We start from the raw sequence: 65,845 nt of genomic DNA on the forward strand, positions 1-65,845 counted from the left end.
CCCTATCTACTTCAGTTTTATTATTAATAGTTCTTTAATGGAACTTGAGAAGATTTTTGACTTGAAATACATTGATAAGATTTCTAGTAATTGACTCAAGATTCATAGTAATGCTGTATTCCCATACCTGGTCTTGTCATAACTTACAAAGCTTTGTCATTGCCTCTACATGTCTGCAATCTCTGGGACTTTTGGGACTTAGCCAATGTGCATATTTCTCCACTCAAGCACCAAAGCTGACTCTCCTGGTATCTGGTCTCAACTCTTTCTGTGTTGTCTACTGCCCTTGGCAGGTCCATTTGTTTCTTTTATAGGCCAAGTATAAAGGGATTCTTGATTCTTGTAGTTCCACACCACAAAAGCATGAGCCAATCAAATCATAACTGTACACTGAAAGTTAATCACATCCTCAGAGAAGTATAAATGGTTCAATACTTTGATATGCCCTTGATCATCTCAATGAAGTAAAGCTAGCCCATCCATACAATTCAGAGAGGTGAAATCAAAGTCCCCAAGACTTGCCTCCATGAAGGTAATACTATCATGGAAATTTATCTTAAAAGGTGATAATCTAATTACCCCTCTTTATACAGGCAAGAGGTGATGAGGGTCTGATATTGGGTGGTGGAATTTGAATGAGGGAAAAAAGACAATTGCAAGAGATTCTGTGGAGGTAGACTCAAAAAGATTTGGAGAACAAATGAATACAGAGTGAGAAAAATAGAAAAAACAGAAGGATGGTATGAACTTTGGTAACTGGAAAGAAGATGGAATATGCAATTAGAAATAGATTTGGGAGTAGATGAGATTTGGGAGGGTCAATTCCCTTTTGGACATGATAGATTTGAGATGTTGACATCCAAGTGGATCTGTCTAGTATGCAATAAGCCATGTAGGGCTGGAGTTTAAGGGAGAGATTAAGGTAGAACATACGATTTGAGAATCTTCTGCTTGGGGACAATTGAGCCCAAAGGTTCAATGATGAGACCACTGAAAGTGAGTTTAGAGTGAAAAGAGAAGTAGGCCCAGGATGGTGCCTGTGGGACACCCACACTTAGGTGGAAGATGGATACTAATCCAGGAAAGGAGGTGGAAGAGAAACAAACAGGGAGAGGGAGAAACAGAATTTGGTGAATGCCACAGGAGCTAAGAAAAGACAATGGTTAAAAATGTCAAAATCTGAAGAGAGGTCAAATAGAAGGAAGCATGAAGGAAGTAACTGGATTTAGCAGTTAAAGGACCTCCTGGTTACACTGGAGAAAAGTTTCAGTAGAATGGCAGAGTCAAAAGCCAAATTACAAGAGATGGAATGGGAAGTAAGGGAAATGGAAGCAATATATCTGTCTAGACAATTTTTTTCTAAATTGTCTAATTTAGCAATGAAAAGGCTGATCAATTGAGGGAATTTCAGGGATAAGTTCAATTTTTTTTTCAGTGCAGCTAGGTCACTATCCCCTAGGCTTAGTGTAAGTTTTCTGGGATACCCCCATCCTTTTTTTTTTTAATAATCCTCTAATAAGTCACCTTTTCAAAGACTTGGAATACAAACAAATTGCATCCATTGGTTCCTATTTCCTTCCCTACCTTATCCAAAGCTTATTTACTATCTGAAAGAATTGTAATAAATTAGTCAGGTTTGGTCTTACCTTAGGGAAACCAAGTTCCCTTTCCCCAACAGATAAAGTTTGCTTAAGCGTTAACAATTATTATGTAGATATTCAGAGAATTGTGCTTCATTCTTGTGAATGGACCCCCTCTAGTGGTTAAAATAATCCCAGATTAGCAGAAAAGCAGTTGCTTCATTCATTTAATCATTCAACAGTTTGGGAATCAAATCAGATGTCAATTTCTACATACAAAGCCTCTGCTCTTTGTACCTGGATTTTCCCAAGAAAATCTATTCTTTCTGAAGCACTATTTACCAATACTATCAATTTGCCATCTCTTTGCTAACCAATTTTGAGCATCCTCTTACTTTTATCAGTAGCATCACAACCAAAAGGCTTTGGTTCAGACCAACATGTTTTTGTTTGTTTCATTGATGTCTTTTGCTTTTACATTAGAGACACTTCTGATATCTCCCCCTTCTGCCTCTCTCACCCTGTGCACTATCCCAGCGTACCGGGGGGGGGGGGAAAGAGTTAAGCAAAAACAACACTGTCTGAGAGTATATGCAACATTCCTGGCCCAAAGTGCCTCCACTTCTTCATTGAAAGGTGGCAGTTGCATTTGCTCATCTCTCCTCAAGGCCATCATTGTCAACTGCAATGCTGAAAGAGAGAGAAATCCCCATTTCCTTCAAGGATGGATGAAAATAATTTGGGTTTGAAGTGATCCTAGAGCCTATTCTGTAGAATGAAATGTCACCATAAACTTTGGATCCATAAAGAAGTGACATCTTACTGGGTCAAATTTGTAAAAATAAGAGCCATTCCCCAATTGATAAATGGTCAAAGGATATGAACAGATAATTTTCAGACAAAGTAATCAAAGCTATCTATGGTCATATGAAAAAATGCTGTAAATCACTATTGATTAGAGAAATGCAAATTGAAACAACTCTGAGGTACCATCCCACACCTATCAGATTAACTAATATGAAAGAAAAGGAAAACAACAAATGTTGGAGGGGATGTGGGGAAATTGAAACACAGGTGGAGTTGTGAACTGATTCAACCATTTCTAGACAGCAATTTGGAACTATGCCCAAAGGGCTATAAAATTGACCCAGCAATACCACTACTAGTTATGTAGCCCAAAGAGATTTTTAAAAAGGACCTATATGCACAAAAATATTTATAGCAGCTCTTTAGGCAGTGGCAAAGAAATTGGGAAATTGAGAGGATGTCCACCAATTGGGGAATGGCCGAATAAGTTGTGGTATATGATTGTGATGGAATACTATTACACTTTAAGAAACGACAAGCAGACTTACATGAACTGATGAAAACTGAAGTGAGCAGAACCATTAGAATAGTGTACACAGTAACAGCAATTTTGTATAATGATCAGCTGCAAATGACTTAATTATTCTTAGCAATATAATGGTCCAAAACAATTGCAAAGGACTTATGATGAAAAATACTATCCATCTCCAGAGAAAGAACTGATGGAGTCTGAATGCAAATCAGAACATACTTTTTTTTTACTTTAGTTGTTGTTTTGCTCTGTGTTTTCTTTCACAATATGACTAATATGGAAATATGTTTTGTAGGCCTGCACATGTCAAATTGCTTGCTTTCTCAATGAAGTGGGAGGGGAGGGAGAGAATTTGGAACTCAAAAGTTTTAAGAAATGAATATTAAAAATCATTTTTGCATGTAATTAGGGAAAAATTAAATATTTTTAAAAGAAAAAAGTGACATCTTTTTAAATGTTCATTATTATCCAAAAACCCTTTCCTAAACTTTGCGTTCATGCAGAGCAAAATGGAAATATGCCTAGAGAACAAAGAGGGCAGTAAAAAAAATAGTTCATATCCCTTCTGACCTTGATAAATGCTACTTTTGTACTTCTATGGCTAGTAAAGGGAGTAAGGGGAATGAGGTAAGTGACTGCCTCTGCTGCCTTCTGATTTATTGTTCAGGCTCACCTCCAGCAGGTACCTAAAAAGGTGAACAGGATTGATTTGCCACACCATGAAACTCAGTTCCTCCCAGCCTCATTTTCTTAATCTGTTCTACTGACATCATCACCTTATGCAATACCTGTCATCTCCCATTAACCAAAGGTAACCAAAGGAGGCTAAGAGCACACTATCTCTTCTACAAGTCTATTAACCTTTCTCCGTTGGTGTGTTTGAATATCATTACCAGTGCTTGTGCATTAACGAGCTAATAAGTTGCCAATAATAGACCAGTAAATATTGAAACAGTCATCCTGCAGCTTGGAGTACTTCTGACTGTAAATATGTTTGCCTATTTAGGTTGCAGATTTGTACAGGTAATTGCAAAGGTAATGAGGCAGTATTAAAACATCTTTCTCTCTCAATCACCTTTCAGTGCTTGGGTTGGGCAAACAGGAAAGTTAAATGTCTTTACCCACAGCTGCTGGGGTAAATCTTCTCTTGGCCCTGCAGATGTGTTTGGAATTTTTTTAATGGAAAAATTGTCAATTCCTATTCTTTCAGACAATTTTCACATAGTACAGGGGCCAAAAGAGACCTCTCTTCCCTCAGAAAAGATCATTCTATGCAAATGTAAGCCAAAAAACCACCTTTGGGGGTCTATCACAGATCAAAACCCTTATAATAACTGTAAGTTCTCTCCACAGCTACAATTTGTGTCAGATTATACGACACGAAGTACGCCAATTGGCCTCATGTTCTTATCTTGCCCTTCAGTACATTTCACACAGATTTTTTTTTCTCACAGGTTCCATCCAAAACTGATAGTCAACCATTTCGAGAGTTCAAGACCAATTGTACCATCTCTATTTTCATTTTTACAAAAAAGAAAAACCTTTGAAAAACCTGAGCCTCACATTGGATGTATCACTTAGATTGTGGTCTACAGATTCCTCAAGAGGGAGTCAAAGTTGCCTCTACTGTCTTGTACATAGTAAAAGATCTATCAGTGGCCAATGAATGAATGAATAAATTTATCTCAGATTAAAGAAGTTGAGTTATCTGAAGATTTATATGGATTACTGAGTGGAAAGACGAAATATGGTTCCTGTTATTATTTCCATTGCTATTAATGGCATACAAGCAATTAGTATATATACGTGTTAAGGCCGAGATGCACAAATCAAACCATTTGCAAGTAGGCCGGCAAATCAATTTCCAATTGACCTCCTATCTTTGAGGAACTTAATCATTTCATTGAAAATATGTATTTTTAAATTAATGAAATTCACTTTATTTTAATGGCTCATTTTCTATTAAGGGTTTAAAGATATTTGTCTTCCTTATTTTGAATGTGATAGATGGTGTCTCATTTAAAAAAAATGATTGGATTAAGTTTCTCTCTGCACTTGGTCGGATCCCTCCTGCCAATCTGGAGATAGAACCAACCATTCCAAAGCAAAGACTTTAATATTAATCTGTAAAGAGTGATGTAGGGTTGTAACAAGCCAAAGCAATACCCCAAGGATCCCTACTATAATAGAGTACACATAGATAGTGTATATATCTATATCTATATATATATAACATAGATTCTATAATATAGCAGACGTCTGTCCTACCATCTCTGCTTGACAACCTCTCCTGAAAGAGAGCCCACCACCTTTCAAGACAGCCCGTTCCACTTTGGAATAGATTTTGTCATTAAACTGTTATTTTTTTTTCTGACACCAAACGTAAATACACCTCTTCATGGTTTTACATGGATGATGTTTTTCCAGGCTAAGCATTCCTAGTTACTGCACCCAATCTTCCTAAGATACGGACTCAAGGTCATTTACTGTCTTGGTTGCCCTGTTAATAGATACTCTATGGCTTATCAGGTCCTTTCTTAAACTGTAACAGTCAAAATGGATCTGTTTTGACCAGGGCAAAGCAAAAAATACAGATTTTTTTTTATTAGGTCTCCCTATCTCATCCAGGCTGGAAATTTATCGACCACTCATAGGCCCAATCCCATTACTGATCTGCCTGGAAGCTCTGATTTGTTCTATTTCTGAAGTAGGCCAGTTTGCCTCTCCTTAAGCTCCAAGTCCCCATCCCCACCTTCCCCTATACAATGCATTTATTACACTGGTACCAGACTTAGTGGGACACCTGATTGGCTTTAGCCTTTACTGCATCTAAGAACTCCTGAGCTCAAGGGATGTGACAACCTCTGGCTCCCAGGTAATAGGGATTTTTGAGATGAGCTATTGTCTAGCCACACCTCCCCTATCTTCCACTTATGAAACAAACTTTACATCTATTAAATTTCACCTTTTTGGATGCAGCCAATCATTCCAGGCTGTCAAAATCCTCGGAGTTTCTGACTGCATCATTGACAGTGTTAGCTGTTGCTTCCAGCTTTGTTATCTGCAAATTTGATAATTGTTTTGTCTATACTATTATCTAAGTTATATTCTATCTGCTAGCATAGAATTAAATGGGAAGCTTCTCCCTTTGCACACACTACCCACCCAGGCCTTGCAAGTGGGGAGGGGGGAGGTAATCAGATAGTTGGGATTGAGAAAGACCTGTACTCTAACTTAACACCTCCTCATCAGCTATTGTCTGGATGTTGTTACTATTGTTCAGCTCTCTCTTAGTTCTGCCCAACCACTTGTGACCCCATTGGGGGTTTTCTTGGCAAAGATGCTGGAGTAGTTTGTCATTTCCTTTTCCAGCTCATTTTACAGATAAGGAACTGAGGCAACCAGGATTAAGTGATTTGCCCAGGGTCGAACAACTTGTAAGTGTCTAAGGCCAGATTTGAACTCACAAAGATGAATCTTCCTGACTCCAGGCCCAGTACCTTAACCACTCCACCACCTACCTGCTTACTGTGTATGCTACTAAACTCAGAGTTTTCAACACAGAAGATTAAAACAAGCTCTCTGGACTCAAGGAGTGTACACCTAAGGGTAGGGAAAGGAATAAAGACAAAGGACTTCAACCAGCTTCACAGTTATAGACACCTGCTCAACCAGTTCCATATATCATAAGCATATAACATGGAGGGAGATATAGGGAATAACATCTACAATACCTTGTTATGGGTAAATTGGGATATCCATTCACAATGGCAGCAGACAGTGACATTGTTTTTGAATATGATAAGGGATCAATTGAAATAGGCAACACTGGGTGCCCTCTTCCAAGAAATCTGTGTCACTGAGTAGGTTAATAGAAATAATAAATTAATAACTGGCTTTTGTATAGTGCTTTAGAGTAAACTGTGGATTGCAATGCCATATGAGGTCACGACCCACAGATTAAGGAGAGCTGATAGTGTCTCCTCAAGCAGAAAGAGTTTAAGAAGCCCTGCTTTAGGGTTTTCAATGCCCTTCACCCTATTTATTGTAGTTGACTACAAGTCCAACACTGCTATGCTTGAATATCTCTTAAATAAGTAACATTAATAAAGGCTGGTAGAAAATATGTTTCAGGTGACTATCTCTAGAGATCTTAGAGTACTTTTTGGAAAAACGAGATTTCCATTGCACAATGTCTAACACCTTATAATCAACTCTCAAATCTGTTTAAATGGGGTATGGGGAAGAGAAGTGATAATATGCATAAAGAAAAAAAGATATTCTCCAAACACTTTGCTGTTGGTCATTACTTTCAACTTGCCTTTTGTTAGAGCTTCAAGCAAGAAACACCTTTAGCTAAATCAAGTTCCATAAATTTGTTTCTACCTTCCTCTAAAGACACTAGGAAATCATAACTTGGTCCAAATGTAGGCTTGTCAGAAGAAATCTGGAGCATCTACTGACTTATGAGTTACAATTACCTGATGTTGAGTCTGAAAACACAGTTTGGGAGGATAAGTTGGAAGGTCATCAGAAGCATGCAATGCACATCTCTATCTACAGTCTGAATTAACAGCCTATTTATTGACTAAGGTTCTGAGAGTCCTGATTTCCTTTGAAGAACTGAGTGCTTAGAGTTTAGTAAACAGTAGTATATTATACAGGCCCAAACTCTAAGAATCTCTAGTCCTATAGCTCAATGACCTCCACCAGCTTTCACTTGGTACAAATTTTATCAAAGGAATATTTTCATACAGCAAGCATTCCCAGCCAGGAAGGCTTAAAACTCATTCTGGGATGCAACTTGGAGTGACTTGGTAGATAATCCAGAAAGGTGCTGGAATATCTGATCCAAAGGGGTTGAAGTTCTTTTCCTCCTTCCTTATTTTCTGCCACATATCAGTTATTTGTATAGGTACTATATCCCACGCCAGATTACAAACTCCATGAGAGAAGGGGCTGTGTCTTGTAAATAAGTTGTTTCCTCTTACAACTAGTGCAGGGTTCTCCAACTGGTAGATACTTGGATAAATGTTTACTGAACTGAAGCCATTAAAAGAGATGAGAAATATTTTGGCCCAAATAACCCGGTCTTGGCTTAGAAACTTCCAGCTCAAGACTCACTTTTTGCATGAAACCTATTCCACTACTCCAAGCTATTTAGTTTCTCCCTGGTCTTTCTCCAAAAATACTTGTGCCTATACTACACAATTTAGCCCTTTATTTTGTATTGCCCAATATTGCTCTCTACCCAAAAGACAACATGGAAAAGCGAGGCCTAAAGATACTAGGTGATACTTGGCAAGACACCAACTCTTAGACCCTCAGTTTATTTATCCATAAAATGAGAATGATAACATAGTTGACCTGGGAACAATATCTACAAGTGTAAAAAAATACTAACAAACAATTACTTTTTAGTTTTATTGTAAGAAACATTGGAAACAAACATTAAAGTACTATATAAACTGAATAATTATTGACTAATTGAAACACAGGGTGCAGAAAGAGAAACTATTGCCTGAACAATCTCCAAATTGTAGGGAATCCATTTCTTCTCCTTAACATGCTCATTTTAGCATTTAGACTAGAGGGCATTTCTAAGCTCTTTATTAAGGAACTAAGATGGAAATATTTAGAGGGAGGGTCCTGGGCAAAAACACAGCAATCAACCTAAGGCAACACTGTATATTTAACTATAGAGAAATTATATTTTAAGGCTGGTGTTAAGAAAGCCATTGTCATAGGTTATGTCTCTAGTTATTTGGGGGAGTATGATTTGGTCCACATGAATCCAAGGTAAGATAGAATTCAATTGGACTCCACTTGTTTTCAATGAATGAATAAATGACATACATTTTGTAAACATATTATTAAATGCCAGTCCCATGTAAAAACAACTGGAAAAAATGTCTTCAGAATAGGACTCCATTCTTATGTGTGGTCTGCCACCTAGTGTTCATCAATAGAAATGAAAAATAATCTAGAGCAGCAACTCCCAACCCAGCTATGGCAAAATGGAAAACATTTTGAAGTATGAAATATCTTTTTTTTTTAAAATAACATAGGGTTTCATTGTAAAATTAAATGTACAAAAGCTATCTTAAGAATTAAGTAATAAAAATGTTAAAGTAGGGTAAAAATTAAAATGCAACATATAGGGGGTATTTTACAAAGGAGGAAGACATCTTGGCAGATTTGTATCCCTACTTGTGGATAATTATGGGGCCTAAGTGGTGCAGTTCTCCTAATGCTCAGCTGGGTTCCAGGGTCTCTCTCCACTAAGCATACCTGCTGAGCCAGAGCCACTATTGCCCAAGTAGGGGATCAAGTGCTTAATTTGGGGTCACGAAGCGTCTGCTCAAATCCCACATCTGACACTTATAGATGTGACAAACTTCTCTTAGTCCCAATTTCCTCATTAGTAAAATGGGGATCATAAAAACTATGGTATGTAGCTCAGAGAGTCATAGTAAAACACAAATAAGACAGCTATTGTTAATTATTATGGAGGAACAGGTAAGATAACGATAATAATTTTGTTGTTGTTATCCAGCAGTTTGTCGTGTCTGACTCTCTGTGACCCCGTTTGGGTTTTCTTGGCAAAGATACCAGAGTGGTTTTGCTATTTCCTTCTCCAGCTCATTTTAAAGATGAGGAAACTGAGGCAAACAGGTTTAAGTGACTTGTCCAGAGTCACACAGCTAGTGTCTGAGCCCAGATCTGAACTTAGGTCTTCCTGCTTCTACATGGCACAGTAAGAGCACCAGGCCTGGAGTCAGGAAGACTAATCTTCCTGAGTTCAAATCTGGCCTCAGACACTTCGAAGCTGTGTGACCCTGGGCAAATCACTTAACTCTGTTTGCCTCAGTTTACTCATATGTAAAATGGTTTGAAGAAGGAAATGTCAAACCACTCCAGTATCTTTGCCAAGAAAACCACAAATAGGTTCATGATGAGTCCAACACAACTGAAAAATGACTGAACAACTTCCTGATTCTAGGTGTTCGCTTATAGACAATAGTTACAAAGAAATTTCTGAGTGGTGATGGCACTAAACTTGGCCCAGAAATTGTGGGTGTGAAATAAAAGCAAAGAAAACCACAACTAGTAGTACAGATAGCATTGGTAGATTAAATACCATTTGGTATTGCCCATGCTGACATTTCCATTAGTGTGAAAAATTCAATTAGATTCACCCATTCACAATCAACTGGGGCTTAAATCTTGTAAAGTTTCTTATTATCCAACTTCTCATACTATTCCCCTCCTGACAGCCATCCATCCACACACAAGAGTGTCTTGTAATGAAAATGAAACCAAATTCTCTGAAGGAGTGGTAGTTAGAACTTGGAAAACTATATATACAACATCATAGTGATCAGTTTCTAAGTCTTTCATGGTTATCTGTTTTTACAATATTGTTGCCAATGTATAAGTCGTTTGCCTGGTTTTGTTAACTCTACATCAGTGCATGCAAATATTCCCAGGTTTCTCAGAGGCCATCCCCTTTGTCATTTCTTACAGCACAATACACATTTATATACCATAACTTGTCCATCCATTCTGCACTTTATGGGCACCCCCTCAGATTCCTATTTTTTGCCATCTCAAAAAGAAGTATAAATATTTTTTTTCAAACAATCAACAAGTATTTATTAAACTCTTAGTATGTGCCAGGCACTGAGGATAGAAATACAAAGAACAACACAATCCAATGTCCAAACAAAGAAGTATAAATATTTTTGTACACGCTTAGAATTTGTTTTGCTTAGGACTAATCCTTCCTTTAATCTTGTTGCTGTTCAGTCATTTTAATCATGTCCGAATCTTCGTGACCTTCTCTCCTCCACTTCCCGCTTTGAGAATGAAAGGAAAAGGAAACCCGTTACAAATATGTATAGTCAACCAAACCAAATTTTCTCATTTGCCATGTCCAAAAGGAAACAAATACACAATTTCATTCTGCACTTTGAGTGTTTCACTTCAAGAGGTGGGTAGCATGTGTTTTCATTAGTCTTCTGGAATTGTGGTTCATCATTACTGATCAGGGCAGGTAGATGGCACAGCAGATAGGATGCCAGGCCTGAAACCATTAAGATTCATCTTCCACAGTTCAAATCTGGCCTCAGGCACTTAATAGCTGTGTGACCCAGGGCAAGTCACTTAACTCTGTTTGCCTCAGTTCCTTATCTGTTATGAGCTGGAGAATGAAATGACAAACCACTCCAGTATCTTTACCAAGAAAACCTTAAATGGGGTCATGAAGAGTCAGATACGACCAAACAACATTAACAAGATATCCCTCCCAGGTTAACCTCATCGCCATGCTGATAACTCAAGCTTTAATTAATAACACCTCTCTCAGCCTCCTCTTCCCTCTGATTGGAGAGCTAGAGGATGGAAGAAACTGGGCTCATGAAGTGCTGGGTACATCAGACTCAAGAACAAGAAATAAAATTAGAAATGCTGCAAGTGGTACTCCTAAATAGCAATAATAAAAGGAAATATTATAGCAGTGCTACAAAAATTTCAAGTCCTTTCTATTTTTTCCATATACCATGATTTTTTAAAAAACTCCAGATCTTGTTTGGGTGTGGACATGCCTATTTGTAATCCCTGCTATTGTGTAGGCTGAAGCTAGTAGTGCATTTGTGTTCCAGAGCTCTGAGTTACAGAGTACTAAGCCAAAGAAGTTTCTGCAGTACGACCAGCACCAATATGGTGAGCCCCTGAAAGCAAATAGGCTGCCTAAGGAATTACCAACTGGCCTGAGTCAGAAATGCTCCCATGCAAATCAGGAGTGAGATTAGTCCATGACTGGCTGCTGTACTCCCAGCCTGGAGGGGAAAAAATTTTCCAGATCCTTGAAACAAACGAGATTTTTTTTTCATATGTCAACAAATCTTTTATCTTGTTTGTATCAGGACTTCCTTCTTTGATACAAATTGGAACTCATCAATATCTTTCCACCATGTATAATTTTTGTCCATGTTCTCCCAAAGACCCTTCACAAAGGATCTATCCAACATGCTGAAGGTCTTTTTACATTTTAATAGTATTTGTGCAGGACTCAGGCTTTCCATAAGTTATCCCTTGCTCTCAATACATAAATATTTCCTTTTCTAATTATACATTTACTTGATGATTTCCCTTATACCACATCTGTCACAGCACATCAGTGGATACTGAAAACAACTTGTACTTACCATGTATCTCTCCATTCCCCTGTGGTTCAGCTTCAATGGAGTTAATACAAATAACCAGGACAGACATTGCAATTGGTGAGCTAGACTACATGTCATGTGGTGAACAGCTAAATGGGAGTAGTCTGGACTGCATTTGCTTCTAACAAGTTCTTCTGGGATGCAAAAACCAATCTTTTCAAATACAAGTATTTTCCTAGTGGTACTATATCGTTGCAGATCTTGAAAAATCACAAAGTCCAGTTTCTTCATTACATGATAGATTTACATACAGATACACATAAATATCATTGGTAAATATTTGTGATTAAGTCTTATTCATTACTCCAATTTTCCTAAAGTTCAGATGACCAAACAATAACTTAAAATGTTGTTATTCTAAAAAACACATATAAGTCACTGTTTGATGGCTAAATTATTGAGTCTTTTTAACTTTTAAAGTGTAGCTGAATACTAGCCAAAGGAGAACCTATTTCATTAGCATAAAAATGTTTAATTGGAAGAAACTGGTGGGCTAGTGGATGGTGAACAGAACATATGTATGCTAATAGCCTAATGAAGAAAACAGGACTACAAAAAAGAGAAGCATTACAGGAAAAGGATTGCAGTTTCAATCTCATTAACTGCGAGGTTCAAAATATTTACATTATTCATTAAAAAAACTCCCATAAAATCTGAATATACCTTTTAACAATTTTCTTTAGGACAGGGATTTTTGGCTTTTGTCTTTGTGTTCTGAGAACCTAACAATGCCTTGTACAAAGTCATTAATGCCTTAATAAATGTCACTGAAATGTTGAATTTAAATATCAATATTTTTTATTCCACATTTGTAATATTTATAACTAAAACAAACCGAATTTTTTTAAAAAACCAAATCCATCCTGGAATAATACAGTACATGATGCTTTAAGTACTTATACTAGTCAATGTACAAGTACAACACTTGTAATACTTATATTTTAGTATCACCTATTCAACATACAAGACAATGAATACAACTCCCCACCGTGAACTCTTTAAACATTTTTAACTTTACCAAATATGAAACACACACTAACTTAACACAAAGCTTCTACATTCCATTCACATTTCAGATTATGGCCTTGAATAAATTAATCCTTTTAAAATATCTATTAGTCAGTGCAATTTTCCTTTTTATGAGTGGGAGAAAGAAGCCAAAGACTGTGGAAGAAAGTTGAAGCTACAGATTCTGCTGGAAGTGGAACAGAAGAACTACTTTTAGAGGATACCAAAGGGGTCAATATGAGACTACTCTATTTGCACTGCAATGTTTACAAAAACAACCAATATGACTAGAATCAGTCAAAGTGCCAAACTAAATAAAAGACTCTTTGGAAGATCAAAATGGCATCAAAATGGTCCAGGGGATTTTTCCTAATTTTTTCAATGCTTATTTTGGCATCCTTTAAGCATAGCCTTTTCCTGACAATCTACAGTAGGATAGTTAACAAAGAGTTTAAAATAAACTCTCCCTATGACTGGCACAATTATTGAGTAGTCACAAAATCTGTATTAATTTCAAATATCCCTAAATGGAATATGGTTATACGGAATGATAAATATCTAGTCACTGAGCAAATTCCCCTTAATAATAACTAGACTCTAGTGCCAAATAAAGTCTATTCAATTCAATCCTTTCAGCAATTATTCTGACCCTTGAATTGTTGCCTTCAAAATAAGATTCAAGATCCATGTTACATAAGACATTATGATTCAAGGAAGAAGTTAGTTTTTCAGTCATACAATTCAATAAAATATGGCTTTTGCAGCCCTAACATTTTCTTCCTAAAGAAGTTTATTTTTAACTTAAGGGCACATAAATATCTAAAATATCAAGTTAATAGGATATTCTGAAGACAGCATATCCAGAAGCTCCTCCACAGTTTTTCCCTATTTCAATTGATAGTGAATATTTTATGAACCATATTTATTTTGGAGTTCTTCCTCCTCCCCTCCATGTATTCCTTCCTCCCAATAAAACCACTTAAAAGAAGTTAAAAGAATGCTTTTCTGTACTTTGCTAAGTAAGCAAATTCTAATTTTATAATCTTGAAATCAAGGACAGTTTAAAATCAACCTTATACTTTCGAAAGAGGCACTACACATTTAAGCTCAACTTGCAGCTGGATTTGAATAATTTGCAATCCCCAGCATGTGACATGGGGAAAAGCAGTTCGCGATTAAATCATCCACTCAAACCATCTCAATTATTCTTCATCATCTCGCTGAAGAGGTATTAGCTGGATTTCTTTGGCAATTCTTTCTGCCAAGGCTCTGCTGCTTGCAGCAATTATTCTCCGTGACATCAAGTCAAAAGGTCCCCCTAAAATCAAAATCAAGTACATCAATGAATCACATGCAGTACAGGAGGGATCAAAATAAAATCAGGATACATACAGTACAATCAGTTACAGTGTTTCATGGCTTACCAGTTCTAAAAAATATATCCTCCTATACACCCATGGTGCTTAAATGTTAGCATTAAATGGGATTCCAAGGTTTGCTTACTTTATCTGATACAGACAAATGCCCAGTAAATATTCCATACCAAAGTCTGGAAAACAGATTTATACAAGCTTCTCATCTCCTTGGTGTCCAGGAAGACATATGTGACAGTCAAACTTCCACATCTCTCTACCTCCATCCCTTTCATTCTCTTGCTGACTCTTTTCCCTGACCCCTTAGCTACCTTTGACTTTAAAAATTCACAATTTATTAGCTCAAAACAGTTATTTGACTTCTATTGTTCTAGTTCTTTGTTTATGCAAAGCAAATCTTAAACTAGAAAGGAAAGAGAAAGGAGGTAAGTGAAAGAATTTGGTTCACCAAATTCAGATAAAACTCACTGCAACTACTCACCCAAAAGTGTTTTGGGAGATAACAAGTCTCTATGACCCCAAAGGAATTAATCAAAAATCCCAGGGCTACCACTCACTCTGAGAAGCACAGACATAAATCTATGAATCAATTCAGAGCCACCACTAGCCTTCCACACGCTTTTTATTATCTTGGTTTTATGACCAATAATTGATTTCCCCAAGGTAATAGTTGGGCAATCAGTCAACAAGCATTTATTAATCACTAACTATGTGTGAGGCACAGTGTTAAGTATTAAGGACACAAAAAGAGACAAAAATAATCCCACCCTCACAGAGCTCACATTCTAGTGAGAGAAAACAAGCAAACAATTATGGACATAAGGATATTTACAAGTAAAATGGACATAATCTCAAGGAAAGAAACTAATACGGGAGGCAGGGAGTGGTAATGGACCAGAAAAGGCCTCATACAGAAGGTGGAATTTGGACAAAGTCATAAAAGAAGCCAGCATAAAACAAAATAAAACCAAAAAACCATCAAGCATTTAAAAGGATTAGTGAATTGTGGAAGGAAGCTCAGAAAACAGGCTAAAGGTTCTCTACCACCATATAATTTACCTGTTACATCCAAAAGTACTCCACCAGCTTCGGTAATGATAACACCAGCTCCTGCCATATCCCAGCAGTGAATGCCCATTTCATAATATGCATCTGCTCCTCCACTTGCAACAAGGCACATATTTATTGCTGCTGTACCAACACCCCTTATCCTAAAACACAATATTTTAAACAAAATTTACTACAGAAAAACAAAAAACATCCTTTAAGATCATTCTTGCAATCCTCAATTCACTTTATGGAGTGCCACCTGAAATACTTGTTATCCATCCATCCATGGGATCATTAAGGCTAATATCAAGAAAGATTAATAGTGTATCATTTCCTGATGTGTATATATTCTACAAAAATAATGAAACAGGTGTTGACCCTAACAAAACTAAATTATTTAATATGGTTTAACATGGTTTAACTAACGGTTAAATATGGTTTAACTAATGAGAGTATTTTGCTAACAGTATTAGTAATATTAATACTAACCAGTGAGAACATGTTGCTAGGAAGAAATAAAAATGTTTTTTTAAATCCCACTAATAGGAATATAACAGTAAGATTGTCAGTTGGCACATACTTTTAGATCTATCAAACATGAAATTAGCTCATTTTACTGATATACATGAAACATATCACTAACCATATAATATATAAACAAGTAATAAAATATAAATATGATCTTGGATTATAAGAAATGCCAGTGCTTTAGACACTGAAAATCTTTGATTTATAATTAGAAAAAAAATCATAAACTTTAAAAAGCAACACGGTATCACAGGATCAGTCATTCTTGACTGAATTGTAGCATTACTCTAAAAACAAAGGAATCAAAGATAAAATAGCAAAGGGAATAACAAAATAAGGCTTTGTTTCATTTTGAGAAAATCTTAGAAATAAGGATAGCTCAGGGTCAGAGTAATGTAGAATGGGATAAGGGCAAATATCATCACCATTTTGAAAAAAAGGGGGAAGAGAGAAGGCAAGTGGAATCTGCAAACTCTAAGCTTGCTTTGAATTCTTGGCAAAATTCTATAAATTTATTAAAAGTATCAAATGCCCAAATGTCTATGCACAAATGCCCAAAACTTCAGAAAAAATAAGAGGAACTAGAGGTTTTAAAACAAGAAGTCAAATTTGACTTCATATGTTAATGGGATGAAATCCATGGTGGATTTTGATACTAAATTGGATTATCTAATTCTAGCAATTACCAAACTTTTTGATCTCATGACCCCTTTATATTCCTAAAAATTATTTAAGACCCAAAGGGCTTTTGTTAATATGAATTATATTTATAAATATTTGCCATGTTATAAATTAAAACTTATAAATTTTAAAATAATTCACATATATAATAATATATTAATCATATATTATATTATATATATTATAATAATATAAAATAATTCACAATAACAAATTCAATTTATATGTCAACATAAAAACATTTTTATTAACAATATTTTTTTAAAAACTAGTGAGAAGAGAGGGCAAATAAGTTTGGGAACTTCTGACCTAAAATCTTATCACCGTGCAGACCGACAGTTTACTCAATACCTTTTCAACTCCCTCTGTAGCCTCTCCCTTCTGACTGCAGGGCTAGAGGATGAAGCAATAAACTCCTTCCAAAGTTTTCCTTTATAGAGGATTCAGAACTTTCCAGGTAACTCTCCATTTTCCATCATTGGCTTTACTTGGTTAAAACTCCATGGAACCTGACACTAGGTACCCTCTGATTTTCTCTCTCTCTTCAGCTTTCTTTTGTTTTCCCTCATTAGACTGTAAGCTCCTTGAGAACAGGGACTGTCTCTCTTTTTCTTACATGTATCCCTAGCATTTAGCCCAGTGCCTGGCTCATGGTAGGTGCTTAATAAATGTTTATTAAATAGAATTGCTGCCGTAGTCAAAAGAAACAGAACAGATACACTACAGGACTCGCCTGACTTTAATAAGATAAAGTTCAATAGGGAAAAATGTAGTCTTGGGCTTAGAAACAAAAAATTAAATCCATAACTATAAGATAGAAAAGGTATGGTTAGACATTGGTTCAGAAAAAGATCTGGGATTTTAGTGGACTGAAGGCTCAGTAGGAATCAGCTGTGTGAAAGGGTAGCCAAAAAAACCACCAAAAAACCTAATGCTATCCAAGGCAACATTAAGAGAACAGTGTCCAGGACGAGGAAGGTGATAATACAACTATACTGGGCCCTCATCAGACCTCATTTGGAATACTCTTTTCATTTCGGGGCACCAATTTAAGAAAAACAGTCCATAGATAATCCAGAGGAGGGCAACATGAAGTGGAAGGGCTTTGAACCCATGTCATAGGAGGATCAGATTAAATAACTAGGGATGTTCAGCACAGAGAAGAGAATACCTCAGAAAGAAATAGTAGCTGTAATCAAGTATCTGAAGGGCTGTCATATGGAAGGATTAGACTCATTCTATTTGGCCCCACAGGGCAGAACCAGAGGCAAAAGGTAAAGTGGCAAAGGGGGTAAATTTAGGTTTGATAGCAGGGAAGATTTCCCCCAAAATTAGAACTGTTAAGAAAGTGGGATGGATTGCCTCAAGAAGTGGAGAGTTCCCCCACTTTTGAGAACAGATACCTTGTCAGGAATGGTATAGTAGGTATTGGTTTTGGCTACATAGACACTAGACGGCCACTAAAAGCCCCTTCCAAATTCTCAAATGTTGTGTGTCTGTGGATGATTAGTGACTATCTAGAAAAGGATTCATCAACAACGGGTCACACCAGCATGATATCATTTACATTTTTTGAAAGGGTTACTAGACTATCAGACAAGAAAAATATGAAATATAATTTTACCTAGATTTTAGCCAAGCATTTAAGACATATGGGCTAAACAATAGTACAATTAGGTCTATTTGGAACTGATTGAAGAGCTGAGTGAAAAGAGTAGTTATTACCAGCTCTTATGAGGGGGTCTACAGTAGAGCGCCGTAGAGATCTGTGGTTGGTTCTATGGTTTTTAACATTTTAAACAATGACTTAGATAAAGGCATAAATGACTGTTTATCATATCCAAACCTAAGAGGCATCATTAACATATTTGATATTAGACTCAAGTTCCCAAAAGATCTTAAGAGACTAGAATAGGGGTGAGGAACCTGCAGCCTCAAGGCTACACCCTCTAGGTGTGGCTCAAAAGTGAGGCTCTTTGACTGAATTTTGGATTCAATCAAAGGGCCATACTTGAGAACCTAGAGGGCCACATGTGGCCTCAAGGATGCAGGTTCCCCAGCCCTAGATTAGAACACTGGGTCAAATCTAAGAAGATAAAATTAAATAGTGATAATTTTTAAAATCTTACAGCTAAATTTTAAAAAAAAATACATAAGCAAAACATAGGGGAGTTGTAGCTAGGTAACTGTAAAAATGAAGAAGATCTAGAGTTTTGGTAGCCTGCAAACTCAAAACAAATCAAGTCTGATAAAGCAAAAGGTATGCTCTAAGTCAGCACTGAAAAAGACCATGTGCCCAGAAAGAGGAATATGATAAAACGGTCTTCCTGTGTTGTCTTCATCAGAAGATATATGCAGTACTAATTTCATTTCTGGGTGCCATATCTTAGGAAGCTAGCTAGATAGCAATAGCTTGCATTAGGATAGTGCTTACTATTTGTAAGGAACTGTACTAAGTGCTTTACAAATATTACCTCATCTAATCGTCATCATAACCCTAGGAGGTAGATGCTACTACTATTCCCATTTTAGAGCTGATGAAAACAGGCAAACAGAGGTTAAGTAGCTTGTCCAACGTCACACAGCTATTGAGTGAATAAGGTTGGATTTGAAGGAAAATCTTCCTTATTCCAGGCCTAGCACTCCATCCACTGTGACACCTAGCTGCCTAGAATACTGATAAACTGTGGAGCATTCAAAGAAGAGTGACCAGGATGGTGAAGGGTCTCAAGGCCATGTCAGGTGAAGATCACTGAAGGGCAGAATATGCTTAAATTGGAGACGAGAAAAGGACATGACAGTTATCTTCAATGTTTGAAAGACCTCTGCAATGAAAAGAGATTGGACTTGTTCTACTTGCCTCCAAATGATAGAACTAGTAGCAACGAGCAGAAGTCACAGAAGCAGATTTAGGCTCGAAATAAGGAAAAAGTGCTTAACAACTAGAGCTATTAAATTAGAATGGGCTGCCAGGAGATAACATACATAAAGTGCTTTGCAAATCTTAAAGCACTAAATAAATGCTAACTCTTATTATCATTATCTTCATTGGAAGTCTTCAGTAAAAAGTTGGATGACCATTTGTCAGGTATGTTGGAGAGGGTTTTTTTTTTTTCCAAATGTGGGTTGAACTTGATGGTCTCATAGTTTCTCTGATTCTAAACACACTCCAAAAGGAATTCAAAGGATTCAAGGTGCCAAAGGATTCACCACCTTGCCACCTTGCCTTATTATGTGGGGAACTGACAAACTTTTTAAACAAATCCAAGCACTAAAACTGAACAACTGTCCTACCCCACCAGAATTCATACTTATGTGTAAAAAGTTAAGAGTAGAAATACTTTGCTCTTTCATAATACTTTGCAGGTCAGAGTAAATTGGCCACAGAAGCCATCACTTCAAGAAGGTGTTTGGTATAATAACCACAATAACACACAATTACATAGTCCTTTACGCTTTACAAAATTCTTTCCTCAAAAGAATCTGGTGATGTAGGTCATTTTCCTCTTACCACTATTTTAAAGATAAGAAAACTGAAGTCCAGAGAGAAGATCTCTCCCTGTAACTAATTCTCTAAGCTTTAGTTGCCTTATTTATATTAACGATCTGAAACAGATCACTGAGCTTCTTGCAATCCCTCAAAGTAAATTATCTCCAAATGAATATGTTATCGGGTAGTCTAATCTTTGTAAAGGTAAACAACTACCCGCATAATAGTTGTGAAAAGAAACAAGTTTCTATATTTAAAACAAACATGCAGATTGAATTCGGCCCTGGACTAGATGATCACAAAGCTCCCTTCCAATCTAAAATCTGGTAAGATTGCAAAGTTGGAAACAATCAATACTTACAAAAACTTGTAATTATTCAGTAATTTTATTTTTACATCAACTCTAAAGAAATTGTCAGGAGCCATAATGGATGAAGAAGTTAGTTTTCCTAAAGCCACTTATGTTAAATTTGAGAAGCCCTGAATCCTAAATAAAACCAAAATGCACTTAAAATAATATTTTTAAAAGCTTTTACCTTGAAATATTCAAGGAAAAATTCTGTAACTGTTCAAATATTAGTTTTAAGCTTTTTCTCCACACGAACATTCCAAGATGACTGAATAAGAACTAAACCACATTTTAACCTTTACTATGTTAAGATCTACAGTTTCTGGGGAAAAAAAAAATCATTTTTTATCCTAAAACGTCAGAATTCTCTGAAGTTTTCAATAGAAGATAAGAATACCTTACCCATGAATAGGAATACAAAGAAGCCTCTCCATGTTTGAAAGAACAATTTTTACAACCTCCGGTTCTCGGCTAGATCCCAATTCTGTCACCAAAACTGATTTAGTAATATCTAAAAGGAAGAAAAATAGAGGAACATTAGAAACTTGAAATTTCATAATCTTAAACTTGGGACAAGACACAATTATCCATTTGCAATTCAGATTAAATTATGACCTAAGTCCCTTTATACTTTTTTCCTTCAAACATGTCTGCATTTTAGCCTACAAACTTCTTTTGTTTTTAACAGAAGACTAACCAACATTGTATAGCCATCCATCTCTTATGGAACATTATGGGCTACAAAAGTTAGAATGATGATTCATTTTACATGTAAGACTGGATTTGTGTTCACTATTTCTAGGTTTATATATTTATATAACACAATACCAATGTATCTAACTAGAGTGTGTTAAATGATAAGAATTCGTAAATTAATTCTGCAGAAAGGAGTATACTTTCCTAAAGTTACTAAAGTTAGCTAAAGAAAATGTCATGCAAGGTCATGTTTGCTGAAGTAACAATCAGAATATCTATCCATCCCACAGGCAGGACTCAAGGTGATTCTTGGATCCCATGGGCACTGAGCAAGCATCAACCATATAACAATTACAAGCATCCTAAACCCTTTGGTTTGCCTCATGACCCCAGTTATTTATGTAGTTGGCACAGGCAGAAACTCTGTTCTTAGGATAACTCACTGTAATCAATACAGTCACGGATGCTTGACTGATTCCTCTTTATCAGGTACTAGTTATCCCAGTGCTTGGAAACTGTGCATAATAAAACTTAAAATTACACTAAGACCTTTGGAACATACTGAATATGTATATGACTAGGTAGAAACAATGTAATTAATGATAAACCTTCAAAAGTTCAAATTCACTCATAATTTGTCCTAATCCCTTCTTTCCATATGATCTCACTGTATATTTTGTAGCACTGCCTGCAAACAACTTTGGTTGGAGTCCATATTTAGCAATACCCAAGTGATAGTTCTTATAATTCTCAAAAGGAATCTAGCATCCCAACCCCTCCCCAAAAGGCACAGGAAACAACCCATCTGTCTACATAGATAGATTCTGAGGTGGGAAATAAGCAAATACTTTGAACTAGAACATTCTGAACACTTGGTACTTTAAAGTGCTATTTATATACAGACTTTCCATAAAACAGCAGCATGAGACTTTAAGATTTTAAATTAGTATCATAGATTTAAAGCTTTTAAGAACTTTTGGGATCCATCTAATCCAACATCATTATTTTAAAGACAAGAAAACTGAAGCCCAGAGAAATAAAGTAGTTTGTTAAAGGTCACACAAGTAGCAAACTACAGTACAAAGTTAGGATTTGGACTTCAAATCCAGTGTTTTTCCATTGCACTGCTGTTGAGTTGCACAGGCTAGGGCAATTCCAAAACATATTTGCTTTCTTTCTTTCCATGACTGGTATTAAAAGCTGAGCCACAGCTAGAAATAGGAAAAAGAAAAAACACCAAAAGACTGGAAGGAAATCAATAATCTTATACCACAGAATCCCCTTGCACACATTCACACAATTCATCACTGATGAGCGGAATGCACCTCCCTATATCTTTGCCAGCCTTTGGCTAGAATCCTTTTTATACTTCAAAGCCCAGTTCAGGTATTATCATATCTGTTTCATCCTTATCTGTATAGCCCCCCAGCACTAAGCCCAGTGTCTGGAACATAATAGGTGCCTGATAAACATCTGCTGATTGAGCCTTCCCTGATTTCACTAACTGAAATCATCTCTCCCTTTTTTAAATTTTCTTACAGACTCTGTCTAGATCTTTGCTTTGCCCTTATTACATTTTACTCTTTATTATATTTAATTTTATATGTGCATGTATATGTGTGTATATATATATGTATGTACGTATATACATATGCATATATCTATTATCTTTTCCCCTCATTAAACTCTAGAAGCTTCCTGTGGGCAGAGATCATGTCACTTTCATTTTTTTTATTCCTAGCTTCTAGCAAAACCTTGTACATAGTTGCACTAATGTTTACTGAACTGTATCATTAGGAGAATTCAAAATATTATAATAAAAGCAATTCAAAGCCTTCTGAACTGATCATCTATTTTTCTCTATCACCAAAAAATTACCTAATAAACTTACCTTCTTGTCCTGATACCTGAAGTTTTTGATCATTGCAAAAAGCCCCTTTTCCTTTCCTACCAGTATACATTTTATCTTCTATACAACTGTACACAACTCCAAATTCCATCTACAGAAGAGAAACAATTACAAAAGTATAACACTGAATTTAGTGTGTATTGTTCTTAAAGAAAATCTTCAGTAGCAAGAGAATATATTTACATGTAATTGTTTTGGTGATCTGACCAGTAATTTTACTTTTGTAGAAAACTGCAGATTTTTTTACTTTCTTTTTTTCTTATTTTTTTTGTCTGTTTTCTTTTGCAACATGGCAAGTATAATCAATATCAAATTGCTTGCCTTCTCAAGGAGGGAGAGACAGGAAAGATAAAGAAAATTTGGAACTCAAAATTTTAAGAAAATGAATGTTAAAAAATTTTGTACATGTTGAGAAATATTTAAATATACAAATACAAATATGTACATATATATGCGTATATATGTATATAAATAAGAAAACTCTTTCTACCAATTCAGAACAAGAGGCACTGCTTGAGGCACTGAGATGTTAAGTGATTTGTCAGGGATCACACAGGCAGAATATCAAAGGAAGGCCTTTAACTCTGGCTTTTCTTTCTCGAACCATAGCATTTCATCCACCACTCCATGCTGCCATGTGTTTACTTAAATAAAATAATCTGGTCAATAAATAAATGGTAAATAAAATAATCTAAGTCATTTAGACTTAAATGCTGGACATTTAAAATGTAGATTTCTAGACAAGTCTGAGTTTGAAAAGATCTTGAGGTCATTTAGTCCTAGATGTGAAAATAAAATTTAAACCCTCCAGCCCATTCCAAGGCTTCTTGCCACATTCCTAGAAAAGTACCCTCTCCTGGATCCTACCTCTTTCCCTCACTTTCTTTCTATCCCTTGGCTTCCTATAAATTGAAAAGTTTAGGAGGGAAGGTCTTCCCTTATCCATGATTCCAAACTGGAAGTTTAGGCCCCACACATATTACTTCTGTAAGTCAAGCTCCCTAAGCTTAAACTAGTTATAGAAATTTCCTGAAGCTTCCTCCAAGCTTCCTACCTAAACCAATCATTAATACATAAGAGTTGGCCAGTTCCAAAGGCCTGATTACTATTAATCAGTCAGTGTATTTTCGTTGAGAGCCTACTATTTGTATGTGATCTCCCTCATGAGAATGGAAGCTCCTTGAGAGCAAGAACTTTCTTTTCATCCCCCACAGAGATTAGCACAGTGCCTAGTACACAGAAGGAGTTTAATAAATGCTCATTGACTGATGTAAGTACTACATATGGTAGGTTATGAAGAGAATAAAAAGGAATTTAGGAGTTTACAATCTATCTGAGGAACTAAGATAAATGAGAGGGGACCCAAAGGAATAATCCATAATAATCTATGCATGGATTGATAAGGGATCACCTCTCCAATCAATGCTACTTACTGCTACCAGAATGATCTTCCTAAAATATTAATTTGCTCATGTTATTTCCTCCAGAATATAAACCCTTGACTTGGCATTCAAAATCCTTTCTAATATGGCCCCAAAATAAAAGAGGCAGATACACTGTATACAGATACATTGTTAAACACAGTAAAACTGGAATCAAAGGCTCAAATCTCAGTTCTGTCAAGAAGTAAACCACTTAACATCCCTGAAGCTTGTTTTTTTTATGTATAAACTGAAGTGGTTGCACTAGATGCCCTCCAAGATCCCTTCTAAATCACAGTCTATTCTCCCTACCTTCCTTTTCTCTCTCATTAGTCGTGTATATAAACCCTCCATTCTAGCAAAGCTGTTCTAGGAGTGCCCCTCCCATGAACATTCCTTTTATTTTTCCACCTCTGTGCCCTTATTTCTAATCTCTTTTCTGTTCCTCAAATATTATCCCCACTTCTACCTATTTCAAATCCTATACAGTTCAAATAGCATCCTTCCTTAATTATCCTAGTCTAGACCACTTCTTCTCCATCAGAATTCTTGTATCTACCATCTCCAGTTCCTATTTTATTACATACTGCTTTGTATTTGAATAAATGTATTATCTCCTCACTTATTGTAAATTCCTGCTAAGTAGGGGCCAGGTCTTTCTTTTTATGCCCATTATACTTTGTAGGTAAAAGGTGCACAATGAATATCTATAGATTAATCTGGTGACAAAGGCCTAACATAAAAATTAATTCCAATGTTTCATAATACTCCCTAGTCAAGAGAAATCCTTTATATCCATTTAAAATATATCAAGTCACCTCAGAAGTCAATCCTTCCTTATCTTTGTTTAAAAAGCTCTCATTTACAAAACTAAACAAACAGGTTTAGACTAAGCAAAGAGTCCATACATTTTTCTCAGAAATTATTAAAATATTTGAAGGCTAATTCTAATTTTCTTCATTGTAAAGATATGTAATAATAATTAACAATTATTGTTGTTTATAATACTAAGTAGGTACCATTATATTGTTCATACATATACATTAGCCCAAATTTAATTTCAATAAAACTCAGAAATCATTTCCCAAGAAATAATAATACGTAATTCAAGACAGATTTCAATGTCTATAAATTTCAAATGCCTACGTACCTTTTTTCCCACAACAAAGCCAATGGAAACAGCTACAAATGGAAATCTTTAAAAAATAAAAAAAGATAACAAATATTCCAAATAAATAAGATTTTTTGGTCAGACCTTTTTGCAAGACTATGCACAACTCTATGTTAACAGCTTCAAATAATACAGAAAAAAGACAAAATATTATGTGCTTTTTTCTACCAAAGAAAAATCACAGTATGATACAATGTCTACTAATAACCTTTTAGCTGTATTCTAAAATAACTTAATAAAATTTGGGAACATACTTCTTCCACATATAGTCTTGATCTACTCTGACTTTATTTTAAATTAAAAGCTAATTTTTCCTTATCTGCTTCTTAGGACTACTGAATTTTTAAAAACTAATTCTTTCCAAGTATAATGATGTATATTAAGTATAAATAGAGAAGTGATGAACTAGAAGCAAAAAATGAAATATGCATTTTTAGGCATGTCTAATGTGCGGATTCCTTTTACTTAACTATACTTATCTATCACAAAGGAGAACTTTTAGAATCTGAGGAGAAAAAAAGTGGGCAGTGATAGTGATTTCAAAAAAAAAAAGAAAAAATATCAACAAAATATATTTCAAATTTACAAAAGAGAATAAAAGAAATTTCAGAAGGAGACAAAGACAAGCAGGGCAGTTTTGGAACTACATTTTGAATTTGTTAATGGTTGAACACAAAGAAGATTCACAATTTCATTTATAATCCTCTTTTTCTGCTTCTTTGTATATGAAAGTTATCATGGGGGCAGCTAGGTGGCGCAGTGAGTAGAGCACTGGACCTGACACCAAATCTGCTCTCAGATACTTGACACACTAGCTGTGTGACCTTGGGCAAGTCACTTAACCCCAATTGCCCTGCCTTCCCCCCTCCAAAAAAAAGGAAAAAAAAGTGATCATGTTTGTTAAGTTCATAATAACAAAAAAAAAGAATTTTTTAAAAGAGTGACCAATGGGACATATTGCCCATCAGACTTAAGGATAGGAGAATTTATGAATAAACAAAGAGATAGAGAGTACTATGAGATATAAAATGGTTAGTTTCGGATTACATTAAATTAAAAAGTGTTTTGCGCAAATAAAACCAATGTAGCCAGGATCAGAAAATTGTGGGGAAAATTTTATAGACAGTTTCTCAGGTAAAGGTTTCATATCTCAAATATATAGAGAACTTTGCCAAATTTGTAAGAATATGAGTCATTGCCATTCCCCAATTGATAAATGGTCAAAGGATATAACAGGCAATTTTTGGAAGAAGAAATCAAAGCAATACATACTCATAAAAAATGCTCTAAATCATTATTGATTAAAGAAATGCAAATTAAAACACCTTTGAGATATTAGCTGATACCTGTCAAATTGGTTAAAATGATGGAAGGGAGAAATGACAAATGTTGGAAGAGATATGGAAAAACTGATATACTAATACACTGTTGGTGGAATAGTTATCCAACTATTCTTAAGAGCAATTTGGAATTATGTCCAAAGAGTTATAAAACTGTGTATATCCTTTGACCCAGCAATACCACCTTTAGGTCTATTTCCCACAGAGATCAGGGAAAAAAGAAAAGAACCTATATGTCCTAAAATATTTATAGCAGCTCTCTTTGTGGTAGTAAAGAAATGGAAATTGAAGGATGCCCCACAACTGGGAAATGGCTAAACAAGTTGTGGTATATGACTATGACTACTACTGTGCTGCAAGAATGATGAGCAGGTTGATTTTAGAAAAACAAGGAAAGATGTGAATGAAATAATGGAGAGTGAAATGAACATACGGAACCAAGAAGACATTTTATATAAGAACAGCAATTTTGTTTGAAGAATTAACTGTGAACAACTAAGTTATCTATTATAAATATTCAAATCAAGTACAAAGGACCTATGAAAGAACATGCTATCCACCTCCAGAGAAAGAAGTGATAAATAGAAGCATGCATGGTATGGGTTTACACACACGCGCGCGCACACACACACAAACACACACACACCTGTGTCAAATGGTGGCCTTCTCTAGAGTAGGGTGGGGACAGGGAAGGAGGGAAGAAATGAGGGAAACAGTTTGGAACTTAAAATGTAACCAAAAAAAATAAAAAAAATTTTTTAAGTGACTGAAAAGATCACTAATAGAAAATCACTCCTCAAGCTGAAAATTTTGTCTCATATTTTACAGAAAAAATTAAGGCCATTCACCATGAACTCCCTCTTTCTCATCCCCTATCACTCAGAAGCCTTCTGTCACCCTTCACCCTTGTCTCACATGATGAAGTGGCCTTACTCCTTACCAAGGCTTACCCCTCTACCTGCTCAAGTAATCTCATTCTATCTCATCTACAAAAGATTGCCCCTTCTCTCATCCCTACTCTTTCCCTTATTTTCAATCTCTCCCTCTCTTACTGGCTCATTTTCTACTGCCTACAAACATGTCCATGACTGTTCTATACTGAAAAAACCCTCTTTTGATCCTTCTATCTCTTTTAACTATCATCCTATATCTCTTCAGTGCTTTGTAGCTAAACTCCTCCACTTTCCTCTCACTCTCTTCTTAACCCTTTCCAATCTGGCTTCCAATCTTATTATTCCACTTAAACTGCTCTCTCCAAAGTTACTCTCTTAGTTGTCAAATTCAATGGCCTTGCCTCAGTCCTCATTCTGTCCTTGACTTCTCTTTTTAGTCTTTGACTCTGTTGATCCCTCTCTCTTCTCTGATACTCTCTTCTCTCTAGGTTTCCAGGTGTCATCCTCAACTCCTCACTCTCTCTCACCCCATATCCCATCGATTGCCAAATCTTGTCCTGATAAGTCCTGAAGGCTCATAACATCTTTGGTGTGTACTCCCTTCTCTCTCTTCTGACACTGCCATCACCTTGGTATGGGCCCTCATCACCTCACATTTGAACTATTTGCAATAGCCTGCTAACTGGTCTCCCTACCTCAAGTCTCTCCCCAAACCAATTCCTCTTCTATTCAGCTGTCAAACTGATCATCCCAAAGTACAGGTCTGACTATGACATTCCTCTATTCAATAAATTCCTGTGGCTTCCTATTATCTCTAGGATCAAATATAGAATCCTCTGTTTGGTTTTTAAAGACACATAGTCCTCTTCAAGAATGAAGTACAAAAAAAAAAGGCTAATCCCCCCTCCAAAAAAAAAAAAACAATGAAGGACAAACAGCAGCAGCAGCAAAGACTTTTAGAATATGGCACCCAAATTTCCAGTCTTCTTACACCTTACTCCTCTCCACCCCAACCCTCATGCTCTGCAATCCAGTGACACCAGTCTCCATTTCCTGATTCTGGGAATTTTCACTGGTTGTCCCTCATCTAGAATGTTTTTCCACTTCATCTCTGCCTCTTGGCTTCCCTGGTTTCCTTCAGGACTCAACTAAAGTTCTAACTTCTGCAAGAAGTTTTTTCCAGTACTCCTTAATCTTAGTGCCTTCTCCCAACTTATTCGGTATATATCATTTGTACGTAACTGTTTGCGTGTTTTTTCCCTCATTAGTCTGTAAGCTCCTTGAAAAGAGGAACTATTTTTTCTCTTTTTGTGTCCTCAGTACTTAGCACAGTGCCTGGTGCACAGTAGACACTTAATAAATGCTTGCTGACCTGTCTTCAACAAGATGACAAATAAATTGCCACTACAACTGAACCTCTTTTCAGAATCACTTTAAACTATTAGGAGGGTAAAATGACTAGTTTCTCTTGTAATTTTACATCTCAAAACAAGACTTCTTTACATTCTAGCAAATCATCAATACTACCACTCTATACCCAGTATTTAACATAACTCAGATTTAGGATTAACACTGAACTTTGCTGAGTAAACTGCTGCTGGCTTTGCTGAACCAACATGCCACTTCTCGCAGGAGTTGTAACAAGAATTAGAACTGGCTATTTAGCATTCCGTAGTCATCTCTATGAGAGGCAGTGGAGTCAGAAAGAATTGGATTCAAATCCTATTTCTGGCACATATCTATGTAACAATTTAACCTCTCAGTACCCCCAGGAAATTCTCTAAGACTACATTTCAGACAAATTGTTGACTTGTATCACTGGAGAGAGTTGCCATACCAGAAAGCCCTGCACTGATGAAATCAGGACCAGGCCAAAAAAAAGTCTTAACTTATAGAAGCACAACAATATTAACATGTAGATATCAACTACTATCTCAGAAGAGGGACAAGAGCAGGAAAACATGCACGAGCACTAATTAAGTTAGAACTGGATTAAACATGGAAAGTGCTGAGATCATGCCTGAAAGGAGTTCAACAACAACAACAACAAAGAAGGCAGAAGGATTCTGGCAGAGGTGTGCTGGTAAATTTTTAACAACTAGCCTTCAAAGGGGCGTGGGGGAAGTGCATAACACATTCTTAAGCTCAATCTGAACACTGACATTTTCTCCATTGCTTTCTTAAGTTCTATCAATGAAACTTAAGCCTAGATCTGTAGAATTTGCCAATTTCTGAGGCGTAAGTGCTCATGCTGAAAATACAGCAATTGGCTCTCAAGAATCAAGAGAAGCTGGCTCCAGCACATGCCTGGCCATTAGAAACAGGTCTAGGAAACACATTCTCCTCTGAGGCTATTTATTGTTCATATATCCAGGGCCAGAAGGAACAACAGAAGTCTCCTTGTCTAAGGCTTACTTTTTATAGATGATGAAACTGAGACCCAAGGAGATGAAATGACTTGACAAAGGTCATATACATAGGCAGTAAGTGAAAGGGCCAGCACTTGAACCCAGGATCTTCAATTCCAGACATATCCTAAACCTAAGAAGGGTTTATATTTTACAGTTTTATATAAACTCAAGACAACCACTGTATGCCAAGTATGCATATGTATATGTAGAGATAGAGATGAGAGACAGTGACAAAGGTCATAGATTGACAACTACAATGGACCTTATGGACCTCAAAAGGCCATCAAATCCAACTTCTCATTTTATAGATGAGGAAACTAAGGCCCATGGAAGCTAAATTACTTGCCCAAGTCACAAAAGTAATAATTGTCAAAAGAAAGATTTAACCCAGGTCTCTTGATTCCTGAGCCAATGCTCTTTCCAGTGTAAGTTGCTTGCCCCAACCTGCCCAACAACAAAAAAAACCTACTCAATTAAGGAAAATAAGGTTGATTCTCATTAGTAGTAATTATCTTAATATTATCTAAAAATAATTATCTAATATTTAGTAATATTTCCCTGAAATCCCTTCCTCTATTTACTCTTCCTTCTGAACTGTATTATTCTTTCCAGATTCTGAGTCTATTCTACTAACCTCTTCCCCAAATTTTTATTTTAATCCCTTAATCTCTCAGCAGACATTGAAATTTTGGGAGGCCATGTTGTTTCATATTTAAATTTTCATTTGGTTCTAGGAAGGAATCTGGGACAGCCAGGGGACAATTTGGTGACAAATACAACAACTTTATAACCCTAATAACTACATTCCTGATTGAGAAAAATCAAATAGTATTTATCAAAAACAACAATGTTAAACATTGTTTTGTAAAAGTTGGCTATTTTTTGAAGAAGCTTAAATAAGACAATGATATTTCTAAAAGGCGAAATGTTAAAAATTTTAGAATTCTGTAACAAAAACTCCAACAGCACACAACACAAAAAATTGTTAATAACAATGACAAATAAATAGCTGACATTATATAGAACCTCTGCTTACAAAACCATTTATACTCATTAATTCACTTGATTCTCACAAAACATGGCAAAAAATTTAGTGACACATACCTATGAACGAAATTAGTAGTTCCATCAATAGGATCAATTATCCATGTGGGATTATCAGTCAAGACACTATATTCTCCAGCAGCCACTGATTCCTCACCAATGAAACTAAAGGATAAGAATATCAGGTCAAAAGATATGAACAGGCAGTTTTCAGAGAAAGAAATTAAATAAATCTTAGTCATATGAAAAAATGCTCTAAATCACTACTGATTAGAGAAATGCAAATCAAAACACTGAGGTACCACATCACACCTATAAGACTGGCTAACATGACAAAACAGGAAAATTATAAATGCTGGAGAAGATGGGGGAAAATTGGAATATTAATGCATTGTTGGTGGAGTTGTGAACTGATCCAACAATTTTGGAGAGCAACTTGGAACTATGCCCAAAGGGCTATAAAAATGTGCATATCCTTTGACCAGCAATACTACTTCTAGGGCTGTATCCCAAAGAGATCATACAAATGAGAAAAGGACCCACATATACAAAAATATTTATAGTAGCTCTTGTTGTGGTGGCCAAGAATTGGAAATTGAGGGAATGCCCATCAACTGGGTAACAGCTGAACAAGTTGTGGTATGTGAATATAATAGAACACTACTGTGCTATAAGAAATGATGAGCAGGTGGACTTCAGAAAAACCTGGAAAGACTTACATGAACTGGTGCTGAGTGAGGGGAGCCGAACCAAGAGAACATTGTACACAGTTACAGCCATATTGTGCGATGACTAACTTTGATAGACTTGGCTCTTCTCAGCAGTGCAAGGTTCTAAGAGAACTCCAAACGGTTCATGATGGAAAATACTATCCACATCCAGAGAAAGACTTATGGAGTCTGAATGCAGATCGAAGCAAACTATTTCTTCTCTCTCCTTTTTGTTTTGTTTCTTCTTTCTCGTGGTTCCTCCCATTGGTTCTAATAATTCTTTACAACATGACTAATATGAAAATAGGTTTAATATGAATGTATATGTAGAGCCTATATCAGATTGCATACTATCTTGGGGAGTGTGGAGGAGAGGGGAGAGAGAGGGAGAAAATTTAAAACTCAAAAGCTTGTGGAAATGAACGTTGCAAACTAAAAATAAATACAAATTTTTTAAAAATTTAAAAATTTTAAAAAAAGGATAAGAATACCAAATGTTACCAAGTTCACTTTACTTTCATTTACCTAAAAATATTTCACAAATTCAACAGTCTACTCTCACAAAATCTCACAAACTTAGATCAAAGATTTAGAATTGTAATTGGCACCTAGTTCAATGTCTTACTTCTACAAATGATTAGATGGAGGCCTGAGATACGACCTGCCTAGTGTCAAACAGGTTATAGTGGCCAAACTGGGATTTTGAACAATTCCTCTGATCCCATAATCAGCACTCTTTCTGCCTGCACATTCCTCTACTATTGTTCCCTTTTATTTGTGGAAGATCTGCAAGAACACAGATCCCATTCTGTGATGGTCTAAGTTCTTAGACAGCAGGACTCAACATAAATGCAAACTTAAGGTGAGTCAGAGTTCAAGGGGCTAAAAAGTGCATCAGGTACAAAAAAAGAAAATAAAAAGAACATCAAAAACACAGGGACAAGAATCAGCCTGAAATGAAACCAACCACTCAAGGTACTGTGCGTATGACACTTGGCCTGGATCTGTCTAAAATGAGGAGGCGTCTCAAGTAAATAACTATGTGCCTTCTGTCAATGGGGTCTCAGTCCTTTTATAAAACTTCCTTTTGTACTTCAGTTCAATTCAGCAGCATTCACTTCGCCTGGATAGGCCTGGTACAGGGCTACCTCATGGTGACACGAAAAAAGGATATAACATTTAATAAAAGGGGGGAGACAGATAAATGCAAAGCAAAGATCCAGGCAAAATGCTATGAGAAATCTGGGGACTGAATCATGTAGCTAATTAATATAATTATCCTGGGCAAGTCATTTCACCTTTGTCTTCCAGTTTCCTCCTCTTTAAAATGAGGGAATTGGACCAGAGGCCTCTCAGGTCTCTTCCAGCTCTAACTCTGTGATCCTTTTTTAAAGTTCTTCTTCCCAACTTCTACTAGAATTGTTTCCCTCTTCGTGCTGTCATCCCCAGAGCCCAGTATTGCCTGGAACGCAATAGATACTTAATATATGTCTACTGATTGATAGCTAAAGGTACAGTTTTGGTTCATGCAAAAAGGCTGTGATTGCAGCTACAAATAGATACTGGTAAAGGAAACCAAGGCTTGAATCACTTGCATGGGGGTAAGTGAGTGTTCGCTCCTCTCTCTCTCTCATAAAGCCATTCCCTTCTACCTACAACATGAAAGTCTTCCTGCTTTGATTTGAAACTCATCTCCCTCCTCCCTAATAGTTTAAACTTCTTCCTCTCTCCTAGGTGCTTTTCAGCCTGTAAAATGTGTTTGAGTTGTCATTTTCTTCCCCCTCTACCCCGAACAAAAGGCTCCATTTGTCCACATGACCCTTCCAGCTTCCTTCAAGTGTCAAAGATAGACAGACAGGTCTTAAACTAAATTATGTTCCATTGCAAACAATATGACAGCAAAGTTTCAATGGAGAGGCCACAGAGCCTAACAGATAGAAAGCTGGCCTATGAGTCAAGGTGAGCTGGGTTGAAATTCCACCTCTCCCACACACTAGTTGTGCAGCCCTAAGTAGGTCATTTAACTACTCAATACCACAAGCAACACTCTAAGAGTGTTAAGTGGCAAAATAGCTTCCAAACTGCATTGGTACAAGAAACTTCCTCACCAGAGGTCTCCACATAGAACCAAAAAAAGTTCCAAGGAATTTAATTACGCCTCCATCTGCTTCCATTTCTGCATTATTTATACTCTGTATTTCTATACTTAAAATTGAAGAAATACCTGTGAGAAGGAAACCTCTCCTTTATGGCAGAAAGCATCATTTTTTCAACTTTTTGGTCAGTGGCTGTAACCAGATCTGCTGGAGAACTCTTCATCATGACAGCCATCTCATTTTTTAAAGCTTCCCGAATCACCTAAAGAGATTGTTTTTAGTACACACATGGAAAAAAAGATGAGTAACTTCAAACCAGAAAAAAAACACAAATGGTATGAAACATGAAACTAGTACTCAATATTACCCACAATATCAACTCTTAATTTACATAAAATTAGCCTTCGGAGGTCATGGAAGCAAGGTTACAGCTGGAAGGAACCTTAAAGATGACCACTTCCCTTATTTTATAGATTTTGAAAACGGGCAAGAGAAAAAAAGTAATTTACCAAGGCACATGGCTAATTAGTGGAAGAGCTGAGACTAGAAAATCATATCACCTGATTACTAATCCAGGCTCTTTCTAAGACACAATAATTACAAATTCATGAGTTTCTAAAACTGAGTCCTTTTTTAGTCTCAGCTCTGTTATCTTTTCATACACGGTAGTAGTTTTTTAATCCAGGAGGTGGAACATTTATTTCTTTGAATTCAAAAGTGATATTTAGCCAAAAGAAAAGTGAGCTTCATTAATTTTTTTAAAAACTCTCATTTAAAATAATAACATAAATTGTGTACCCATCCACATATATATGATCCAATTTACCTCTCCAGCTTTTCTTGCTAGGGATATTGCAAAATCCATGCATTCTTGCCAAGGATCGGCCATCTTCTCCTGTATATATTTAAAGATAGTATGTAAAATAGTTACAAATTCCCAAAAGTCCTAAATCTAGCTGAAGAATATGCTGTTCAAAAGTTAGCCTCAAAATAATCCTCTGATTTCAGATTCACCACTTTCCCCATCTAAGAATTCATAAATTTTTAAGATACCTTCTATATTCATGTTACTTTAAAGATTACATAATCCAACCCCCTAATTTTACAGCTTAGGTAACAGAGGCCTAGAGAGGTAGAGTCACTTGCTAGGATGGGGCAAAGGCAGGATGCTTTTTCTACTATCCCATGATGCTTGAAAGTTCAAGGGCTTATTGAGAATTTTTTCAAAATTTATTATTTTTTAGCTTTTTTTTATCCTGAGTTCTAAATTCTCTCCTTCCATCCAGCCCTCAATTACTGAAAAAGCAAGTGATACATCAATTATACATGTGAAAGCATGAAAAATATTTCTGTATTAGCCATATTGCAAAAAAGCAAGAAATATTAAAAAAGTGAAAAAATACTTCAATTTGCACTGAGTTCACAAGTTTTCTTAGATGTTGATAGCATTTTTCATCATGAATTCTTTGTAATTGTCTTAGATCATAGTACTGATCAGAGTAGCTAAGTCTTTCACAGTTGATCATCATTACAATATTGCTATTACTGCATACAATGATCTCCTGGTTCTGCTCACTTCACTCTGCATCAGTTCATATATATCTGCCCCCAGGTTTTTCTGAAACCATCCTGCTCATCATTTCTTATAGCACAATAGTATTCCATCACAATTATACAGCACAACTTATCCAGCCATTCCCCAATTGATAGGTATCCCTTCACTTTCCAATTCTTTGCCACCACAAAAAGAGCTGGTATAAGTATTTTTGTATGAGTCCTTTTCCTTTTTTCTTTAATCTCTTAGGAATACATATTTAGTAGCAGTATTGCAAATAGTAATTTAGAGTATTTTTTATAAGACTATAGATAACATTGACTTCTTCTTCTGAAAACTGCCTATTCATATTCTTTAGCTATTTATCAAGTGAGGAATGGCTATTTTTTACAAATTTGATTCAGTTCCCTATATATTTAAAATATGAGGCCTTTATTAGAGAAACTTGCTGTAAAAATTATTTACCAGTTTCTTGCTTTTCTCTCAATTTTGGCTGCACTGATTTTGTTTGTGCAAAACCTTTATTTTCACATAAACAATATCATCCATTATACTTCCCGTGACCATACCTTTTGCTTGGTCATTAACTTTTCCCTTATCCATAGATCTGACAGGTAAAATTTTCTATGCTCCCTCAATTTGCTTGTATCACTTTTTATGTCTAAAGCACATCCCTATTTTGCCTTTATTTTAGTATATGAGGTAAAATGTTAGTCTACGCCTATTTCTGCTAAACTGCTTTCCAGTTTTCCCAGCAATTTTTGTCATATAGTGAATTCTTCCCCCAAAAGCTTGGGTCTTTGGGTTTATCAAACACTAGATTACTATATTACTATATACTAAATGTACCTAATGTATTCCATTGACTTATCGTTCTATTTCTTAGCCAGTACCTGATTGCTCTGATGATTACTGCTTTGAAATATAGTCTGAAATCACTAGGCCGCATTACTTCAGGTTTTTTTCCCCATTGGTTCCCTTGATATTCTTGACTTTTTGCTCTTCCAGAATGAATTGTATAATTATTTTTTTTTTGAGATCTACAAAATAATTCTTTAGTAGTTTGACTAGTATGGCTCTGAATAAGTAAACAAATTTAGGTAAAATTGTCATTTTTATTCTATTGGTTCAGCCCTACCTATAAGCAATTGATACCTCCCCAGTTGTTTAGATCTGTCTTTGCGTGAAATGTTTTGTAATTGTGTTCATAGAGTTCCTGGGTTTATCTTGGCAGGTAGACTCCCAAGTATGTTATATAGTCTTGTAGTTATTTTAAATGGAATTTCTCTATCTCTTCCTGCTGGGTTTTGTTGATAATAGAGAAATGCTGATGATTTATATGAATTTTATATCCTGCAACTTCACTAAAGTTGTTAATTGTTTCAGCTATATTTTTGGGTGATTCTCTAGGATTCTCCAAGTATACCATCATATGATCTGCAAAGAGTGATGGTTTTGTTTCCTCATTGCCTATCTTGTTTCTTCAATTTCTTTCTTGTTTTATTGCTACAGTTAGCATTTCCAGTATAATACTGAATAACAGTGATGATAATGAACAGCCTTGCTTTACCCCAATTTTAGTGGGAATGCTCCTTGTTTATTCCCATTACAGGTAACACTTGCTCTTGATTTTTGAGAGATACTACTTATCATTTTAAGAAAAGCTCCATTGATTCCTATGCTTTCTAGTATTTTTAATAGGAATGGGTGTTGTATTTTGTCAAAAGATTTTTCTGCATCTATCCAGATATGATTTTTGTTGTTTCCATTATTGATATGGTCAATTACACTAATACTAAACTAGACCTGCATTCCTGGTATTAATCCCACCTAGTCAGAATGTATGGTCTTTTTAATATGTTGCTGTCATTTCCTTGCTAGTATTTTATTTAAAATTTTTACATTGATGTTTGTTAAGTAAATTGGCCTATGGTTTTCTTCATGTTTTTGCTCTCCCTGGCTTGGGCATCAAAACAATATTTCTATCATACAAGGAATACGGTGGAACTCCTCCTTTACTTATTTTTTTCAAATATACGTACATAGTATTAGAATTAATTGTTCTTTAAATGTTTAGTAAAATTCACATGTAAATTCATTTGGTCCTAAGGATTTCTTTCTTAGGGAGCTCATTTACGGCTTGTTCAACTTTCTTTTCTAAGATGGGGTTATTTATGTATTCTATTTCCTCTTCTGTTAATCTGGGAAATTTATAGTTTTGTAAATATTCATCCATTTCACTTTATCAGCTTTAATGGCATAGAATTGGGCAAAATAACTCCTAATGATTGCTTCAATTTCATCTTTATTAGTGGTACATTCAGCTTTTTCATTTTTGATTCTGGTAAACTTGGTTTTCTTCTTCTTTAAATCAAAATAACCAATTGTTTTTAATCTTTAGAACTAGATTTAGTAACCAATTAATTTTTCTGAATATTATTTTTTTCTCAATTGCATGTAAAGACAATGTTTAACACTCATTTTTTAAAATTCTGAATTCCAAGTTTTCTCCCTCTCTGTCCCCTCCCTCCTCCCTGAGGCAGTAAGCAATTTGATGTAGGTTATATGTGTACAATCATGCAAAACATATTTCTATATTAGTCATATTGTGAAAGAAAACAGACCCAAAAAGTGTGAAAAAACTTAAGAAAGTGAAAAATAGCATACTTTGATCTGTATTCAGACTGCCATCAGTTCTTTCTCTGGAGGTGTATAGCATTTTTCACCACGACTCCTTTGGAATTGTCTTGGATCATTGCATTGCTGAGAAAAACTAAGCCATTCACATTTGATCATCATACAATATTGCTGTTACTATGTACAATATTCTGGTTCTGCTCACTTCACTTTGCATCAGTTAAGTCCAGGTTTTTCTGAAATCAACCTGATCATCATTTCTTACAGCAAAATAGTATTCCATTACAATTATACACCACAACTTGTTCAGCCATTCCCCGATTGATGGACATCTCCTCAAACTTTCAAGTCACTGCCATCACAAAGAGTTGCCATAAATATTTTTGTACAAATAGGTCCTTCTCTGCCTTCCCCCCTTTTTTTAATCTTTGGGATATAGATCTAGTAGTATAACTGGGTCAAAGGGTATGCAGTTATATAGCCCTGTGGGCATAGTTCCAAATTGCTCTCCAGAATGGTTGTATCAACTCCACCAACAGTTCATTAGTATCCCAATTTTCCCACATCCCCTCCAATATTTATCATTTTCCTTTTCTGTCACGTTAGCCAATCTGATAGCCAATCTGAGGTGGTACCCTCAGGGTTGTTTTTTCACTTAATTTTTAACTTACACATCCAAGACCCTTTATTGAATTTTATTTTTATTACATTATGGTCTACAGAGAATACATTTAACATTTCTGCTTTTCCACATTTGTGAGATTTTTATGGCCTAATACAGTTTTTGTGAAGGTGTCATGTACAGCTGAGGAAAAAGTATACTCCTTTCTATTCTTATTAATATTCTCCAGAAGTCTACCATATCCAGCTTTTCTAAAATTCCATTCACCTCCTTAACTTCTTTCTTACTTATTTCATTGTTAGATTTATCTAGTTCTGGGAGGGGTACACTGAGGTCTCTAAATAGTATAGTTTTGGGGCAGCTAGGGGGGCACAGTGAGTACAGCTCCAGGCCTGGAGTCAGGAGAACCCAAGTTTAAATGTGGCCTCAGACACTTGACACACTTACTTGCTGTGTGACCTTGGGCAAGTCATTTAACCCCAATTGCCCTGCCTTCTCCCCTCCAAAAATAAAAATAATACAGTTTTACTATTTCCTCCTGTAACTTTTTTAACTTTTAATTTAGATGCTCTGCCATTTTGGTGCATGTATGTTTACTACTGATATTACTTCATTGTCTATGTACCTTTCATCAATGTGCAGCTTCCCTGATTAATCTATAATCTAAACTAGGCCTATCTTTGCTTTTGCTTTGTCTGAGATCATGCTACCCCTGCTATTTTCTTTACTTCAGAAGAAATCTAATAAATTCTGCTCCATCTCTTATTTTAACTTTGCATGTGTTCTTGTTTCAAATGCATTTTGATTATGGTTTCCAAGTCATTCTGCTGTTCACTTCCATTTTGTATGTGAGATCATCCCATTCACAGTTATAATTACTAATTGTGTATTTCTCTCCATCTTATTCTATTTATCCTTCTTTGTTTTTACATTGTCCCTCCTCAAAAGTCTGTTTTATTGCCTTTCTCAATCCATCCTCCCTTTTATCACCATTCCCCTTCCTCTTATCCCCTTCCGTACTTCCTGTTGGGTAAGATAGATTTCTATTCCCGAGTGTGTGTGTGTATGTGTGTGTGTGTGTGTGTGTGTGTGTGTGTGTGTGTGTGTGTGTATATACACATATATATATATATATATACACGTATATATATATATATATATATATATACATATTCTTCCTTCTTTCAACCAATTCCTACGCAAGTGAAGTCAAGTGTTGCCTGCCATTCCCAATTATCTCCTCCCCTATAAAAGCTCTTCCTTGCGCAGCCTTTTTATGTCAGATAATTTTCCCCATTCTTCCTCTCCCCTCTTCTCCCAGTGAATCCCTCTCTTTCATTCCTTCACTTTTTTTTGGAGAACATCCCAATATAATTGACTAACACCCTTGCCCTCTTATGTGGACTCCTTCGAACTGCCCTAACAATGATAACATTCTCATATAGGCATGTAAATAGTTTAACCTTATTAAATCCCTTATGAATCTCTTTCATGTTTACCTTTTTATGCTTCCCTTGAGTCTTCTGTTTGAATGTCAAATTTTCTATTTGGCTCTGGTCTTTTCATAAGAAATGCCTGAAAATCTTTGATTTCATTAAGTGACTTTTTTTTCCCTTGGAAAAATTATTATACTCAGTTTTCCTGGGTAGGTTATTCTTGGTTTTAAGCCTAGCTCCTTTGCCTTCTAGAATATCATATTCTAAACCTTCTGATCCTTTAACACAAAACTGATAAATATTGTGTGATCCTAACTGTAGTTCCATTATATTTAAATAATTTCTTTCTAGCAGCTTGCAATATTTTCTCCTTGACCTGGGAGCTCTGGAATTTGGCTATAATATTCCCAGGAATTTTCATTTTGGAATATCTTTCAGACAATAATCAGTGGATTCTTTCAATTTCTATCTTACCTTCTGTTCTAAGCTACTGGAGCAGTTTTTCTTTATATTTCCTTGAAATATGATGTCTAGGCTTTTTTTCATCATGGCTTTCAGGTAGTCCAATAATTCTTTATGTTTCCTTATCTATTTTCAAGGTCAGTTGTTTTTTCAATGAGGCATTTCATTTTTTCTTCTGTTTTTTTATTCTTTTGACTTTATGGTTTCTTGATGTCTCATAGAATCACTAGCTTCCACTTGCCCAATTATTCCTTCTAAGTAGTTCTTTTTTTCAGTGAATTCTTGTTCTTTTACTATTTGAAATGTCCAATTCTGGTTTTTGAAATGTTATTTTCTTCAGTATGTTTTGGGTCTCTTTTACCCAGCTGTTAATTCTCATTTCACAATTTCCTTGCATTACTGAAGCCACAAACACTAACACTCCTCTCTGCCCTGGAACTGTGACCCAGAATTGCATATGGACAATGAAGTTGCCAAGCAGCACCAGGTCTTGTGCCCAATGCTAGCAAAAAGTTCCTGTAATCTCCTTCTGACCTGTTGTCTGATCCCCTCACTGTCTCTAGGCTGAGAGCTCCGGACAGCAGTCGCTGCCTTCAAGGACCACTCCACTGGTGCTACTACCATGTGCACTTTGGGCCTACCACTGTCCCCCGACCTGGTGTCACAGACCTTTCCTGTTGGCATCCTAAGTTGTCTTAGACTGGAAAAATGTCTCATTCTGACTTTTTGTTGGCTATGCCACTCCAGAATTTGATTTACTGTGTTATATTAAAATTGTTTGGAGGGAAATGTCAGGAGAGTTCCCAGTTAGCAGTTGCCTCTACTCAGCCATCTTGGCTCCACCCCTTGGACTGGTCATTAAGATTTAAACCAGGTACCTCTAGAAACTTTAATAATTCCTCCAAACTATTAAAGATATCATTTTAGTGCAGATATAGGATATTTTTGTAGTCAAAAATATTCATAGTATCTTAAAAGGTACCAGAGAATGGGGAATGAAAGGAAATAGTAGAGATTCAATAAATATTCTAAAGGTGGGAAATATCAGTGGGGTCAAACTCAAATACAAATGGATTCCTGGCTGCATATTGATTTAGAAAACCACAAATCAACATTATCTATGTTGTACTGTATTTTCATTTATTTGTTAAAATTTCTAATTCTACATTTTAATCTGGTTCCCAGCCTCACTTGAGAGTTTTGCAGGGCTTCAAGTTTGACACCTCCGGCATAAGAAATAAGAGAAAAGGAGAAAAAGAAAAAGCATAAGAGCAGGATGAGAATATTAGAGAATAAAGGAAATAGCTATCAAGTACAAAGGGAATAGCATCAAGTATGAAAAAAGCAAAAACAGAGTTTATAAAAATAACATCTATGTTATAGGGAGAAAAAGCATTTATGATACCTCCTCCATGAGGTCTGACTTTTTACTGACTTCTTCAAAGTGAAATCCTGAGGAAACTAAAAATAACTAACCAAAAACATAACTAAAATTTTAAAATATAACTTAGTACAATGAGTTTTTATAAGGTGTTTGATGCATGGTACAACTCTTGGGTTGTTTATAAAGATGTAGAAATTTTCCCTTATGAATAATTTTCTATGAAAGGATAATAAGCATAGTATTCCTACCTAAAGAGTAAATCACATATATCACATATGGCTAAAACTATTGCAATGGTACTCAAATCACAGAAAGAAAAGAGCAGTAAAAGAACAGAGTTAAAGCAGAGAGAAGGCTAACGAGTCTTTTCCTTCATGTTGTAACATAAACATCCTGTAGCACTTCTTGGCTCTTCATAATCTATTCTAGCCCCAACCTACCTTTTGGGCTTTCCTTGTTTCTTACCACACCTTACAATCTACATTTTAACCAGATTGGACAACTGTTCGTTGCCTGGGAAAAAAAAAAACCCTATATTGCCTTGGCTCCTTTGCTCAAGCCTTTTCTTTGACCTGGAACCTAAGGGAAATGAGGTGAGTCTACAATCGATTAGTCAGTGAGTCCGGCTTTGATTCCCAGCAAAACTCAAGAACAAGTTATTAAAGGGATAGTTATTAAGGATTTAAAAAGAGAAATAATAACCACAGAATCACAGACTTTTTAAGGAGAAAGGAATTTCAGCAGCCATCTTGTCTAACCCATACCAGTAAGAAATGCCTAACAGATGATCAGGTGTATAGAATAGGTAGAAGATACATAAATATCCTACATCTATATCAAGCTTCTACTTCAAGAGGGGGGAGGAGAGGAACTCTATGGAGATGTCTCACAGATCTATGTATCCAGCCCTATATACATACACCTCCCCTAAGCTTCATTCTGGCATCAAAAATACCTCTTAGACATATCAGACTCAATATATCCAAAGTAGAATATGTTATCTTTCCCTCAAAACCTACTTCCTCTTCCATATTTCTTTATTTCTAAAAAATGCACCACCATTCTGCCAGTTTCCCAGATATGCATCCTGGATATGTTATCCTTGACTCCTCACTCTACTTCACCTTATCCAATGAGTTACCAAATCTTTTTTCACCTTCCACAACATCTCTCAGATCTGACTCCTCTGCTAACAATACCACCTAACACAGCTCTTTAATATTTAAGTGTTTTTTATACACTATTTCACCTAATCCTCATAATAACCCTATTAGATAACTGTATTATTATCCCCATTTTAAGAGATGATGAAATGGAGACAAAGAGAGGAGGATAAATTTGTAGTGGATCCTCTCAACATGGTGATAAGACTTCCTCCAGAAGCATTTAGTAGTACTCAAATAGAAGCAAAAAAGGCAATGGTAGAACTAATCCAGGGTTGGGGTTTGGAAAGGGACAAATGGTGATAAAATCAGATGACAAGGAATTAGAAAGTATAGGATGGTATAAAGTTGAACTGTAAATCAATATTTCAAAGGGAAAAAAAGCCAGAAAATGAGTGATGACCTAGGAAAGCAGGGAAGGGTGAAATAACTGAAGGTTACTGTGAGACAGGAGCATGAGTTTGGTAGTGGCAGGATGGTTTATGGAAAAAGAAAAGGATTTCACAGTTATCGATTATGGAAATAGAAAACTTGTAGAAGATGATGAGATCAAGGGTATGTACGGCTACAGTTGTGGGTATCTGAAGTGGAGGAAATGTGCAGACAGATCACAAGAGCTGAAGATGCTGATGAACTAGGAAGCAAATGTGATTCTAAGGAGATAGCATGGAGATAATATGAGTAAGGATAAGATGGTTCCAAAGTAGAAAAAGACTATGAGTTAGGTATCAAACTCATTGAGAAATGAGAATGACCTAAGGCTAGTATAACAGCAATCAGGATCTGGATACAGTGACATAGGAAGGAGAGATTGCTGAGTGATGGTGGTAGTTAAGGGCAACTGGAAGAGGCAATAAGGAGCAAGAAGCAAGTCTACTACTCCTCCTGGTCCAGTATGTCAAGCGACGCAAGAGAAAATACATCCAATAACTCAAGAGAGTGGTCAGGGGCTGTCTTCTGGATGGGGCTAGGCTTCTGTAATACCAGGAAGACAAGACAGAGGAAGAGGTTTAACATAAATAGTTAGTTAACAATACAATAAGCTTTGTACAATTGTACAATGTACAATAAAGTACAATGAATGAGGGAAGGCAGACTGAGAAAGGAATTAAGAGAGGTAGGATTGACATGGATGGTTAAGAAGGTTTTGAGAGTGATACTAGGGGAAGTTTTGACCTAGGCAGTCTAGATCTAAATCACAAAGATTCTACAAGGAAAAGATAACCACATTTTTCATAGTAGTAATGGCAACTGTGCCCTCAGAATAGATGCAATTATCATTCCTAAGCAAGAGGTTGAAAAGTGGGGTGAGAATGGGATAGGTCGAGCTCACTTCTCTATAGTTTGCAGACTACTTTCTTCCCTGTTTTGAAAATTGTCATTTTGTCTTTTTCTCCATTTTTCAAAAATCATTGATCAGTTCAGCAATCATATTCTTCATTTCTTTCAGTACCAAATAACACGGTTCATTTGGACAAAAGGATCTGAATTCAGCATGGGTATCTAAGGACTCTCTAATATCTGCTTACTTATCTCAGGTACCAATTCCCCATCAACCTTTTTTGTTCTGTCTTTTCCAATCCAAAGTTCATTATACTTGGAGGAGAACACAGAAGCAAAATAAGAACTCTACTTTCTCTTTGTTGGGCCATCTACACCTAAAAGCAGTCTACTTCCTTCCTTGATCCGCTTTTCATCAATATAACTAAAAATATAAATTTTTTTTAAAACCTTTTTTTTTTTTTGCTTTCCTTGATAGCCTCAGCTCATTCTGATCTCTGGCATTTCTGACACTATTCTTACAATAATATTCCATAATTTTTAACAATACTCTATTACCTGCCCTTGCTTCCATCTTCTGTACATTTTTTTTAATAAATAAGTTGGTTGGTGAATTCCCTGTGTGCATCCACATCAGTCTCTCCAGACAACTCCTGTTTTTTCTTCCTCATAAGAAAGGTTTGCGTTTGTGTCTTCAGAATTTCACTGTTGAATCAACTTCTGGGAGCCAAGATGGTAGAGTAAACATTAAGTCGCTATCACTCTCCCTTATTGACCTCTGCAAAAAACAGAAAATAGCACCCCAGGAAAAATCCTGGAACAGCAGAACCAGCAGAAAGACAGGATGAAGCAGTCTTTTAACCCAGGAAATGTGGAGGATTGGTAAGAAAGGTCCATCTCACTCGGGTAAAAGGAGAGCGCATTCCAGGACAGGAAGCGTCCCAGCAAGCCTTCGACGAGCCCCACCTCAGCAAACCAGCAGATCCTGAGCCCCAGGATGGTAGGGCAGGCAAACACAAATATCAGGATCCCACATCCCCACCCTGCATGCCCTAGCATAGCCAGGGGAAGTGGCCACCATGTGCACAGGCACAGACCTGTGTAGGCAGGCATCTCCCAGCAGCCAGACCTCCCCATGCTTCAGCACTGCTCCGCATAGACAAGTGTCCTCCAGCCATCAAACCTTTGCGTACTTCAATGTAGCCCCGGGAAACACAAAAATACCCCACCTGGCCTCAGCACATGCCAGACATCATCATTAGGACCCCAGGTCAGCATCAGGTAAGCTGCCAGACCCCTACAGCCTCCAGCCACAAGCACCTGAGGCCTCAGCACACAAAGCCAATGACCAGGCCCCTGGCCCCCAGCACAAAAGGCTTGGGACAGTGCCCCCTGTGCCCCAGAAGCAGAGCTCAACTGTAAAAATCAGGAAATAGGCAAACAAAACGATCAAAAAGCAAAAAAGAACACTGACTATAGACTTTTTATGGGGACTGGGAAGATCAAAACACAAACTTAGAAGAGGAGAACACTGTTAATACATCTACATCCGAAACCTCAAAGGGGAATTTGAATTGATCTTAAGCCCAAAAATCCTTCTTAGAAGCGCTCAAGAAGGATTAAGTCAAATAAGAGAGAGAGAAGAAAAACTACAAAAAGAAATGTAAGGTATGCAAGAGAACATCACCAGCTTGGACAAGGAAAGTCAAAAACTGACTGAAGAAAACAATTGCTTAATAAGTAGAATTGGCCAAATGGAAAAAGCAGTACAAAAATCCACTGAACAGGAAAACTCCTTAAAAAGTAGAATTGGCCAAATGGAAAAGGAGGCACAAAAACTCACTGAACCTTAAGAAGTAACATGGACCAAATGAAAAAGAAGGCACAAAAGCTAACTGAAAAAACAATTCCTTAAAAATTAGAATTGGGCAAGTGGAAGCTAATGACTCTATGAGACATCAAAAATCAGTCCAAAAAAATCAAAAGAATGACAAAAAAGAAGAAAATATAAAATACCTCACTGGAAAAACTGACCTGGAAAACAGATCCAGGGGAGATGATTTAAGAATCATTGGTCTACCTGGAAGCCATGATAAAAAAAAAAAAAAAAAAAGCCTGGACAGCATCTTTCAAGAAATTAACAAGGAAAACTGCCCTGAGGTCCTAGAACCAGGGGGTAAAATATTCATTGAAAGAAGCCACCAATCACCTCTGAAATAGAGCCCAAAATAAAGAACCCAAGGAATATTGTAGCCAAATTCCAAAATTATCAAATCAAGGAGAAAATACTGCAAGCAGTCAGAAAGAAACAATTTAAATATTGTGGAACCATAGTCAGGATTACTCAGGACCTATCAGCTTCTACATTAAAGGATCAGAGGGCTTGAAATATGATATTTTGGAAGGCAAAGGATCTTGGATTACAACCAAGAATCAACAATCCAGCAAAATTAAGCATAATCTTTCAGGGGAGGAGATAGACATTCAATGAAATAGGGGACTTCCAAACTCTCTTGATAAAAAAAACCAGAGCTGAACAGAAAATTCAATCTTCAAATACAAGACTCAAGAGAAGCATAAAAAGGTAAACAGGAAAGAAAAAAAAAAGCCATGATGTTCAATAAGGTTAAACTGTTTACATCCCTACAATATTTGGAAGGGGTATACATAGATAGAGAGTGTGGATATAAACTGACTTTGATGTGATGATAAAAGGGTGAAATTAACAGGTTAAAAAAAGGAACTGTACTGGGAATTGGGTATGCAACTAAAAAAGCTAGGAAAAGAACAAATGAAAACCTTGCAATTAAATACTAAATTAGAAATTCTGAAAATCAAAAGAGAGATTAATAAAATTGAAATTAAGAAAACTATTGAACTAATAAATAAAACTAACAGCTGGTTTTACAAAAAAAACTCAATAAAATAGATAAACCTTTGGTTCAATGTAGAGGAAATTAAAACAATAATTAAGAGCTATTTCACTCAACTATATACCAATAAAACTGACAATCTAAGTAAAATGGATGAATATTTACAAAAATATAAATTGCCTAGATTAACAGAAGAGGAAATGAAATACTCAAATAACCCATTTCGGAAAAAGAAATTGAACAAGCCATCAACGAACTCCCTAAGAAAAAAATCTCCAAGGCCAGATGGATTTACAAGTGAATTGTACCAAACATTTAATGAACAATCAATTCCAATACTACATAAACTATTTGGGAAAATTGTTAAGGAAGGAGTCCTACCAAATTCTTTTTAATGATACAAATACGATGCTGATACCTAAACTGAGAAGAGTCAAAAGAGAGAAAGAAAATTACAGACCAATTCCCCTGAGGAATATAGATGCAAAAATTTTAAATAAAACAGTAGCAAAAAGATTACAGCAACTTATCCCAAGGATAATACACTATGACCAGGTGGGAGTTATACCAGGAAGGCAGGGCTGGTTTAATATTAGGAAAAGTAGCAGCATAATTGGCCATATCAATAACAAAATTAACAAAAATCAATGATTATCTCAATAGATGCAGAAAAAGCTTTTGACAAAATACAACAGAGTTTCTGGGGTTTAAAAACACCAGAGAGCAAAAAAATCAAAGGAGTTTCCCTTTAAATGATAAGTAGCATCCATCTAAAACCATCAGCAAGCATTTTACATAATGGGGATAAGCTAGATGCATTTCCAATAAGATCAGGGTGTGAAACAAGGATGTTCATTACCACCACTGTTATGTTAGCTTTAGCAATAAGTTAAAAAAAACAGAAATTGAAAGAATCAGATTAGGCAAAGAAACAAAGCTATCACTCTTTGCAGATTATATGACAGCATACTTAGAGAATCCTAGAGAATCAACTAAAAAACTACCTGAAATAACTAACAACTTTGGCAAAGCCAAAGGATAGAAAACAAACCCATATAAATCATCAGCGTTTCTATATATTACTAACAAAGCCCAACAGCAAGAGACAGAGAAATTCTATTTAAAGTAAATGTAAACAATATAAAATATTTGGGAGTCTACCTGCTAAGACAAACCTAGGGACTATATGAACACAATGACAAAACACTTTTCACACAAATAAAAGTCAGATCTAAATAACTGGAAAAATATCAGTTGCACTGGGGGTGGGGGTGGGGGGCCCCATATAATAAAAATTACAAATATACCTAAGTTAATTTACTTATTCAGTGCCATACCAAATTACCAAAAAGTCATTTTATAGAGTTAGAAAAAATAATAACAAAATTAATCTAGAAGGTCCAGAATATCAAGGGAATTAATGAAAAGAAATGCAAAGGAAGGTGGCCTAGCCATACCAGATCTAAAACTGTATTATAAAGCAGCAATCCTCAAAACTACTTGTTACTGGCTAAGAATGAGAGTGGTGGATCAGTGGAATAGGTTAGGTATGTAAGACACAGTAGTCAATGACTACAGTAATCTACTGTTTGATAAACCCAAAGACTCCAACTTCTGGGATAGAACACTTGACAAAAACTGTTGGGAAAATTAGAAAACAGTATGGCAGAAATCACACACAGACCAACATTTTACACCATATACCAAGATAAGGTGAAATGGGTACATGATCAAGACATAAAGGGTGGTTCTATAAGCAAATCAGGAGAGCAAGGAATAGTTCACCTATCAGATCTATGGAGAATGGAATAATTTGTGACCAAAGAAGAGATTGAGAACATCATGAAATGCAAAATGGATAATTTTGATTACATTAAATTAAAAAGGTTCTGCAGGAACAAAGCCAATGCAACCAAGATTAGAAAGGAAGCAGAAAGCTGGGAAACAATTTTTACAGCCAATGTCTCTGATAAAGGCCTCACTTCTAAAATATATAGAGAACTGAATCAAATTTATAATACAAGTCATTCCCCAATTGATTCAAAGGATACGAATGGGCAGTTTTCAGATGAAGAAATTACAGCTATGTATAGTCATGAAAAAATGCACTAAATCACTAATGATTACAGAAATGCACACTAAAACAACTCTGAGGTACCACATCACACCTATCAGATTGGCTAACATGACAAAACAGGAAAATGATAAATGCTGAAATTATAGGAAAATTGGAACACTAATGCATTGTTTCTGGAGTTGTGAACTGATCCAACCATTCTGGAGAACAATTTGGAACCATGCCCAAAGGTCTATAAAACTGTTCTATAGCACAAAGGGCTATAAAACTTTGATCCAGCAAAAACACTTCTAGGTCTGTATCCCAAAGAGATCATAAAAATGGGGAAAGCATCCACATGTCCAAAAATATTTATGGTAACTCTTTTTGTGGTGTCAAAGAACTGGACATTGAGGGAATGGCCAGCAGTTGGGGAATGGCTGAACAAGTTGTGGTATATGTAATGGAATATTCTCGTTCCATAAGAAATGGTGAGCGGGCAGATTTCAGAACAACCTGGAAAGACTTACATGAACTGATGCTGAGTGAGGTGGGCAGAACCAGGAGAACATCGTACACCGTTAACAGCAACACTGTGCAATGACCAACCTTGATGGGCTTAGCTTTTCTCAGCAATGATCTAAGACAATTCCAAGACTAAAGATGGAAAATGACATACATATCCAGAGAAGGACCTATGGAGTCTGAATGCAGATTGAAGAATACTACTTTCCCTCTTTTTTTTTTCTTTCTTGTGGTTTTCACTTTGGTTCTGATTTTTCTTTACAACAGGACTAACATGGAAATGTTTAATATGATTGTACATGTATAGCCTACATCAGTTTACATGCCATCTTGGGGAGAGGGAGAATTTAGAACTCAAAATCTTATAAAAGTGAATGCTGAAAATGAAAAATAAATTTTCAAAAGAAGAATTTCACTTTTGGGAGATTCACAGCCCTCCTGGGCTGACTTCCCCTGAAGAAACAGCATCAAGAACAGTCTATGCCAAAATAACCCCAATTCCCTTTTTAACAGGATAGTTAGATTAGTAGTTCAGAGGAATGACAAAGACATTAAGAAACATCTTGCCAAAATTTCTGTATACAAAGTCTGCCTGCATTACTATCCTGTGGACAAGAAATATGGGTTAAACTACAGTATTTTCAGGTAGATTCAGAAATGGTTCTATGATCAGGCCCCAAACAGCAAACACTAATAAGGAGATGACAACTTATATCACTGGGTGCTCCCAGGGTTCTTTTCTTGGTTTACTCTATTCAGCATTTTTATCCATAACAGGTATAATGGTGGAATGCTTTAAAAACTGACAAATGACACAAAACTGGGAGGGCAATAGATGAGAGCCAGGACTCAAACAGATCTCAAGCTAGTACAAGAAGTGTTTACTAGATTAAGAGTCTAGCGAAAAGAAATTTAACAGAGATGTGCCTAAAATCCTATACTTGGTTTAAAAAATCATCTATACAAATATAAGATTAGGATGGTGTGATTGCATAACAATTTGTGTGAACAAGAAAATCTGGGGATTTTGTGGACTATAAGTTCAAAATGAGTCAACAACATGACACAGCTGCCAAAAAGCTAATGTTATCATAAGGTAAATTAACAGAAGTACAGTGTGCAGGAGGCTAATATCCCCTTGTAATCTGCTCTGATCAGACCACATCCGGTCTACTGTCATCTGTTCTGCTTCATTTTAGGAAGGTCTTTAGCAAACTGGAAAACGTGAAGAGTACTAGAAGGGTGATGGTGGGCCTTGGGATTATGCCATCAGATTTAGCTGAAGGACATATAATGTTTAGTTTGGAGATGAGACTTAAGGGGGACATGTTAGATACGTTCACATATTTGTAGGTCTGTCAAGCAGAAGGACTTTTTCTTGGATCTATAGCATAGAACCAGGAACAATGGGAAAAAGTTGCCAAGAAGCCAATTTAGGCTCAATGTAAGAAAAGTTGTCCAAACAATTAGAGCTAAACAAAACTGAAATGACCTGCCTCATAATGGTAGATCCCCAGTCACCAGAGGTCTTCAAGTAGAACCTAGATGACTACTGAACTGCTACTAGACACATGTTTTGTCACATGGAAATTTTTTGTTATTTTATATATATAGTTCTAAATATGCAAATGGAATTTTTCTTTGAGTTCTGATTATTAAGTGACAGGTAAATATTTACATAAACTACACAATATGAGGTGGTAATAAAATGCATATAGTTTGGTTGGGGATGTAATGAGAAATCACTAAGCTTATTCTTACTTGCCATGTGAAATACCAGCTTATGCGCTAGTTGGCAAGAAGGCTGAGATGTTCAGACATGTAGTGAAACTCAATATTTAGCAGATTTTTGTTAGTTTATTATGCCAGGTATCGTTTGGTAAACATCTTTATTGGTTCTATTTTCTCAATTGTTTTGTATTTTGTTGATGTTAACATGAGATTACTTAAATTCTCAGTGTGTCTCTTGAGTATGTCAACCATTTTTAAATAATTATTTGTTATGATCCAATTTATAAATATCAGAGACATAATTTCACTGATCTAGTTAAGAAAACATATGAACTCTATTTTGGTTTTAAAACAGGTAACCACAATAAGCCTTGGGCCCCTTATTTGTACGATTAGAATAATAACTGGCTGGATACATGGATCTCCTCACATGTTCTTTGTAGTTCCTATAATCTGGAGAGAACAGAAAAGAAAAATTCAACATATTGCTCTTTTTTCTTAACAAGTATATTAGGGATTACCTACAAATCTAGATATATTGTTAAACACCCAAATTTACCATGACGTGAGATAGATTTTAACAACCAGAAACTCAAAATTTGTATGAACCTTATGATTCAGATTGTAATAATGATGCATAAGAGATCAATAAGGTGATCCTCAAATATACATTTAATAACTCAAACAGACCTAAGTGACCTTGTTCAAGACTTTAAGTCATTCAAAAATCAAGGTCAATTTTTAGCTTCTAGATCACAAGGATGGAATCTCCCATAAGAAGATTCTAAAATGTTTAAAACATGGAAACTCTCCTGAACGTTAAGTATAAAAACTATTTTTGGCATTATTGATAAATAGTGGACATCTGAAAAAGATTGCACTTGTACTATGATTACAACTGGGTATATCAAATACTCTGCCTTTATTTGTGAATGTAAGTAGAGACAAGAAAACCCCCCACTACATTTGAGGGCAATATGAATTGCAGTGACCTCAAAGGAAGTATTTCATTATAGAAAAGAAATATATGACAAGTCAATCACTGGTTGGTATTTTAAAGTTCTTTCCCTCCTGTTGAGTATTACATTTGGTTTAATTTGTCAAGTGACCAAAAATGATGCAGGTTTTGTCAAGGTGAAAAATCAAAGTAATGAAGGTTTCTTTATCTGAAAAAATAAAATTTCAAGAATAACTAAAGCTAAAAATCAAAGAAGAAATATCTGTGGGGCCTTGAATAAGAAAAGGGATCAAAGAAATATTTTGAGGAATAACTGAATTTAACTAAAGGAGTTACACAGAAATCTTTTTTTAAGTAACCAAAAATATTTGAGGAAACTACAAGGCAAAATTACCAAGAAATCGTCAATTAACCACTGCCAAGTAACATGACTCAAGATCCATTAGTTTATATTTTGATTTCTTTGTGGAAAACCTAGGTACAATTGTGATGAAAAATATAAGCACTTCCATTAAAAAAACTCTCCACAATAGAAAAGAGATACCAGTAAAAATGGAATCTAAGCATAATGACTTACAACTGCTGGATATCGAGGTATATTATATTTCACAATAAAAATAAAACAGGAATCATTAACAGCTACATTTTAGATGAATTAAAAGAGCAAGGTTTTGTTCAAAAAATCATTTTTGAAAAAATATTTAGCTGTGATTCCCTTAAAAATGGTAGATAATGGACAAAATCTGAAACCGCATTTGAAATCAGGACAAAAAACCACTACTTCGATCTTCTCCTATCCCCAGCTCAAATGACAACTTCTTCTTGATGCATTCCCTGATTCTCCATTGCAAGAAATTACTTTTTCTCTCAACTTCTACATAGTACTTTATATACCTCTTCTATTGCACTTCCCATAACAATCCAGCAAGTGTTTGTTAAGTGCCAACTACAAGGAAGAAATTCCCTGTGTTATGTGCTTGAGATGAAAATTAAAAATAAAAACAGTCCCTGCCCATGGGGAGCTACTGGGACAATACAGCAAGAAAATAAATAAGTATACAGATGATAATTTGAGGATGGACAAAAGACCAATAATCAACAGAATCAGGTAAGGCATCCTTGAGGAGGTAGCGCATGGCCCTTTGCTCACAGGAAGAGATGAAAGTAAGGAAAGAGTATATTCCTGGCAAAGGAGACAAGCTGTACAAGAGATGAAGGCAAGGAATGGAATGCCAAGCTCAGGGAATAGCAAATAAGTTAGTTTGGCTAGAATGTAGAGGGCATCAGAAGGAAGTTATATTCATTAAGTCTGGAAATATAGGCTGGAGGAGCCAGGTTGTGAAGGGTTTTAAATGCTAATCTGAAAAAAAAATCTGTATTTTATATTAGAGGCAAAAGGAAGTCACTGAGGAAGGAAGCAAGACTTGTGCTTCAGATATATCAATTTGGCAATTATGTGGGGATGGATGAATTGAAAATGTGAGAGAATAGAAGCCAGAGGTTCAATCTGGAAGCTGAATGGTCCGAGTAACACAGGAAGAGGTAAAATACAGGAAGTTGGAAGTGGAGGACAACAGTTGGGGGACTAAGGGAAAGAAAATTAAAAAGTACCACTGAAATGCTTAAGTAATACAGGGAAAAGAACAGAAGTTAGTTCAGAAGGGGACAGAGATAAAGCAGAGCTATTTTGTTCCTATCATGTTAAGCCTAATAAACTTTAAAAGACAAACTATGTAACATAAGTTGACAGTTTCATATATACAACCCCTTTTTCTGTATACTGAAATGTTCAACGTTTTTTAAGTTTATAATAAAAAATATTTAAAAAATTTTTTATATCCAGGTGAGGCCTTAACAAGGTGGTGTCTTGTGAGTAAAAATAAGGGGAAAGATGAGAGATGCAAAATGTCATTACTTAAAGCAGGAAGTCAGAGAACCAGTGACTTTCCCAAGAGTATACAGGTAATCAGCAGAGGAATCAGGATTCTGCTGCTGTCACCAGGTCTGCCTCTCATTATCTTTGCTGTCATAGGCCACAGCCCTCAGCCCTGTGACTTGCACAGTGGGGATGCCCAATATCGTTGAATGAATGAAACAGCTGTTTCTCAATTAGGACACAAGATTCAATAACTCAACAAGCATTTATTAAATGCTGACTGTACGCAAGGAACGGGGAATACAAAAACAAAACCTTACGGTCAATTTAAGCACTTCAGAAAAACGAGGCCCAGAGAGATCAAGGGGGTTGTTTAAGGTCACACAGGTCTGAAAAAGTTCCAGACCAAGAAGATAACCCTTGGTACTGACTCGGGAGCCCTCTCCAATATCACCAAGGGGGTGGGGAGGTGGGCGAGGATTCGGGGATGCTAAGGGCTTGAAGGCGGTCTCAGTCAAGTCCACCCCCACCAGGGCAAAGGCTGGAGCTGAACACCAGTGTTAAGGCGAATGGGGCCAGGAGAGACAGGGCAGGGCGGAGAAGGCAAAGGAGGGGTGGGGGCGGGGCGCTGACTGGATTTATTGCGGGTCTACCCACACCTCACCCCGACACACACACCCGGCAGCGTTCCTAGCTGCCCTCCATCCCCACTTCATGCCCACCCCCCAGTGGCCCGCCCCCTCTATCACCTCGGGCCTGGACCAGCTCCCGTCGTGGTCCAGACGTCATGCCCTCCTCCGCGCGCCTCGCACAGCCTCGCGGGGGAACCCCAGCCCCAGTACGCAGGCGCCAGAATTAGGCCGGTCCAGTACCCCCCATCCTCGTCCCCTGGGATTGCGCTAGAGGTTGGGGGAGGGGAGGAAGTAAGGGAGTCCTCAGGCCGCGTGAGGCGGAGTTGGGAGGGAGGAGGGGAAATCTGGGGGGCTGGGGAGAGGGAGGGGCGGGGAGGGATGGCAAAGACAGCTCCAAATCTCACCTTCCAGTCTCAAGCTCCGGGCGGGCTCTCTCAGATGCGGTTAGAGTCTGTTCTTCCGGATAGGAAACCGTTCATCTTTGGGACAGGAAGTCCCGCCTTCCCCCAGGAATGTGCCCGAGGTCCTCAGGGGCCCGAGGCGAGGAAAGGGCGGCTTGAGGGCGAGCAGCCTTCCCAGTGAGGCCCCTTCCATGCTGCTCCTTCCACTTCCATCTCCTCCCTTTCCCTCCCTTCTCCGTTCCTCCTTTGACCATCCTTATTCTGTCCCCTCCCTCTCTTTTCTCCCTGGTGCCCCTCTTGCTCTTCCTTCACTGAAGACCCTGTTAAAATGCACCTGACGTTTCCTTACCAGCCCTGCGACCCTGGGCAAGGCCTTTCACCCTAGCTGCCTCAGTTTCCTCATCTGTGAAATGGAGATAGTGCCAACTTCACATGGCAGTTGTGAGAGTAAAATGAGATCATATTTTAAAACACCTTTTACAAACCTTAAACCGCAATATAAACGTTATTATCCCAATAATCCCCGTTAACCCCAAATTTAGATGAATCATTCATTCAGTAGCCAGTTTGATAGTATGATAGGGACGCAAATAAAACACAAAAATAAGTCACTTGGGAGAAGTTATTTGCTCAACACGTTATGTCTTAGGCTTATGAATAACCACATACTGTGTTTGAGGGACATTTTGTGTCATGTGGCAAAAAAATGGAAATGGTATTCCTTGAAAGGTTAGTTTCATCTGCTTAATTCACATACTGTTGCTCTTCTTTGATAACCTTTTTGGTTTTCCGGCCAAAAAAATGAGCCAGACAGTTAAAAGTGTGGTATCCCAAAAGTCTTAGTGCATTTTTTAGCTTTAGTAGCTTAAGATATAAGCTATGCAGTGGCACTAGTGACTGGCACAGGAAATTTTTATTTTAATGAACAATGCTTTTACCCTCATCCAGTGATTGCCTTCCAGACTTTACTTTTTTTAAAAAAGAAACTAAATTCAGCTTTGTCATTAGTTATACGCGCATGCTGGAAATGCAATCTGTTCCTGGAGTCAGTGAGATATGTTAATAGTACCTTGTCTTTACTTTCCTAAAGCCTGATGCCCTAAGCTTCAGATTTAAACAGGACTCTATGAGACAGTAGCAAATGTGGTTGGTTTGTTTTTTTTTCCCAATAAAGTCTCCCGGGGTGTTGTCTATTGGTTCATCCTTATAAACTCAGTTCTAATTCTGCGGATACTCCTTTTACTAATATTGTGGGCCTTCTCATCTCCAGTCATCCTGGTGAATATCAGGCCACTGGACCCAGATGGCTGTGGAGGAGAAAGGAGGCTGGTGACCTCGCACAGCCCTCCCTCACTCAGATCAAAGTCAAGCGCAAGTCATGTTGTTATTTCCCTGACGGCATGGTCCTGTTCGAGAACAAAGGACAAAAGAACTATGGAGACTGAATGCAGATTGAGGCAAACTGTTTGCTCTCCAATTTTTTCTTTTGTTTTTTTTTCCCTCTTTGGTTTTTGCTTTTGTTTTTTTTTTTTGTTTTGTTTTGTTTCTTCTTTCTCATGATTCCTTCCATTGGTGGTAATTCTTCTTTACAACTTGACTATTGCGTAAATAACTTCAGTGTGAAGTTATATGTAGAAGATATATTGGATTCCATGCCATCTTGGGGAGGAAGGGAGTGGGAGAGGGAGGGAAGAAAATCTGGAACTCAGGATCATGAGGAACTGAGTGTTGTAAACTAAAAATAAAAAATCTTAATTAAAAAAACAAACAAACAAAAAAAGAACAAAGGACAAACACAACTCATTCTATATGCTTTTCCCTACCTATCTTTCTGTAAGTCACCCACAGAAAATCCTCCCAACGCACAAAGGTCTTTTTAGATCTTTTTAAATTTCATAGACATTGGTGTTGCTTTTGGACTTTTGTCCTATTTGTTGCATGTTTTGTCTACCTCCTTTTTTCATCAGGCCATAAATTTATAGCTGGAAGAGATGTTACAGGTGATCTAGCCCAAGACTAACATTTTTCGGAAGAAGAAACTGAAACTAATTGACCTGCCCAATGTCACACAAGTACTAAATGGCAAAGCCAGGGATTCAAATTCAAGTCCCCTGATTCCAAATTCATTGATCTTTCCACTGTACACATAACCTACATACATACTTGATGTATTTTATACAACTTTTGGAGACCAAATCATCATTAATTATATTCACTCTACTCACAAACTCATTATGTTTTTCTACTTATTTCCCTTAATGTCACCTGTAATTTTGATTTTTATGGAATTGTGGTACTGAATGATTCATAGTGATACAGCATTACTGGGAATGTGTTAGTATTAAACAAATGTGCATTTATGTCAGGGAACATCATAGCATCATTGCAAGTGCTGTGTAGTTTCTGAAATTCATTTTAGCCCTTTCTCCTATTCAATTCTGGGTATAATTCATTCATTATCCGTAGTGAATACACATCAGAGGTTATGGTCACATAGGCATTGAGTGTCAGGCAGAATTTGAACCCTACCATACTCTGTTATGACCCCAAGGTCCGCACTGTTTCTATTACATCACATTTCACCTTTATATAATACGGTACATAAAAGGAAATCTAATTTAAACACAAAATGTGCATGTGTCTCCCCAGGATTGTCCCTGAGATTTCTAAAGTAGTTTAGTTATTTTCACAGGTGGAAGGTTGAAGACAGTTCTGAAAAGATTAAGATTAATCCTATATCATTTTCTTATTGATCCTGTTTACAAGTATAATTATCTCTTCCACATCACAGTGGTTAGGGGTGTGGTGTCTCTTCAATCTGAAAAATCCACAGTAAATTTTTTGGCCCTCCCTTCATACCTGAGAAGAAGTCTGAATTACCGTCTTAAAAGATAAAATATGTTCATATTATACAATACTATACATATATTTTATGCATTCCTGTGTTTCTAAACTTTTTCTGTGTCATCTGCTGGTCTTCACATGTCATCTGTGGCTTCCACAAAAATCCCCCAAAATTCTCATTTAATTTCTTATGCCAACCCGCGATATATAGAAACCATTATGGGGAAAGTCTCCATGTGGAAAGGATAACTGTAATCGATTTTGCCCCATAACTGCTTAAGTCAGGGTTTTTTGTCTCAGAACTTAGTTCAGAGTTCAACTGGCCTGTGATGGGTTAAGTTTAAAAATCCAGCTCTCCTGCCTCAGGAATTTAACTGACCTTGGAGAATGTGTGAGAAAACAAGGGAGTTTGGGCCTGATATCTTTATTCCACCAAGCTATCTTTCAAAAGATGTCCAGTTTGCTGTCCAAAAGTACGGGCATCTGGACTCGAACGAAGAGCACTTCTTTGTCTCATGAGAAAAGAAGTGTGGGGGGAGGTGGTGTTGCTAACCCCCATTACCAAACTTCCAACCAATCATGTTGTTCCCTGCACCTCAGCTCTGTAACCAGTCACGTTGCCTTGAATTCCATGATGTTATCTGTCCTTTGTTCTATACTCCCCAAAAACCTACATAAAGGGAACTGTCCTCTTGTTCAGGGTCTTTGGCATAAATGGACGCAATCCATGGACCCATTTGTTGACAGGTATCATGCCCCTGCCAATAAGGGGAGTTCTGCCTCGGTTTATCCTTTTGTTAAAATTTTATTGAAGCAGTTCTAATTTGATGTATCTACGTGGATATACCTTCTCCAGGTACAGGTTTTGGGCCTTTGTTTAATCAGCTAAAGACTTGTAATAGGTTCTTTACCCTAGTATAAGAGTAAACGTGATAGTATCATGCTCTCATACTGGAAAGAACCTCATGAAATCACATGATTGCCTTCATTTGTACCATAAATCTTGGCTATGTAAAATAGACTGCATAAAAATTGATTCATTAAGTCTGTTTTATGCCATTAATCACAAAGAATATCTCAGATAAAATTCTATGGGTCTGTGAGCATACAATCAATAGTGACCTAACCAAGGGCACTCCCATTTAATTCACATAGCTCTGTTATAAGTAATGTGCTATGACATATCAATAAAAGAATATAAAATGGTTTGAAATATTTTGAAGTCTCAAGTTCAATCCCTAGATACTCAACTGCTTCTTAAAGTGGAAAATTGCTATAGTGTGCATAATCATAAATAACCACCTGATTTGTTGATCTACTCAGAATGATAGCAGTGATTTGCCACCCTGTATTCAATACCCTTTTAGAATATTATTAGTGGTCATTTAGTCCACCCTCATTTTATTAGTGAAGAAACAGGACCAGAGACATTGTAACTTGAGTATGGTAGAGTCTGAATTGGAATCCAGGCCTCCGGCTCCAAATCGAGTAGTGGCCTTTCTACTATACTAATGTTGGTATAATCAAGCCGTCAACAAGCATTTATTAAGTACTTACTTTGTACCAGGGACTATGTTAAGAGGCTGGGGACACACAAAAAAGCAAAAACAGTCTCTGCCATCAAAAGAGTTCACATTCTAAGAGGCGGGGAGAGACAACATGAAAACAGCTGTATGTATATACAAGGTATACACAAAGTAAATGAAAGGTATTCTCAGAGGGAATTCAGTGGAGAGTTAGGCTTGAGGGTGAGCAAGAAAAACTCCTGCAGAAGATAGGATTTGAGCTGAGTCTTGAGGGAAGCCAAGAGGCAGTGGTGAGGAAGGAGGGCATTCCAGATATGGGGGGGCAGCCAATGAAGTCAACATGTTAACAAGTTTACATGAAGTTAAAAGTGTGGTATGGAGTATAAGTTCTTTATGCTAAAATAATATAATATAGAGTTGAAAGGAACATTAAAGATTATCTAATCCTAATATTAATTAGATTTTCCCAAGTTCCAGTTCAATGAAATATTTTTCTAAAAAGTTACATGTAATTTGAATTACATATACAAAAGAATTTGTTTTATGAAGAAATTTTATGGTGAATACTATAAAGCAAACTAGTAATCCTTTTTGGAAGATGAATAATCACCTCCTAATTTACTTATCTTTTAATAAACCTGGATTTTTGTGCATTTATTCAACCAAAACTCTTCTCTCCAAAGTGTTTAAGAATCTCTTAATTGCCAAATTTAATTGATGGAATCCTAATAAAGCTACCCCCAGCCCCAACATTCTAACTTCTTTATGGCACCACCGAACAGCAGACATGTCCTGATTTAACAACACAATCCGGCTTTAACCATACCTCAGGCCCTCAAACCCAATATAGCCGCTGCTCCCAGATCCAATTCACATATTTAAACAGGTGTGTTCTTTTACTCAACCACAATCACGTCATCCATATAGCCCAAGACAGTACCATAATACCTATCGTTCTTGACTAGATAGGACCACAATAGCTAGGCAGTCAGAAAGCAGCATGACCAGGATGTTTGACCACCATACCAAAGAAGAGACCCCTCCCCTCTTACCTAATCCCTTAACAAACCCCTCCTGCCTTTTTAATATTCATATTTTCTGTTGTGTAATCAGCATCATTACACCATAAATTTGCCTGTGTTGTCTTACTAAGTTGCTGGTTCCTCTTGGTGGAACCTAGTCCGCTTCTGAGGGGCATAAATCCTCAATGAATGGTAGATTATAAGTGGCCTCACTGAATTCTTTGAGACAGTGCCATCACAATACACCATAAAACTGCAAAATCATGGCCTTTTTTCAACCTTTATCCTTTTTGGCACTGATGATCATTCTCTTCTCCTTGATACTCTCTCTATCTAGGTTTCCATGACACTACTCTCCCAATTCTCCTCCTAACCTATCTGACCAGTCTTTCTTAGTCTCCTTTGCTATATCTTCCTCCAGGTCATGTCCACTAAATATGGATAAGCCCTAAGTCTTTGTCCTATGTCCTCTTCTCTTCTCCCTCTACACTACTCTTGGTGATCTCACTAGCTCCTATGGATTCAATTATTACCTCTTTGCAGGTGACTCTCAGATTTACTATTCTAGCCCTAACATTTCTCTTGACCTCCAGTCTAATATCTCTTATCTCTGACTGCCTATTAGACATCTAGAATTGGATATCCTGTGGACATCTTAAAATTAACATGTTCAAAACTGAATTCATTATTTTTCTCCCAAACTTTCTCCCCAACCTTCTCTGTTAGTTTTGAGGATACCACCATCCTCCCAGTGACCCAGGCTCGAAAACTAGGTATGTCATCCTTGACTTCTCATTCATCCTCACTTCCAACATCCAATATGTTGCCAAAGTCTGTTGATTTTACCTCCATAGCATCTCTGGAATATGGCCCCTTTTCTACTTTGACACTGGTATGAGTCTTCATTGTCTCACAACTTGGCTACTGCTATAGCCTGCTTGTTTGTCTGCCTACCAAAAGTCTCTCCCCACTTCAATCCATCTGCCATTCAGCTGTCAAAGTGATCTTCCTAGAGTACAGTTCCCCCATTAGATTGTGAGCTCCTTGAGGGTGGGGACTGTATTTTGCTTTTTTTTGTATCCCCAGTGCACAGTGCCTGGCACATAGTAGGTGCTTAATAAATGTTTATTGACTGACTGATTGTGTCATTCTCCTTCCTCAATAAAGTCCAGTGGCTTTCTATCCCTTCCAGGATCTAATATAAAATCTTCTATTTGGCATTCACATTTCTTCATAACCTGCCCTATCTCTTTCCAATCATCTTATACCTTAAACACTCCCCCCACCCACATACTCTGAGATCTAGTGACCTCCTTGCTGCTCCTCAAACAAGATCCTACACCTGCTGATTCTAGATATTTTCATTGACTGTCTCCTGTGTCCTGGAATGATCTCTCTCCTCATCTCTACCTCTTTGCCTCTCTGGCTTCAAGTCCCAGATAAAATTCCACTTTCTACAGGAAACCTTACCTAATCCCCCTTATTCCTAGTGTCTCTTTTCTGTATATTATTTCAAATGTATCCTGTAGATAGGTTTTTTTGTGTATAATTGTTTAAATGATGTTTTCCTGATTAGACTGCAAACTTCTTGAGGGCAGAGACTGTCTTTTTAACCTTTCTTTGTATCCCCTGCACTTAGCACAAGGCCTAGCTCACAGTTTATTGACTGACTGACTTAAAGTAGGGCACATATGTAATCTCTGTTCCATGCTTACATGAGAAGGGGACTATTTGATTCTTTCATCATGTGACAAGAAAACTAGGAATCAAATCACATGATACTATGGGTAAGATGGTAAAAGATGTTGGCAGTAACTATTAGTAAGTTTTTGACACAACCCCTGATTGTCAGATTGAAATTTTTAATCATCAGCAGAGATTTAATGATAACATTTTTGGCTATGACTGAATATATGAATTGTTTTAAGCATGAGCATACCTTGAAAGCCAAATGCTTTGAAAGAAACTAGACAGCTGAAAATAGGTAGGAGCTATTCCCACTGAAAATTCAGAGCCTGTTCTACAGGAAATTAAATTATTTAATATGGTCCTATTCTGTTTTTTACTCACATATGGCAACCAATACTGTTTATTCATTCAGCAAGTATAAATTTGAACCCAGGTGTTTCTGACTCCAACACTATCCACTACATTAAATGCCATAAGAAAAATAAAAACAAAGAGTCTTTGGAATACCGAGAAAGATGAATGACTTAATGGAGGAGGTGGGATTTGATCTGGGCTTTAAAGGATGAATAGAATTTTAACAGAAATATTGAGGTCATCATACCTTCTAAGCAAAGGAGACAGCAGCAAAAAGATGTGGAGACCCAAAAGCCCAGAGTAACTCAATAGTCTAATTTGGATTAAAATAAGGAGACGCAGCTAGACAGGAAGGTTCTTAGAGTTTTGAATGCTAGACTAAACATTTAGGGTTCAATTTGATAAGCAACAAGGAGCCTGATGAAGATTTTTAAGCAGGAGTCCAAGATGATCATATATCATAACTTAGCAAGATTTACATGGCAGAAATATGTAGGAGGCTGAATTGTAGCCAGATGAGGGTTAATGAGGGCACAAGGTAGAGTGGTGATGACCATGGAAATCAAAAGTAAAAGATGACCATGAGAAATGTCACATTGCTAAAATCTACAGGATTTGTAGGCAGATTGAATAAAGGAATAGAGAGGGAGGGGGAAGAAGCAAGAATAATGTCAAAACTGCAGGCCCAGATGAAAAGGAGAAAAGTCAGCACCATTTAGAAAAGGGGGCAGTTTTAAGGCAAAAGATAATTAATTCTGTATGTGATACATTGAAATTCAGGTACTGGAATTCAAGGTGCACATCATTTCATTTGGAGGCATGTGACTCAGCGGATATAGGCTGCACCTGGAGTCATGGAGGCCTAAGTTCAGATCTGGCCTCAGACACTTGGCTGGATGACCTTGGGCAAATCTGTCAACCCATATCTGCCTCAGTTTTCTCTGAAATGAAAATAAGAATAGCACCTACCCCCCAAGGCTGTTATAAGGACAAAATGAAATAATACTTGCAAAGTGCCTTACAAATTTTAAAGGGCTATATAAATGTTTACATAGTAGATACTTAGGCTAGTATGAGAGGATAAAAGATTCATACAACATTTTTAAAATATTCTTTCTTTTGATGGAATGAGAATCAAAAGGGTCCAGCTTAAATACCATATTTCTGTCTATCCTTTCAAGACCACCCCAGCTGGAAGAAAAGCTACTACCCAGGCTGGTATTCAACTGGATTATCTGGTGTTTTAATCACAAGGTCAGTTGTATATTACTAAGTTACTTACTATATTACTTTATGGTTTTTTTTCTTTGGCTTCTTTCCTTTTTGGTTTTCTGGTAAACTTAGCTGGGTGACTACTCTGCCTCTGAATTCCTGTAGAATCTCATCTTCCTCTGATTTCATTTAGCCTTTGCCCAGTGTTCTAGGTATTTGACATTTATCATTTAGATCCTATAGTGTTAATTATCTTTTTCTCTTAACTAGACTAAAAGATTCTCAAAACCCGGCACTGTTTCTGATATTAATTTTTATTCCCTCCAGAGCCCAATACATGACAGATGCTCAATACCTGTCAACTGATTATAAGGATTTATTAGACAAAAGATTTTAGTTTTTCATCCTTTACATTGAGAATAATAATTTTCTTAGCTTTGTATAATAGAATCATAAACAACATTTCACAGCCTGAACACATGGCTACTGTAAAAGGAGCAACTGATGCCAAATCTGCCTTGTGTTGTGGAAAAGAGAGCTGAATAATGGCCAGTGCTAAGAAACTATTTAATGCCCCACCTTCAATAGCAACTGTTTTGCAAACTGGAAGAGGCAACATAAACATTTTAGATAAAGAGTATCCAAACAACAAACCCAAAGCAGGAACTAATAGTCCCAGGAAAAGTACCTCCAACTTAATTGTTTTTGTAAATATTAATCCTATCCTGAAGCTCAAATATATCCCTATAGACATTAACAAAAAACTAAAAGGTTTAATTATTTTCTCTAGGTAGCTTGCCCATTCAGGTACTTTCCTCTTAATAACTACGCCTATTGATACTGGTATAACTATGAAAAGGAGGGTTGTCACGATTTTAGAAACAGGAATATGAAGTGAGCCATGCAGCCCCAACATTCTACCATAAATATATGAATTTAGAGGCATCATTATCAGTGCTAATAAAGTTGAAGCACAAGTCATCACAATGGCCAAAGTTATATCACCTTCCAGAAGCAAGGCAAAGAGATAGCCTCCACCACCTCCAGGACAGGTACAAGTCATGACAAATCCGAAAGAGAGAGCCTTGGATAATGCCAAAATCCTAGTCAAAATAAATCCACAGAATGGCATGACAAAAAATTGTATAACTCCACCAAGAAGTATCGGTAAAGGTTTCTTCCATGCAATCTGGAGTGTCTCCACTTCAATCTTGCAGCCAAATGCACATTTATTAAGCAATATCATTGGTAAAATCAGCATTAGGGCATAGCTGTCAAAATGCAAAGGTG

At 36.6% G+C, this 65,845-nt stretch overlaps 2 protein-coding genes across 4 annotated transcripts in view; both read right to left on the reverse strand.

Moving 5' to 3' along the window:
• Positions 1-12,926: 12,926 nt before the first annotated feature.
• On the reverse strand, positions 12,927-56,153 carry IMPA1 (inositol monophosphatase 1). 3 transcript variants are annotated; one of them, XM_036741004.1, is made up of 11 exons: positions 55,625-55,690; positions 45,415-45,634; positions 38,539-38,644; positions 35,143-35,211; positions 34,445-34,578; positions 31,571-31,675; positions 25,802-25,847; positions 23,213-23,321; positions 21,028-21,136; positions 15,587-15,738; positions 12,927-14,472 (listed from the first exon to the last, which is right to left on the reverse strand). In XM_036741004.1, exons 4-11 carry the CDS (start codon positions 35,203-35,205, stop codon positions 14,357-14,359), a joined length of 834 nt encoding a protein of 277 aa, XP_036596899.1. In that variant the 5' UTR covers positions 35,206-35,211; positions 38,539-38,644; positions 45,415-45,634; positions 55,625-55,690; the 3' UTR covers positions 12,927-14,356. The 3 variants fall into 3 exon arrangements, with proteins under 3 accessions (XP_036596899.1, XP_036596901.1, XP_036596900.1); XM_036741006.1 differs by lacking the exons at positions 38,539-38,644; positions 45,415-45,634; positions 55,625-55,690 and adding an exon at positions 55,912-56,153; XM_036741005.1 differs by lacking the exons at positions 38,539-38,644; positions 45,415-45,634 and having other exon boundaries at positions 55,625-55,929.
• Positions 56,154-64,918: 8,765 nt separating this feature from the next.
• SLC10A5 (solute carrier family 10 member 5) overlaps positions 64,919-65,845 on the reverse strand; it is a 1,414-nt gene continuing 487 nt past the window's right edge. Inside the window, exon 1 of the mRNA XM_036734886.1 lies at positions 64,919-65,845. This exon is cut by the window's right edge and continues 487 nt beyond it. Within this exon, the coding sequence (XP_036590781.1) occupies positions 64,935-65,845 (911 nt within the window). The 3' untranslated portion in view covers positions 64,919-64,934.

Source organism: Trichosurus vulpecula, chromosome 1 (assembly GCF_011100635.1).
Source record: "Trichosurus vulpecula isolate mTriVul1 chromosome 1, mTriVul1.pri, whole genome shotgun sequence".
Classification (NCBI taxonomy): Eukaryota; Metazoa; Chordata; class Mammalia; order Diprotodontia; family Phalangeridae; genus Trichosurus; species Trichosurus vulpecula.

Bases quoted from the DNA above. Each gene is read 5' to 3' on its own strand.
- IMPA1 (XM_036741006.1), bottom strand. From the start codon at position 35,205: ATGGCCGATCCTTGGCAAGAATGCATGGATTTTGCAATATCCCTAGCA. The intron at 34,579-35,142 runs GTAAATTGGATC...CAATCTCTTTAG, and splicing joins TAGCAAGAAAAGCTGGAGAG to GTGATTCGGGAAGCTTTAAA. The intron at 14,473-15,586 runs GTAAATTATATG...TTTTGATTTTAG, and splicing joins AGTACTTTTGGATGTAACAG to GGGGACCTTTTGACTTGATG.